Here is a 71628-nt window from a genome sequence, read left to right as displayed (position 1 = left end):
ATAAAGCAATCAGAGATGTGAGTTCTAACAACAATTGAGTAGCAATCAAGTACATATTTCAATTGTTGTCTCAGTGTAATAGATGAGGGCAGAGAAATGGCTTACTTGACCGAAGTCTTGATATAGGAATTTCTCGCATTTCACGTCTCATGCACAGATATTCACCTAATAACGCCATTACTGCAAGACCAGTAAGGTTAACAACCCACCATGTTATAGATGCTGGCCAACCTCCATATATAGTGCAAATGAAGAGGTGAACGATATAAAGGGTAGCACAAAAATCCAAGCACTTCTTCGCCCTTTCAACTAAATAGACTAGAAAACCAGCTCTGTATCAAGCAAACGGAATAAACAGTCAAGAACAGACCTTTAGATTTACTGCATGAGTCCAACCTATTCAAATCAAAGACCATTCCAGCATGCTTCTGGTGGAACTCTCCACATATAAACAGATTCATATTCAATAACGAAGTTAGGCAACTGTGCTAATGTAAGAAACACAGAACCTTCGAATTTTTTTATATTTAAAAACTAAACACCCTTCTGTTACTTATCAAAATTATTCTCTAGGATCATCATTTTTTCTTCCCCAGTGGAAGGCAGTATTCAAGTTAGCGAAGAAGATAGTGTGCGTAATCCAAAATCAGCAAACACGCCCAAATTTATAAAAAATTCTTCCTTTTTCTTCAAATGTATAGATCTAAGCAATGTCACCTAAATTAACATTTACACAACAAAATGGCAGTATCTTAACAATTCATCTGAAGAACTAACAATACCATATAGATACTAATCTCCTGCACTTAATGTAAGCATGATAACCTAATTACAGATCAAGGTGAACTTAAACAGCTGCTGCATAAGGCTATAGATGCCACCAAACATAAATAAAATCAACAAATTGCATCAGAATCAAACTTACCCAGCAATAGAGCTGAAAAAAATGGAAGACATGACACCCCAACCAATAACTGTAGAGGCATCAACCGTGGCATAATCAAAGAAATACACAAGGCTCATCTTCGAAACCCGAGTGCCAACCCTCCATTTTAATTAACATTTCATTTTTCCAGAATAACGAGAACTGGTATAATTTACTCTATCTATTTAAATTTTTGGGCACCTTACTCAAAATATTATAAAAAGATGAAATAGATAAACTCATCCACTTTAGTGTTAGTTGAGTAACATTCAATTACTCCATCATCTTCTGGAATTTTACAATTGAAGAACCCAAACACTATTAGTAATTTAAATTAATTGTATCACAGTTCACACATTTGATTTTTTAATTTGCATTTGAATTTCGTAAGATCCAACTCATTCTGCCAATTTAAGTTAAATTGTTTCTTTTGATGTGCCGTTTTAAGCTATATAAATCAAAAGCCCTCTTAAATTCTTGAATCAAAATAGTATTTATTTTGAGATATAGTCAAAATGCAAACGGTAGCTAGAAGCTAAATTAATTATAAGAGAAAAATAGTTAAACTACAAAACTTCTCAAGACTATCTAGGTACATTTTGAGGAAATTGCCTTTGCATACAATTTATATTTGATAAATATTGATTCAACTCTTCTTGCACAAAACAAGAACTCCTTCATCCTACTCATATATTTTGTGTGTGTGTGTGTATGTGTGGCTGTGGAAGCCATTGTTCATGTTCAAGGCTGCGATTTCCACGCAGAAGAAATGTCAGCAACGGCTTCCCCAACACTCAGATACAGCCCTTCCAATCCAAAGGATTCCAAGATGTGGGATTCATGCAGTTTCTCCATCACACTTCCAACAGGATTCACCAACACAAACTGTGTCATGATGCACAAAAAAAGATTCAATACAACATGGAATATAAGGCGAAAACACGTGGACAACATCAAGAAAAGCTGCTTACCTTGAGTGATCTTTTCTCTAGCATCTTCCTTAGTTCACTGATTGTGTCAATTCCACTTGTGTCTATTGCTGTCACAGCTGATCAACATAAAACAATTTATTGTTAGAATCTATTACTCCTATTATGTAAAGAAAAATATGTGAGAGAATTTTTTTATATAAATACTAACCAGTCATATCTAGTACTACACATTTCAAGTTGCTTCTGTTGTTTGATGCAAGCCACTCTTCCTCCTCTCTGATCCATCGCAGTATCCTGCATTGCACGGTTGAGATTAGACGTGTCGTTCTAGACAGCGTGTGATGTAGGAACACGGCTTTATTTCTTACCTCTCTTGTAAGTAGGTGGAATTTGCAAAGTAGATAGGGGCCTCAACTGCCATGATCAAGAATGAAGGGACTCTAACAGCTTCTCTGTATTGAGTGAGGTTCTGATATATCTGAGTTCTTGGAATGTTTCCGAGCACAGCCGTGTTTGGCCTTGTCACATGTAGCAAGATCTTGAAAACCGAAACTCCAACCTGAAATTGGTTCCTTAAAGTCAGCATCAATTGAGGAAATTCTTACAAGTTGAGGTGTGAGCAAAGACTTACTGCTATTGCGAGACCAAGAGGCACGGAGATGAACAGAACGCCGAAGAAGGAGCACAAGCAAGCCAAGAAATCAAGTTTGTCGACTTTCCACAGCTTGTACACTGCTTGGTAGTCAATTAGGCCGACCACAGCAGTGATGATGATGGCTGCTAAGATGAGATTGGGAGTGTAGTAGAACAACGGCATGAGGAATAGCAGTGTCACGAGCACTGCTGCAGCCATTACTATGTTTGAGACGACAGTCTTTGCACCAGCGTTGTAGTTCACAGCTGATCGCGAAAATGACCCTAGAAACAAGCAATAATCATCAGTGATGTTGGTTCTTCACTATGTTATGCAGAAAACATAATTGAAGGTGAAGAAATCAAGAAATATATACCGGTGGTAACGTAGCAAGACGAGCAAGAGCCAGCCATGTTCATTAGGCCAATGGCCATCATTTCTTTGTTGCCATCAACTTGGTAGTTTTTCAGACTAGCAAATGTCCTTCCAACTGCAATCCCTTCCTACAAATTCCCAAATGTAAAATGTTACTATATGATTTCTGACTTTGAACTTTTGTTCTTTTTTAGGCATTGATCTTTGAGAACATACTGTGAGTGAAAGTATTCCGGTTATGATTCCAGTTTTGATTGCTAAAGCAAGATGAGGGCCATCGAAATACAGCATGTTCGAAGAAGGTGGATTCAGACCCTTGGGCAAATTTCCTATCTGCATAAACAAGAGATTCAAATCAACATGTTTACTCATGAGTTCGATCCGAATAAAAGGAGAAAACTGCATAATGCTTACGGTCTTGATCCCGTGCAGTTTGGATTTGAAGCAGACAACTAGAATGGTTGATAGAATAACTGATGCTAACGGAGCAGCTGCTGAAACCCAAAAGAGCTTAGGCTTTCTCATGCTCTGCATTCACAACCACAACTCAGGCCGTCAAACGAGTCAGGAAAAAACAAGCAACCAACCATGTAAGATGATCACAGCCACTTACAATTTGCCTTGTTATCAGCAACAGCGCCAGAAAACCGACTCCCATCACAATGGTTTGCCAAGACCACTACAGGCACGAAATAGATCATCGAGTCAAATATTGCGTAGCTAGATTTAGCTTGTTTTAGCAACACAGATTAACATCAAAGATGTTTAGCTAGAGATTCTACCTCATCTATTTGATGGAAGGCAGAAGACAAAACCGGAACCAGTTGCATTTTGGTAGTGAAATGGACTATCCCAAGCAGCCCTTTCAACTGCTGCAGCGAGACGATCACTGCAGCCCCAGCCATGAATCCAACAAGCGTCGCCTTTGACAGAAAATCGATAACAAATCCCAATCTGCAAATTCACACCATTCTTCAAGTCAACACACATCTTTTGGCAACTGCTTATACTATATCCAAAAAAGGCAAAAGCATCTTCATAGCTACAGAATCTCTTCAATCATTCATAATTAGACTACTTTACATAGCATAAACATCTTCAATAATCCAGGCCCTTCATTGTGCTTATAGTGGATTGATTCTTGCACAACACTTAATCCGAAAGATGCACCCCATTTTGCAAAGTAAACATAACTTTTTCGATATTTTCACTCACCTCAAAAAGCCAAGAGAGGCCTGAAACACCCCTGCAAAGAATGTAGCTGTGAAAGCCAGCTTAAGGTAGAGCACCGGCTCGTCGTTGTAGGAAACTGTTTCGCTGAGCATTGTCCCCATCACAAGCGAAGCTATGGAGACAGGGCCCACCGCGAGATGCCTGGAGCTCCCAAGAACTGAGTATATCAACGGAGGCACGAAACTCGAATCTGCACCACAAATTCAACACTCTCACCACACAATTCCTCAAAAAACAAGATGAACTTACAAGTCTTGATGTCTTTTCATCACTCACATAAACCAATAATCGGCGGCAGATTCGCTAGCTTCGCATAACTTATGCCCTGTATATGATCATCCAAGAACAAATCACAATCAAGAAAAGTCATAATTTGTGAAGGAATGCTTTGATTTTATGATTACACACCTGAGGAATGGCGAGGCTGGCGATGGTGAGGCCGGAAACGACGTCGGATTTGAAGAGGGCGAGGGTGTAATTGGGGGCCCAGTGGAAAATGGGGAAGAAGAACTGCAGGCCTAAAACCAGCTTGTGGAGCCAAGGCTGATCCTTGAACTTGTGGAGGGGATCGTCGGGGAAGAAGATCTCGGAGAGGCGGTGGCGGAGCTTCTGCGCGGTGGTTTTGAGCGGCGGGAGGCAGACTCGGTGGACCTCCGTCGCCGGCATTTGGATTGCGATTGGCGGCGGCGCTTCCGGGTCCGAGAAATTATCGACCCGGTTGGAGTTTAAGCCCATTTTGTCGGATTTGAGGGAACCGCCGCGGTGGATTTTGGGATGAGTTGAGAGTGTTAGTGAAGACTGAAGACAGTGAAGACTGAAGGTGATGAGATAGTTTGTGAGAGAAGGTTGGCCTTTTATAGGAGCCACATTCTGCATGTTTCAAAATTATGGAAAATTACAATTTTGGACCTGAGCTAGTTTTTTTTTTTATTATCGTGAAACACTTTAATGCTACTCCCTATTTTTTTTTACATAATTTTTTTCTCTAGTATCAAACTTCACAAAACATTTTCTTAAATCGATCGATTTTATCTTCATGTTGTTCTGAATTGATATTTAACCATATGAGTTGCAAAACCATGACAATCTGTAATATCGGTTCTTGCTCTCATTTTCTAAATTTTACCGGTGCAACCGTGTCAGTCGTTTATCATTAGTGGTTATATTCGGTCTTCAAAATTATAAAAGAAAATTAAACAAATCAACCATCCATCAAATTCACAAATTCAAATGACAAGTAAACAATATAAACTATAAAAAATAATTAAATCAACGGATCTTAGCTGCCCCAAGCCAAAAAAAAATAATAAAAACCAAATGAAAATATAGAGCAGTAAATTTCGTATGTATAATCATGTACTAAAATGATTGCGTTTTTATGCATACTGATCATATGCAGTTTCGGTTTAACAATATGCATATTAGTATTTTATAATAAACTGAATTACAATTATATTCTTACTACGATAAAACAAGGTACATCAACTTTAAAATTGCTAAATATTATGGACTGCAGAATTATAGATGAACTTATCACTTATGAGACTGATACTACGTAGTATGAAAAGGTAATAAATTTAACATATTAGTTTGTAAAGTACATGCACTTTTGACTTCACATAAAACTTGACTATTTGACTGAGTACTCCTATTTTTTCAACACTCGTTCAACAAGGATGAATTTTAAATTTTACTCTTATTTTTAATTGGATAAAGCTATAAGTGGATTAGTCGGTAGGAAACATTTTATCCTAGAAAATGTAACTAGCCAATCATAGACATGTTTTTTTCCATTTTGGATGCAAAACGTGTTGTTGCTTGAACCACAGTGGCAAGCTAAAAGTAACAATTAAAATTCAAGAAATAAAGAAATTAATAAATAACATGAGAGTCTCACAATAACTAACATGAAATACTAATCATAAAATTGAAAAAGAAAATCAAAAGGCAATAAAACATCTATGAATTAATCATCAACATGCAAGACAAATTTGAACAAAAATTCACTCGATTAAGCATCTGTCAACATTGAATCAAAAGTTTGTAGCTAAAATGGAATATAAAAATGAAATGATGAATTCTGAAAATCTATCAACGATCAAAGCATTAAAATTATTCGTAAACAGTACGTTTCATGTGAATAACGACACACGATATGAGCTGATTATTTGTTTTTATTTTCTTATATCTCTTTATTATTTTTCTTCTATAGTGATTTTGGAAAAAAAATATTATTACTAGTTTTTATTTAAACATTGGATTATTGCTATTTTTATTCTAATATATTTTTGTACTGTTATTATGATGCTCGCCATTTTTAAATTTGGGTATTTTGTTAACATATAAAGAAAGATTAAAAAAAAATCAATTTCTCATATTGGTTTATATTATAGTAGCTTCTACTCAATCCTATGCAACTATACTATGATTGGATATGAGAATTAAGGGTTTAATTTTAATTAGCCCAGCATAATCTGGATAACTCGTGACCACATCTTCATATTATTTAAAATTTTCACATTTAGGGACACCATAATTTATCATCATGATTAAAGGTACGTATATATGGTATTATGGTGATATAATAATATTTTAATTTTAAACCAACCATATAGTATATCCGTGCAGATTCATTGACCCCATTGAAATATAATTGACCTAACCATCATTAACGTCTACTTCACAATCACATACAAGAATTGCCACCCTACAAAATCTCATTTAATCACTTAAATTACTTTTTTCTAAAAAAATTTACGTACCAATCCATTTACTTTTTTCATAAGTAAATAAATAAACAAGTTTGAGGTGATTTAAACCTCCAGCTTATTAATAAGAAGAAAAAAACATTTTATCAATTAGATGCAATTCATCGTAAATTTTATTTTATTTTTTCATTTTATTTTGTCACGAGGGCCGTGTAAAATGAATATTTGAAAGCACATTTAGTTGAAATTCAACTGCGGAATCATTTTACGCGCTGATTATATTTTATTTTTCTGAATTATTTTCAATAATATAGTTGACCAGAGTTGATTGGCAAGACCACTATCATAGTCAAGGTTGGTACATACTTAAAATGTGATGGAAGAACGACACCATATCATGGTAGGGCAGACAATACACATGGAAAGATCAAGGAAAAACTGATCGTCAGTTTGATATTATTCGGAGACGGGAATGATCGTTAGCTTGTCGGGTTTTAAAGTGAAATGTGTTCCATCCATCCTCTATAAATAGTGACTCTGCGGATAACCATACGAGTTTTAAGTCGAAATTCATAGAATATGAATCTGTTTTATCTCGATTAAGTTATAAAGCCGTCCACAACTCACGTTCTTTAACTGTGTATTCATTTTCACACCACTTTTTATTTTGTCACTTACTTAATAAAAAACAACATTAATGACTCATCATATAGTCACTTATCTATTTATTAGGCATCGCCCTTTAATACTATTTTATGTACATTTTTTACCATTGGGAAAATTGGTCAGAAAAATCTGTATTTTTCACAACCTTTAAAAATGATCTTAAAAATCACTAACTTATTGAATTTGTGCGGATTTCTCATATTAAAATTTCCAGCATAAATCACCAATTTTAGTATGGGAGATCTGCACAATTCAAAAAATTAGTGATTTTTAAGATTACTTTTAAAGTTTGTGAGAATACCATATTTTTTCAATTGTCAATCGAACCAATTTTTAATATAAAAAAGTAATAATTGAATCAAAATCAAACTAAATTTAGCTACAAGTTATTTTGATATATATTTATAATTATAATTTTTATAATTGATATATTTAATAATTTCATAATATTTTTTATTTTTATTTTTTGCTTTCATAAATTGTTTATTTTTATTTCATAATATTTGACATAAATTGTTTTAAAAAATGAAGTGAAAATATCATTTCATACATTAAAACTATAAGAAAGTATCATACACAATACTAGAGAGATAGAGAAAATATAATACCTAGAGAAAATATCATTCTCAGTACCAAGATATCCCATTTTTATGAAAGTTTAAAAATGGCTCACATGCCTTGGGGGCATTTTCGTGGAAAAATGGGAAGAATAGTGAAAAAGTACCACGGATGTAATTATACCCTAGTCCATGGATGCCATGATATTTTTAAAGTCTATAGACTATTGGCGTGAAAAACGCAAATTGAGTGACAATTTGTGTAGTTCACTTTTTTTTGGAACATAAGAACCTCTAACGTTCGAATGGACATACGTAGGGACTAATATTATAGTTCACTCTGTATAGAAATAATAAAATAAAAAATCAAAATTGTCATCAGTAATGCCCACCGGCGCCCCTAGCGCCCTAACGAGTGGGCTGATATTTATTTGCGGAAGGGGGTAACGTGACGGAACAACCCCACTCCCTTCGTTTGATATAGTGACTCGTGAGGCTCATTTCCCGCCCCACTCACATTGCGTCTCACGAGTATTGTCCCGGGGGTGTGACAAGGGAACCGCATTGTGGATGCCTAATCCACATGAAGATTCATTGAGCTAAATCATAATTTTATCACTGTATAATCATAAATATGACAAAAAATTTACCTTTTCTATTGTTACGGGTTTCTAAAGAGAAAGCGTTTGTTGATAATATATTTATAAAAAAACATGATTAATCCAATATCTTATACTATATTAAATGAGAACTTTACACTACGGAAGAAAAATACTTAGAAGTAGTAGGAGTAGTACATATTTCGTTCTTTCAATTGGAAACAATTATTATATGAACTAAAAGCGCATTTGTTAGTCATGATTTTTGGAGAGATTAAAAATGCTAAATAAGTCTGTTAGAATCATGGTTTTTGACCGACTTGATTTAAATACACTCCCTAACTTGATGTGATAAGTCTACTAGTAATTATTAATGGAGCATAATCTAGATTAATCAATTCACTTTTTCACCTATAAAACATGGGCCATAAAGTTATTACATTTAGGCCACACATTTTAATTTTAAATAATACAGTTCCTAATCTTTAGTAGCTCTGCGTGCTTTTCCATTAAAAAGGAAGAAATTTTGGCCATTGGCATATCTAAAAGACCATCCAATTTGTTGCTTTTTTATCTTTAACAGCATTGTTAATCCTCATAGATAGCCAAATAGATTATTAATATACTTCTTTAAATTTAACAGCATTGTTAACTCTTGCAAATAGAGTTTGTATTGCCGAAATAATCCTAATTTCGCACATAGTTGTCTTATATAGAAATGTAAAATTAATTAAAAAAGATTAACTTAAGTATCTAGTAAATCAGTTCTTTTATTATCGATTTGTTTTGTGAAGGAACCTCACATAGTAATAAGATCGTACCTATTCCATTTTAATTTAACATGTTATAAGTATCAGGTATCAAGTATTAATAAATTTTAATGAATGCGATCACATATAATCTCTATAAAATCTTATAATATGAATTTTAATGAATGAGATAGTACCTAATAATAATAATTGTCATTAGAGCCAGTTCACTCTTTGTATGGACTAATCCACTCTTAGTCATGCTGTTTAGATAAGTTTACAACCTTCATAAATTAGTAGTACTATATAGTACTTCTTACTTGACTAATAGTATATTGTAGTAATAATATTTACGCATAACAAAATTACTCTTTTATTCTGTAAATTTGGAGCTTTTTCAACTTGATCTCTGACTTCCTCACTCTCTCTTCCACAAATACAGAGATACATAACGAACTATGTATTAAACCTAGATATTATGTAAAGTATGCATATTCTAAGAAAATATATTTATTATACTCCATTTCATTACGTGTAAAACTTAAATCCAATATAATTTTCTACAAGTATTTTTGATAGTTTTGTCGACCTTTTAATTGGTGCAATTTCATTATTGATTGTGAAATTGGAATGTACACTACACAAAGACAATTCAAATAAAATTCATTCAGATATATAAACTGAAAAACCTATACACTTTACGCTCTTATTTAATTCATAGCATGTTTTATATACAGAGAATCCTCCAGCCCGCCAGGTTGACCCATAATTAAGCCACCGAATTACTTCATGTTCAGGCTAGCTTAAACAATTTCTTTAAATCGGGTTCGATGTGAAATCTATTTGGAGAAATATTTTCGACATTGAAACTGCACACAAAGCCATTTGGGTGTTGAATCGAAACGTCACCATCTGACGAACCCAACGTAAACGCATTCCAATATTCCATCACATTGCCTTAGCAATCCAAAGCCAAATGTGTAGAGCATCATGTGAGGCATTTGTTCAATGATCTTGTCACAGCATATCGTTGCTTCACTTGGCCATTCACTAATGTCGTGACTTAAATTATACGCGGTCTAAATCGACGAATAATTCTAACGTTTTTGTTAGGCCTCATATTTTGCGAATCAAGAATGGTCCTAAATGGTTTCAAAATTTTTACTATATAATAAAAATAATGTCCAATTATTAGGTACGCGGCGAGTAGTGGATGCTTTTGAAGGGGAAACAGTAGATTCATATTTTGGAAAAATCTGAATTATGTACCCACCATGGATGGATACAAAAATTGGTAGAGTCAAATGCCCACTTCTCATTATATTTAGTATCTACCTTTATTGAAATACTATTTAATTTTATGGTTTTTGTTAACCCGCAACTGTAATAACGTGTCGCATTGTAATAAGCAGCTGCTTTCTTTGAAACCCTGAATCATAAAATCACTTTATTAGGCAATTCGGTTGTCTCTCAAAACACAGAATTTATTCAATTAACCAATCACAATCTAATAGTTATAAATTTATTGCTGTCAGGCTATGAGCCTTGAATTCACACTACATGAGTTGCCAACTTTCTAACTCAAGAAAAAAAATTAACAGTTAAAAGTTTGTGGTGAATAAAATTAGATGCCAAATTGGTCGAAGAGTTTATGAGCATCTTTGTCTCTTTGGCTATAGTTTATTAGATTAAGCATCTTAACTATTGCATTGGACATTAAGTTCAGTCTGACAGAATTCCTTATTACTTACCTTAATTGCAACAAATATCTCCACTTCACTTTACCACAATCAATATGATCCTTCATTTTGGAACATATTATTTGGAAAAATCTTGTTCAAACAATAATTAGGTATTACTACAATTGAAACAAGTTTACTTATAGAAAATGATTGCACCAATATAATCTTGTATTTTCTAATATAAGTAGAAAGACTCAAATGGCATACTAATGTCGAGCAAAGTAGTAGTGTCAACAACAACTCACAAGACTAGAGAGTAACACAACATGAATTTTTTAAAGCAAAGGAGAATCTGACACAACTCGCCAGACTAAAAAGCCGAAACGGGAAATCATCTGATCATCGGCCGTTGGCCGTAAGATAGGCTTTGCTATTCCCTCCTGACTATCTTTTCACCTTAACTAAATTCTCATCCATTTAACCTGATATATAAGGAAATTTCATACATCAACATTTCATGCTTCCAATTCTCAACTAATATATTCTCAATATCACAGTAGCTATACCATTACTTGATGCATTCCAAAAGCACAAATGATTTTGGAATTTGTTGCAAGAAAATAGTTGGACATCTTATTTTGCACGACACTTCCACATATATTTCAAGTGAATCAATTCCAAAATCAGAGTTGCAATTTCAGTTCCTTGTTTGCTAATTACTACTAGTGGCCAATATTGCACGTTTTTATACAATTAAGTTATTTAAATTTTAAAAAATAATAATTAATGCACGTGGGTTAATATCATTGTATTAGGTGATATCATCAAGGAAGTCATACACATACACGTATAATGTATTCATAAAATGAAATATAGTAGTGTGCGTGTGTTGAGAATTATATATGGACTTTTTTTTTTCTTTACGTAGCTATTTGAACGATGAAATTGCAATTTTCTGAGATATGCTCTAACCATGATGAGGCCCCAGAAATCGTCCAACAAAATAGAAGGGTTGAAGCGGAAACAAAATTGCCATAGATATATATGTCAATCCCACAGAGGTTCATCATTATTGGTATTGTCATGAGGTGCTAAATAAGTTGAGTTACCAAAATATCCTTATCAAATGTATATCTAAAGTTTTGTGATTTGTGTTGCAATCTTAATCTTGAGACCAACCATTGAGAAGGTTGCAATCTTATATTGATACCATCCATTGAGAAGATATGCACCTGTTTTTAAAAAAGAATGATTATGAGATTAATTACGAATTCATGATCATCCACTTGATGTTTCCTCACAAGTGAAAATATATCATGATGTGGGGTTGGCTAAAAATGCAAAAAACTTGATTGTTATAGTCGCCAGGCAAAATACTAGTAAACTATAGACTATAGTACATATCTATAAAGCAATAAATAAATATTACTATAATATATGAATGGAGCCCATTTTTCCTCTCCACTTTTCTTTACAATTACATATTTGTGGAAAGTTTATTCCAAAGAATATACTAGTTTGAGAGCAAATAAGCAATGATAGTTAAAGTTGACCATCCTTTACTATCTTAGTTCACTACATTTGCCAATTTCTCTCCACTACACAGATTGCAGCTGCTACCTTTTAATCAGTTCCCACACTCTAAGGCCCTCAAACTTTGAAACATAACTTTTTTTGAGTAATCAATTGTATGAATTTAAAAAACAAAGAAATGTTGTTGGTTATCATGTGCCTATACGAAAAATGGCTGATCATGGCCTAGTTGCTAATAATTTAACAATAATGAATAGCAAAAGCGCCGCAGAAATTGATATTTAACAAACCTTATAAATTCGTACAATATTACATCAGAAAGCATAATATACCTAATACAACATACTAAAACAACTAAAGAATTAATGAAGACCAATGCACTAGGGCAAGTGCACCCTTTTATTGAACTAATTAGCAAGTTGAAACTTGTGATCATGTGTAAAATGTGGAAGCGATGAACCGACCTTTTGATTAAACATAAAACATACACACTAATTAAGGAGGGTGTATTATTGATGAATAGTTGATATGGGTGAAGGTCTATTCACGGAGATGATGGAGCAATGGAGAGTGATAAAGATGAGTTTTGGTGCACTTTGTGCCTATCTTTTTATTTTGTTTGGGTGAGTGGGGTGAGTGATGTAGGCAGCTTCTTATTTTTGTATGGAAAAGTGCTCACTTATGTTTTTCATTAATTGTTTATCTTAAATAGAGTGATAAAAGAAATGATTTATTTTGGTTTTTCACTATGATGTTTTCTACTTTAGCCAACTAAATAAGTACTCCCTTTGTCCCAAGGAAGATGACCCCTTTCTTAGACGGTACATGACTTTATACAATTTTATTTTGTGTGTTAAGTGGAGAGAGTAAAATAAGAGAGAGATAATAAAATAGAGATAAATGTGTTTCCATTTTTGGTAATGAGACATTTTGGTTGGGACAAACCAGAAAGGAAAGTGAGTCATCTTCAATGGGACGGAGGGAGTACTAATTTACGATGTTATCCAGTATTCACGTAATAGGTCTATTTATCGTGTCATGCTTTAGTTTCAGCTGCAGATTTCAAGCCAATTGTGGTAATATTGTTGTGATAGATGGAACATATCCATATGCCTACCTAATGACCCCATGGCGTGTTTCCTCTCTTGGTTGGGCACCCCTCTTCAAAAGGATGATAAGAAGACGTGGATCTCTATGTTTTATATCATATCTTGGTCGATATGGAACATACGGAATAAAATGATTTTCCAAAAGTTTAAGCCAAACTGGGAGGCCGAAAAGAGAAGACCATTTTTGCAACTTACGTTATGGAATATAAGTGGTTGTCCATACCTTCCACACAACACAGATGTCGATCGATCAAGTGCAAGACTTCAGGTTTTGAAGTGAAGATTGTTACCAGGTTTGTGTTGTTGCTCTTGTTATTTCTTTGGCTCTTTGGGTGTTTTGCGTTTTAGCCGGTCTGTTGGTGTTAGACTGAGATAGCGTTGTACTTTTCTATTTTTTGTTTTTGCGGTTTGGCTTTGGGCCGCTTGTCTTGAACCTTTGCTCGCTTTTGGATGGCTCGAGCCTTATTCCGTTTATCAAAAAAGATATAAAAAATCGTGTCATGCTTTAGATCTCTCGAAATGCTTGCAACAAACCTTGATTTGGGTGCCTCTTGCTATCGAGGAGCTGGTCATGTCCTCCTCTATCCAATTAGGGGATTCACCACTTTATCTTCAACAATCATATTATGCAAGATAATGCATGCATACACATCTTTGAACCACAACACCCTTGGACCTTTGACCATTGTGACCCGTGCTTGGAGCATGTTGAATGCATGTTTCACAACTTTTTCATCAATTGAGCATTCGAAAATTTTTAACTTGGGCTATTTAGATAGATGTCGTCAGCGAGATAGTTGCTCATTTCGTGGCAATGACTGTTGGTGGTGAAGCTTATCATATGCGACCTTCCACGCAACAAGTCATTAAAGACATATGAGTGGTTGATGCTGTTTAAGTTGTTGTTGAATATGTAGATATCAAAAAGGCTTGCTAGATCCATATTCGGTGGTCTACGATTGCTTTTAGTACGATGGATGGATGAGAGTCTTTGTGGCCGCCGATGATGCCAAGCATTCCTCCCCCGTAGTTAAGGCAATGTGAAAGTACTCGTTGAACATATCAGAAATTCAGATAGCCGAGAAGTGTCAGCGTGCGATGTAGTACATTTTTTGAGTATTGAAATGCCTTGCTACCCATGTCTTTTGGACCGTTGTCGTAAGTATTCTTTACGCATTAGACAACGTAATTGCTATAAACATGAAAAAAAAATTATGCATACAAGTTAGTTAAAATTTTTTAACAGATCTTATGACGGTTGGCAATGGAAAAACGAAAAAAAATAAAAAAATCAATTTCTGCAATTTAAAAAAATTAAAATCTACAAATTAAGCTTAGTAGCACATCCAACGGGAGGGGGAAACGTGCATTATTCATTGGGTAAAAAAGGTAGCAGGCGCATGGCGATCTACTCACTCCTTTTCCCGCATTCCGTCCCACATCTCTCCCCCTGTGCAATGTGGTTCGCCCCCTTCGGCTCTGGCTAGCTAGACATGCATGACTCAGAAATGTTGTTGTCCAAGGTTAGTTTGGAAAAGTTTCAGATATATTTGTATTGTGTATTCATTAATTTGTACAAAGTTGTGTAGATTTATTTAATTAGCCAGCTTTGGTGGAATGAGATGTTGGAATTGGGCATGATATTATGTTCACCACCATAATGTTCTCATCATATACACATTATTATAAAAAAGACTTGCATTCTTGTGTAGGCCTAGTAATGAATACGAAGCCCAAGCCCAGGCCCAGCGTTTTAGGCCTAATTGGCTATTATTATTATATAATTGCGTAGTAAATGTTCGTCATATTTAAATGAGACGATGCATAAAATTTTATTTGGATTATTGTATGGATTCGGTTGTTTTTATTGAAAATTTTAATGTACTCTATTTTTTTTTTATATTCCTTCACTTTGCTTGCACATGTAAATGTAATACTCAATCTTGGGTTATCGAAATAAAGAAAAAATATAGTACTAATATTATTCAAAGTTCAAACAATGATAAAAGTCACGAAATGCTATACACAGTTTTTTCTAGACTGACTTTTCAAGACTTATTAGCTAAGTGTCGATAGATGATGCAAACAAGCAGATCTGAACCGTTCATTCTAATTGGTCACACTTATCAACGGCCAGGATTACATTCGATTACTCAGCATTGACTAAAGGCAACGACGCCGTTTGCATCTTTATTCCATATAAATAGCCACATTCTGATATTCCTTTTAATTAAAAAAATAAAGTAAAACGTAGGCGAAATTCACCTGCTTCTCTTCGATAGAAATTTTAACACTCTTTTGCTCTGTTGTTGGAGTGCAAAACCCCCATTCTCTCTCTACATTTTGCATACCTCTGCGCGCACTATTCATACCTTGATCGCAGCATCCGAGTGTGTGTAGCTCGGTGGATCTTCATCGATACGGTTTCCCTGCTGCCGAACTCAGTGTAGAAAATGGTGAGTGATTTTGCTTCTGTTGATTGATTTTACGCATGCGGCTGGTTATCAGATCTGGAATTTATTCATTTTTGGGGTCAATTTCGTGTTTCTGAGATTCGGCATTTTGATTGCTTTGAATTTTATGATTTGTTTGGATTGGTTGCGGCTTGTTTGAGATCTGGAGCTGTTGCTATTGTTTGCTAACTCGAGTTTTTTTATTGCTTGTTGTGGTGTTAAATTGCGTGGTCGTGTGCTGCAGCCGCTCAGACTAGAAATCAAGGTATTCAAGTTTACATTGATAATTTCATTTTCGGTTTTGTGACTTCTGTTAATGAGTGATTTGTCAATGCTGATAATTTGGTGTATTCTATCAGAGGAAATTTTTACAAAGATCAGAAAGAGTAAAGTCTGTGGATCTACATCCAACAGAGCCATGGTATGCAGAGCCCTCACAACCAAGTTTCAAATAGAATATCGGCCGTTTTGTTTTACTATTTATTACTCCCTCCATTCCATAGTAATAGAGGCAAAACTTTTCGGCACGGAGATTAAGAAAAATTGTGTTAGGTGAGTTGAGTAAAGTGAGAATAAAGTGGAAAATGAAAAAGGTAGAGAGTTGAAGAGGGAAAAAAGTAAGAAAGAGTAAAGTAGGTGTGGAAAAATGTGTTGACTTTTACTAAAAAGGGAAATGACTCTATTACTATGGAACGGACGGAAATGGAAAAACGCCCCTATTACTATGGAATGGAGGGAGTAATAGTTTCTCATTGCTTCTATGATTTGTGGTGCGTCATCAGGATATTGGCGAGCCTGTATTCGGGGACTCTTTGCATCTGGGATTATCAGACCCAGGTATGCTGAATGTGCAATTTCTATCCTTTGGAAGATTTTAATCATATTGATCACAAGGACATTTATTAGATGCTTGTGCAATTCTGTGTGCTTTATCTTTTTGATGTTGAAATGGTAGAAGGATTAGCTAGATTATGGTACTGTCATTTTGTGCTGTATTGCTGTGATGAAATGCAGCTAATCTTTTATTATATCAGAAAATATAGTCCTTTGTATTGGATTTTTTCTTAGGTTTTAAAATCTTATTATGATAACAAACTAGAATTCTTGTTTTAGGAATAGGACCCTTTTCACAAAGGGACCAGTAGTTCCCTGAAACACAATGACACCCTAGCAAAACATAAAACTGGAAAATATGTAAGCATCTGAAACCAAATAACCCTTGAATTCTTATGTGTTGAGAGCCACCAAACCAAGCAAGTCCAAACGTCATTCTTTCCCATATCCCCTTGATGAATTCTTCTTGATCCTCAAAGATCTGCCTACTCATTTCCAGCCATGATGATCAATTGGTCTGGAAGAATAATCCCATAATGCCTGAGTAGAAAAAAAATCTTTGACAGTTTGATTGAATCTGGCAATAAAACAGTCTATGCCATAGTGTAAGGGAGAAAAAAGCTATGTAGAAGGACATGATTTAGGTCTTCAGATTTCAGACCGATCACTTTGGTGAAATAAGAATATTTAAGATACGTTTTGTAACCCTTAATATGTAAGTAACTTTCCCAAGGGCTAAGATTAATAAATATAAGAAGACCTGGACATTTTAGACACATGAATCTCTTTAGATTTTTGATTGGGGTGAGACTGAGTTGAAAAGGATTTGTAGAGGACTTTCCAGACAGATCCTTGAATTACCTTGTAACGTGTTCCTGGTGCTCTAATCTATGAGTGGAACTTTCTTTTAATTTCCTTGTCAAGGAGAGCAATTTTTGCACTTCAAAGTCTTTATGGTCAGAAACAAGTGCAGGTACCAAGAAATAGAAGAGTGAGGGGAACTATATGTCTTACCTTTTCTGATATAATGACCTTCCTTGAAGGATGCTTTTTTTTGTTACTTGCTCTTACTCTGCAAAATGATGGCATGTGCATAATATAATGTTTGTGTACATTTGAATAAAGATTTGACATCTTATAAGCTATCTGATGACATGTTATCTCAAGTTACCCTCTCTGTCTGACATTTTTACTCTTGAATTTCATTCTAAAGCTTGACTTCTATTGCTGCAGACAATGGTTAAATCTTTTGAGGTTACTGAACAACCAGGTGCATAATTTGAATATTTTGTGATTCTTTCGGATAAAGAAGTGTTTAAATGACTTTTATATTGGTAAGAATCCTTCTAATGCTAATTCATACAAAAAAATGCTGCAGTTAGATCTGCTAAGTTTATAGCACGAAAACAGTGGGTGGTTGCTGGCTCTGATGACATGCACATACGTGTCTACAATTACAATACGATGGATAAGGTTAAAGTATTTGAGGCCCACACAGACTATATCAGGTGTGTGGCAGTTCATCCCACTCTCCCTTATGTGTTGTCATCCTCAGATGATATGCTCATAAAACTCTGGGACTGGGAAAAGGGGTGGTTATGCACTCAAATATTTGAGGGCCACTCCCACTACGTGATGCAAGTGACTTTTAATCCTAAAGATACCAATACGTTTGCCAGTGCATCTCTTGATCGCACCATTAAGGTATGAAATGGTTGTTTTTAATTTTTTTCCAAAGTTCGCCATTAACTTCATGTGATTCAACCAGGCTGTTTTTTTTTTTTTAATTTAGATTTGGAACCTTGGCTCCCCTGATCCGAATTTTACTCTTGATGCTCACCTGAAAGGAGTCAACTGTGTTGATTATTTTACTGGTGGTGATAAACCTTATTTAATCACTGGCTCTGATGATCACACTGCTAAGGTTCTACTTTGTTTGCCTTTCTGCATGTGTCTTGAGATTGTATGTGCATAATCTAATTTATCTGGAGAACTTGTACAGGTTTGGGATTATCAGACAAAGAGTTGTGTCCAGACACTAGAAGGACACACACATAATGTTTCTGCAGTTTGTTTCCACCCTGAACTCCCCATTATAATAACAGGTTCTGAGGATGGTACAGTTCGCATATGGCATTCCACCACATATAGGTGAGTTTTATATTTCTATGCTCAGTTACACTAATTGAGTTTTTCCAAATCCTTCTTCTCAAGTGGCCAATTACATTCATTACTGCAAAAACCTTATTATCAATTATTTTCTCTTAATTTCTTGTACTAAATTTTAGTCTTTTTCATTTAACTGTTTGCTTCATCTATTGATTGTCAGTTAGTAGGCTTGATAGTTGAAGTGTAAATCTCTCGGCATGTTGTTTTAAACATTCTGTGCCTCAAATCAGATATTTTCTTGGTAATATTGTATATTCATTTGTTGCATTTCCTTTCTATGACTACTCCTCTGAATTGAGGTGTGTGTACTGTATGTGCATGTATATCTATTGATTTATCTGTAATTTTTTATGTTTATAGGGCTTTCTTGTTTCTGCATAAGATTTTGGATGCACATTGATTGATGTCTCAAAAGTCATTTCACTATTTTGCAGACTTGAAAACACATTGAATTACGGTCTTGAAAGAGTTTGGGCTGTTAGTTACATGAGAGGATCAAGACGGTAAGTTTATTTTCACATTTACTTTAGTAAGTGATGCAAGCATTTATCTTTCATTTTAAGGGGGCACCTGAATTTGATGGTTTTAAATTTGCAGGGTTGTAATTGGCTATGATGAAGGAACCATAATGGTAAAGCTTGGTCGAGAAGTACCTGTTGCAAGCATGGACAACAGTGGGAAAATTATATGGTCTAAGCATAATGAGATCCAGACAGTCAACATTAAGAGTGTTGGGGCCGATTATGATGTATGACACTTCTTGGTTAATATATAGTTTTGGAGCCAGTTTATTATCTGAAATGACCTTAAATTTTCTGTCTCAGGTTGCTGATGGAGAGAGATTGCCTTTAGCTGTGAAGGAATTGGGAACCTGTGACCTTTATCCACAGGTTATTGTCCCCTATCTACAAGCGAATTCATGTCTCTTTACTTTTATATTTATGGAGTATTCTACTGTCTTCCACTTTATTTATTTTTGAGCGATGCTGTTACTTATTTTTGGCATAGTGTGATCGATATGCATGATGTGCTTTTACATTCATCTCTTTCTGGAAATTTGTTACACCTCAGTAAGTTGTTGTAATTTACCTATTCAAATAATTGTTGGAATGATGCTTTTTTCAGGAGAAGAAAAGTATCCGCCCTACATTTTCGGCTGAGCACATCTATGGTGGCACTTTATTGGCAATTTGCTCGAATGATTTTATTTGTTTCTATGATTGGGCTGAATGCAGGTTGATCCGACGTATTGATGTCAATGTTAAGGTCAGGAAGTTATATCTACAATACATTTATTAATCATGTTACTGTTAGCACCAAATCTGTCATGTTCCATACTTTTATGTAACTTCCATTTATGTTGGCAATCAATTTCAGAATCTTTACTGGGCTGATAGTGGTGATTTGGTGGCCATTGCTAGTGATTCGTCATTCTACATACTTCAGTATAATGTAAGCATATTATTATTGTTATCCTTGATGTCCTTGTGAATTTGCTTCATGGAGTAGTTTTTAAGAATTTTTCAGTGACTAAATTAGCCTGATCTATTGCAGCGGGATGTTGTTTCTACTCATCTGGACAGTGGGAGGTCGGTAGATGAACAAGGGGTGGAAGATGCGTTTGAGCTTCTTTATGAAATTAGTGAACGAGTACGAACTGGGCTCTGGGTTGGGGACTGTTTTATCTACAATAACTCCTCTTGGAGGCTTAATTACTGCGTTGGTGGTGAGGTATACTATAATGTTCTGTAGTTATTATACTTCAAATTACGAGAAGAAACACATCTTTATGCCAAGTCTATGTTTATTTAAATGCTATCGTAGGTGACAACAATGTTTCATCTAGACCGACCTATGTACCTGCTTGGGTATCTTGCTAATCAAAGTCGTGTTTTTCTCATCGACAAAGAATTTAAGTGAGTTCTTTACTCAATGTTCTGTAAGCAAGTGTTTCATTTTGTTCTTTACATTGTGCAAGTGCATAATTTTGTTAAATTATTGTGTGCAAACCAGAATCTTCTTACCCTTTAAATGAGAAAGAGACCCTTCTATCTTTGTTCTAGATTGCTCATATGTTATATGAATCCTCTTTTCCAGTGTTATTGGATATACCCTGCTGCTCAGCTTGATCGAGTACAAGACTCTTGTGATGAGGGGCGATCTGGAGAGGGCAAATAAAGTCCTATCATCAATTCCAAAGGAGCATCATAACAGGTCTGTAACATATTTACTGACATGAAAGCTATCTGGATTTACTTACTTCTCACTACCATCATGCATAATTGTCATAAAGCATCATGTTTAAGATATTAATATGCAGTTTCCACCATTGATTCATTTGAGAGAATTAACCTGCTTGTTAAAACATTCTATTTAATTTATTATCCATCATCTCTTCTGTTTATCTATAGATGAGAATGCTGTAAGCATAACTGTATCGCTTTATGAATAACTGAATAACAGACCAGAGTAAGATTCAAGAATTCAAGCATCAGCAGATTTTCTGATTTTAACTGATTCTGCTCAATATATCTAGGACTTCTTCGATATTATGGATTTCATCTCTAGGTCAAGAATGCTGTACTACTATTCCTTATTCCATGGATCAGACTAGTGAGAATCTGAATATTGTGCGACCAAAATTATGAACAAGCTGTGTCAATGTTCTCATTTACGTAATCTTATTTGATACAAGGGCATAATTTACTAGAAGTATGAATCATCTACTTCATGTTTTAATATTAATTAATTTTGTCGACAGTGTGGCCCGATTCTTGGAATCACGAGGGATGGTAGAAGATGCCCTTGAAGTTGCTACGGATGCGGACTACAGATTTGAGTTAGCCATACAGCTTGGCAAGCTCGAGATTGCAAAGGTAAATGGAGGCGACTTGTTTGACTAGTCTATTAAGAATTAAATATATGTGTGGAGAATATCTTCGTATCAGGTGTTTCTTGTAAGGTTCTATTGCTATAGAATAAGTTTCCCACATCATTTATGTATCCCTTGTAAGGTTCTTATTATAGAATAAGTGTCCCACATCAATTATGTATCCTAGTCAGGCTTAGTATCTTGTACAGGTGTTTGTGAAGTGATAATGAGTACTACTTTTCTCTGTTTCTATACTTTCCTACACGTGTCTTTATTTTATTGTTATATATGGTATTAGAGTGGATTTGAATCCGTCTCTAATTTAGTTTGTAAAAAAACAAAATTAGTGTCTATGTTGCTCTACTATGCCCGTCCTGTTCTGCTTATCTACTCTGCCCATTCTATGACTCCGGAGTTTGCTCTCTGTCCTATTGTTTTTATCATGTCTGGCTATAGTAAATCTTCTATTGAGATGCCATCTGCGAGGCTTGGTCTGTGGATGATTGCTCCGTCATGACTTGGTCGAGGTTTTTCAATAGCCTCAAATCATCTCCGTTCTGTCCTATTCTGTTCTGCCGATGATGCACTGTTAATAGCAGACTCTGCATGGTTTATGACCCTGCTCTGAATTCATGCTCTAATGTTGAATAGAGATTCTAAATCCACTTTTTGGACTTTGCCTAAATTGCTCTGCCGACTTTGTCTAATTCTGGCTGCCTCTGGCGTCACAGTCTTTTCCTGCTGCCATCGCTGCCAACTACTTCACCGACTTTGCTCGGAAACTTCTGATTAGGTTTTTGGTTTCTTCAAATCTGTCTATAATGTCGAATTTTGATTCCAAACCTAATTTAGATGACTACCATATCGAATATTTCCAACTTGATTACTGCTATTGCTGCTGCTACTACAACAACTACTACTACTGTTGCTGATGTCTTCACTAATCTGTTGGGGGAATATATTTCTCAGAACATTGTACCAATCTGGACATGATCGCTATATATGCTCCAACTTGAGGGGGATTGATGTGGAATAAGTATCCCACGTCTTTATGTATCCTAGTCAGGCTTAGCATCTTGTAGGAGTAATATATATAGTGCTTTGTAAAGTGATAATTAGAACTACTGCTTTTCTGTAATATCTCTTTACTACATCTGCCTTTATTTTAATAAATATAGGTGCTTAGTACCTTGTAATGTATATAGGTGCTTTGTATAGTGATAATAAGAACTACTACTTTTGTCTAATATGTCTCTATACTTTTCTACATGTGTCTTTATTTTATTGTTATACAATTCTCATCTCTCTCATTTTTTTTGGTACTGAATTTGCCTCCTACCATTTTCCTATTGTTCCTTACAGGAAATAGCAACTGAAGCACAGAGTGAGTCTAAATGGAAACAATTGGGTGAATTAGCCATGTCTACTGGAAAGGTACTCTCTTGGTATCATGCTTTGAGTTTACACTGATTAAATATACTTTTCAAACACTTTAAGATCAGCTGATTTTGAAACTATAGCATGATTGTCTTACACAAAACCGAGATATGCTACATGTTCCTCTCACTAAACATGCTCTTTGACCATGTTAAATGAATTACAGTTTTGATATTTTCAAAATAATGTTTGTCGATTTCCTCTTGCATTTTGATCACATTGACGTGCTTGTAAAAATTTATGCTGCGTCTATTCCGCATTTCAGTTGGGGATGGCAGAAGAGTGTTTGAAGCAAGCTAATGACCTTAGTGGTTTATTGCTACTCTATTCATCTTTAGGCAATGCTGAGGGAATTAGTGAACTTGTCTCTCTTGCAAAAGAACATGGTAAAAACAATGTTGCATTTCTTTGTCTGTTTATGTTGGGTAAATTGGAGGACTGCCTACAGCTGTTGATAGAGAGGTATGCCACTTTGCTATTTTTTTCTGGTTAAGAGCATCTACTTAATTTTGTTCAATTGTAAATCGAAAAATTATTTGCAGCAATCGGATACCTGAAGCTGCATTGATGGCTCGGTCTTACCTTCCAAGTAAGGTGTCAGAAATTGTTGCTCTTTGGAGAAAGGATCTCAACAAGGTAATGGTGCTTACTGTATTTGAATATCTGTGTTCTAGTTTTGGGGTTCAGATTAACAATGGATGTATTTCTGATTTTGAAGGATGAACTATATCTTGAGGTTGTTGACATGGGTTTGATTTTGGTTTATATATTATCCACAGATTAACCCGAAAGCTGCAGAATCACTTGCTGATCCTGAAGAATACCCAAATATGTTTGAGGATTGGCAAGTCGCACTTGCTGTTGAAGCTAAAGCTGCCGAGACAAGGTAGTTATTCAGTTTGTAATGTCTGGATTCAGGATTGTACTTTCTTTTATGTGGTCCGTCTTTTCTTTCTTCAATTTCTAAAGTCCTGTTTTACTACTATTAGTTTTTAGTTAAACATGTTACATTTGCATTTGCAGGGGCAATTTTCCTCCAGCAGCAGAATACATGCAACATGCCGATAGATCAACAGCAAGTCTTGTAGAAATCTTCAGAAACATGCAAATAGAAGAAGAGGAGCACCTAGAAAATGGAGGCTTGGATTATGAGGTAAAGGTTAACCTCTCCTTTGTGCTGGACTCTTCCTTTGTTTTATCCGTTAAATTACTCATTTGTATATGATACGGGAATCTACCTTTGTCTATGATACTTGCATAATCTTGGAGGAACATTATGTAATATTTGAATTACTGCCCGCCGTTGAAGATAGAACTTGCCAAAGTTACCTTATCTTGTCAAATTTGGTAGTGTGCTCATCTTTCTTGCAAGATCATTGGTACTAAGTTTCATTATTTTCTGTTTTGTCAAATTTGTTTAGGATGGCGAACCAAATGGTGATTCGTTACAAGAGCCGGATGACACCCAACTAGAGGGACATGATGGGAGTCGAGAAGAGGCTGGTGTGGTGGATGCTGACAGTACAGACAGTGCTGTACTTGTGAACGGAAATGAGGTGGAGGAAGATGCGGGTGCGAGCAATGAAGAAAAACCCTCAGCCTAAACGCAGTTTTGATTCTGGCGATTATTGGCATTCTTTTAGCTCCTTGCTGCCTTCCATATATTCTAATTTTGTATTCCATGTTTTCTTATGTGCTCTGCTGCATCCATTTCATTCACCTCTAGAAATTGAGTTCAGCTAAATCAATAGGAACTATTGAGCTCTAGGAAATTTTTTGACATGTAATTAGATTGTGACAATCTCCTGATGATATATAAGTTTCATAGTATCACGCATTGTGTGAAGTTTAAAGACGATTTTTCGTGATAAGTAGAATAATCTCTTGTTACAATTTAAATGCTAATTGGATTCTCCATCTCTTGCACAATGTGCTTATTTCTCATGTTAAGAAAAGGTGGGGCAGTTTTACCACCCAATATAAGTCCACAAATGACATAATTATTGCAAACACTGGTCACCACCACGTAAACAAAATTTATGGTAATATGTTTATTAATAACATAACAAGGCTTGTAAATGCTTCACTTCTTTCAAGATCTTGCACCAAAGACCTAATTTTTCAACTAAAATTTACGATTATCACAACCTCAAAATTGAATACGAAAGCTTAAAATTGAAGACAAGAGAAGAGGTCTGCATTGGTTGTGAAGTTACGAATAAAGACGTGTGTATATGAAGAGATGTGGTATGGCTACATGTATTACAAGTATGTGGGAAATTGTCTTGTGTCTAATGTTGAGTGACGTGTTTCTAATTCGAACTTTTATTTTACTTATTTTTGTATGTTAAAAAAACCTCGCATTTTTTGAGAGGCTACTTCAAGAAAAATGTGAAGAAATGAGTTAGAAAATTCTATTTATTGTGCTGGAAGTGTGTGAGGTTGAGGGGGACACATGTTTTTACAAAATTTATTTTTCACTTCTTGATTTAGGCATAAGATGCATAAGCTAGGATTAGTAAAAATAGCCATTTTAATTATCTTTATCTTCTAAATACATCAATATTTGAACAATTTGGTTTACGAATATTAGGAAATTAAAATACAAAGATTAAAAATATAGTAGAAGTTAATTAAAGTATGTGTTGAAACTTGAGTTGAAAGTAAAAGAAATATAGTAAATAGGAAAACTCAATAAAAATCACAAAATAAATATATACTCCAATAAATAAATCTCTTTCAAAAATTGAATACTAAAAGAATAAAAATCACAAAATAAATTCTAATCCCACTATTTTTTGCACGCACGCGTATTTCTAGGGTTTTAGCATATCCGAACAAAATTGAAAAGCCAAAACTTGGAGTTTGAATCCAGCCCTTCTACCAGGTATGCATTTCAATTTATCCGCGCTTCCGCTTGCTCTTCCTTTTCATTTATCCTCTGTCAATTCCAATTCTCTATGTATAGATTGGGAACATAAATGACTTTTTATTTTGCCAAGTTAGGTTTTTCGATTCCGCAACGAAAGCTGAAAATGATGTTCTCACTCTGTGTGTTTCTTTAATTCTTTTATTATGTTGAATTTGAGGATATCAAGTTACTTCAGTATTTCATATTGGGAAATCGGAATGGAAAAGATACCTGCTTGGCATTAGTAGTATCTTCTCTAGCAGGGAAAAAACGAATTGGATTTGAGTGTGAAATGTTCGTTCACATCTCTGGTTGATGCTGAAACGAACCGATGAGATTTTCTTTTTCAATTGTCAGAAATTTATGGAGATTGTTTTTTGGTTCTTTTCTGCCTTTACTGCATCCTTGTTTTCCATTCTCTTGACTGTACTTTGGAATAATTAGCAATAGCATGTTTGTATGTTTTGGTTTTCGCCCATATTTTCCTCCTCGAGTGTCTGAATCAAATATTCTAGGTTTACAAGAACATCTGAAAATTTATAATCTGCAACATTTTTGCTTACATGTGTTTAGATATCGATTATGATTTGTATCCTTTTTGAGTTTGGCAGCATTTTATCTTAATGATTTATGCTTGCATTATGCATTTTACATTTATGGCAAGCAATGTCAAATGCCGACTTGCATCCCAAAGCCTCTTTTGTTGAGAAAAACGTTATGTGCAGCATACCTTCTTATAATATTAATATCTGGAAAGATAGCATGTAGATAAAGGGGATAACACATAGCAGATATGGTTACACATCATGTGGTTCTACTGGGAATTATTGAAAGAAATCCTTGTTATCCTTGGTTATTGAATTCATTTCCATACAACTTACAGTACTCGGCATCTGTTATTCTATTTTCCTTGGTTTCTTGGTAGGAGCAGTTTATTTGAGGTCTATAGGATATGTGGGTTTTAGGATATGATATTTCTATCAAATGTGCATATGACATAAGTTGTTGGTTAGATTCTTATTCCTGTTTTGCAAGTTTGCTGGGACAACTTAAATTATGTGCTGTTGCCTTCTGTTCTTCTCTCCACTCTCTCTCTCTCTCTCTCTCTCTCACACACACACACACATGCAGCACAGTACAAGATGGTCTGTTGTCCTCCATAAGGGGCGGTTTTGGGGGTCTCTTACCTCTTATATTCATCTGAAAACTTACTGGCTTATTTTCAAAATTTTGTTGAAAGAATGCCACCTCACCTGCCTTGGTGGAAAATTTATTATTATCATCATCTGGTACACCCAACATGGTTTCTGGCTGTCATCTTAATAGCAATGTCTGATCTACAATGCTTTTGGTTGAAAAATAATATCTAAATCATAAATAATTATAAATTGTAGTAATGCATGGTTTTCTCATTTTGCGAGTCTACTTGTTAAATTTGCAAATATCAGTTGCTAAGCTTTGGTATCTAGCATACAATTATTTTATAACTGGTTCGCAACATTTATTTAGTATCTGGATATCCTCTAAGTCTAAGATGAAAGGGAGATATGTGTATCTTGGCTACTTGTTGTTGGGAGAGCTGGATGTATTAAAAATGTGATTTTTAAAGCATATGCTTGAATGGTTAGCTTATATTTTGGTTCACTTTACGCAGGGACTGCTGTGTACCAGTGGACTGAATAAAAGCGAAACTCCACTCTAGTTTTTGTTCTTTTACCAGCAATGGGGGATGCAGAAAGCCTTCAACAATCTAAAAAGAGAGCTGCTGGAGTCCAACTATCTCGTGAAAACCCTGGCCTGGATGATGATGAACCGGAACAAGAGACAGGAACCTTTAAGAAAGCAAGTGATGAAGTTTTGGCCAAAAGAAAAATAGTGAAAGTACGTCGCCAGCAAATTTCAACTCCAGCTGCCCCACCTCCATCTTCTTCTAATCCTTTTGCTGCCATCCGGTTGGTTCCTCCTACTTCATCTGCTCCTTCGCATGTAGAGGCACACAGTGGTCAGAGTGAGGAAACTGAGAGCAAATCTGGAAATATGGTTGACGAACCATCAAATGATGAATCCACCAAGGCTGAAAAAACTGATGTCAAGGATGACAATTCTAAGCAATCTGAAAACAAGGTCGATGACTCAAAACCTCGACCAGATGATACAAAGGATAATGTGGTTGACGAACCATCAAAAGATGAATCCTCCAAGGCTGAAAAAATTGCTGTCATCGATGACAATTCTAAGCAATCTGAAAACAAGGTTGTTGACTCAAAACCTCAACCAGATGATACAAATGATAATGTGGTTGACCAAGAGAAGGATAACTCTGTGGCAGAGGAAGTTGCGGAAGGTGGGAATTGTGGGGATGGGGCGACAAAGTCTGCAGAAGCTGATACTGCTGACACACAAACAGGGAAAGATGTAAAAGATTCTGGAGATGAAAAGGAGAAAGAGAATGAGGCAGCTGCAGAAAAGAATGAAGAAACTGTCCCATTTGGCTCATTTCAACAACTATCAAGTAGCCAAAATGCTTTCACCGGTCTTAGTGGAACAGGGTTTTCTGGTACCTCATTCTCATTTGGATCGATTACTACAGATGGTACTGCCCCGAAGAGTGACTCTACTACCTTCAGTTTTGGCGGTTCTAATGGAAGCTCTATTTTTGGAAGTGTTGGGGCAAGTACTATCAGTAAGAGCGAGGGCACCAAATTTCCTCCAAAGCAGGAGGTTCCTCTGGAAACCGGAGAAGAGAATGAGAAAGCTGTTTTCACCGCAGATTCTATTCTTTTTGAATATGTCGGTGGATCTTGGAAGGAGCGAGGGAAAGGGGAACTGAAGGTTAATACATCGACAACAGGGACAGGAAAAGCCAGACTTGTTATGAGAGCTCGAGGAAATTATCGGTTAATTCTGAATGCTAGCCTTTATCCAGACATGAAGCTTACGAACATGGACAAGAAAGGCATCACTTTTGCCTGCGTGAACAGCGCTGGTGAGGGGAAAGATGCACTTTCAACATTTGCTCTGAAATTCAAGGATCCTTCTATAGTTGAAGATTTTCGAGCAGAGGTCAACAAGCACAAGTCTACTGCTCCAGTAGCACTGAGAACCCCAGAAAATTCTCCCAAAGCTGATGAATGATGAGCGCTTCCTTTCCCGTACTTGTCGAAAATATGTGAAATGCTCCTCCTCGACCTTCAGTCTTGCGTCTTTGTTGCAGTAGAAGACATGTAAAACAAGAGTTTTCGGGTCAGTTTATGCGTCGTCAGTCTCTTGAGAAATGTCTTGTTTTTGGGTTAATATACATTTTATTGAACTCCTTTATATGATGAGATAACCTTTTGATAATCCCTCTACATCTAAATATCACTAGTTAATTTGAAATTTGAGTCCCGTGACCATCATATAGTATTATTTATAGCTGTATTCACATCACATAAAACTGCATCTTGGTCACGGGCCATTTTATATTTTACTACTATAGTACAAAAAATGTAAATCAACAGTAGACCTTTGACATATCACATTCATAGATCACAGATTTGAAGACTCTTAGAAATTTGTAAGTGACAAGAATCACATACAAGGAGAGAATACAGAAACATTGAGAAAGACAACAATCCTTTGGAATGAGGGTGAAATAACAAGATGATTAGTTTTGAAGGTACAAATCATCAGATAAATCAATTCTTCTAAGGTGAAGTGTAGCTCTTGGTGCACTTGTTGGAACATGACCCCACACAACCATCCACCTTCTCACCATCTGCAAAACAACCACCAAAATCATGCATTCATTCATTCGATCGTAACGCTTCAGAGAGATAGATAGATAGAAGCTTACTGGGCTTGTGTTTGGAGCTGAAAGCCGAGCACATGGAGAAGGCGCAGCCGAGTTTGCAGAAGCCGAGGTTGTCGGAACCTTCATGAACATCGTTCTGGATTTGTGGGAAGATGCAATCCTTCAAGCAGCTGGTGGTGCAGGAACAAAGGGTTTGTGCAGGTTCAATCATGCAGAAAATGAAGCATTTTGTGTAGCATTCTTTGAAAGTAGAAGAAGTGGCTTTTCCACTTAGCATACCTACACATAAAACTAGTACAACAAGTGCTCTCAATAATTTCCTCACCTCCATTTTTCCACTTGTTATTTTCAAGAAAATGTTGAGCTATGAGCTGCTTATATAGCACAACACACACACATAACATTTTAGAAATGAATAGTTATATGCATTTAGGTTTGTCATGTGAGTGGCCACTAAGCCATTTTTGGGATGCCCACTAATTAAGCTGTATGAGTTGAGCTAGTTCAAATTTGGACACTTTTCAAATGGTGGCTAAAATACCACTTTGCATTTAAATATTTATGTTGCGTATACAAGTTCATTTGATTAAGACTGAGAAATTGTGTGACTTTGATCATTATTGGATTACTCTATTAATGATCTAATTAATAAGGCATAACTCGAACCTCACATGTTAAGAAAGCTCTCAACTCAAACACGAATCTGACATGCTATTTTCAAACTCAAACACGACCGGCGCATAGTTTAATGACATGATTTGACTCGACATGATAACAACACGCTTGATTAAAACCTAATTTTTAAACTTGATTTACCACGAATATGAATAATAAAAATTAAAGTATAATTTTTTTAAATAATAAAAAAGTATAATTATATTATTATTTTTAATGGGTTACTAGAACCCAATCCGAACCCAACCCAAAATATCGGATTTCGACTTGATCCAAATTTATTAACTCAACCCAAAATATCGGATTTCGACTTGATCCAAATTTATTAATTTCGTACGTGTTTGTATCATGTCAAAAATTGTTAATACTATATATATTTGATAAGCCTAATCACTCATGTAACATATACTGTGATTAAGAATATGTACTAAAAAGTACTTAAATAAAAACAAATATAAACGTGGTCCATTTTTTATAATCAAATTCCACAACCATTTCTTAAGAGGTGTGATTCAAAACTCATACTAGTATATGATACTATCAAAGAAGTGAGCAATTTTACAACGGTAGAAATTGTGACCCGAAGATAACACTAATATTTATTGGTAGACTTCCCATACGAATTAAGTTTTTGTTTTGTTTTTTTTTTTTTTTTTTTTTTTTTTTTTTTTTTATAAATTTTGTTATAAAAGACATTAGGAGACATTATAAAATAAACATCATCAATCTATACGAATTAAGCTTTTTTTTAAAAAAAAAACATTAGGAAACAAAATAAACATCATCAATCTATACGAATTAAGCTTTTTTAAAAAAAAAAAAACATTAGGAAACAAAATAAACATCATCAATCTATAGGTGTAGTACAAGTACAAGTACAAGAAACGATTAGTGCTTGTCAAAATTAAAGAACAAATTACTCTCAGAGAAACTGGAATTACAATGGACCAAGTTGGATTTATATATATTTGGGTCACAAGTTCAATGCAACATGTGAATTTTATTTGTCGTCTTTTTGTAAAGGTAACCTCATTTTCACATAAATACTTATAACGATTAGTCACATGGCTTAGAAATATTCGAAGTCCATGATATCACTCCATCCACTAAATGTAAAAACTTTTAAAACAACACAAAAATTGATAAAGTAAGAGGATTTTAACAAAGGCATTGATTTTAATTTCTTCATATATATTCAATGGAAATTTTTTGGGTATGTTAAAATTAGGGGTTATATGTAACTAAAATATGCCTTTACTAACTTTTTTTTGTTCATTAGATCAAGGGTATCCAATGGCATTCAGCAGGCTGATTTGTAGGTAATTCGAAGAATAGGGCAACTGCAAATATTTAAAATTGCTACACTATCGAGTTAATTCCCTGACTATTTGATTAAGGATGAACAAGTCGCATATCACTATACCACACATTGAATTCCCTTCACTAAATAATTTAATTTATGTTTCTAATCACAATAGCATTCAAGAGTTAAGCATGTCCAAAATGACCAAGCAACATAAATTCACCAATTTTCTGTTGTTGTATATTTTGATTATTATGATAGAAAGTTTCTAGAGTAATACGAGTGAATCCAATGGATGTCATTACTTTCAGAAAAGAAGATGAATTCATACGGAAAACAAAAAGTAAAAAGAAAGAAAGAAAGAAAGAAAGAAAATGGTAATATTAAAGAGAGTGTTGGTTATTGAGTTGCCCTTGTATGGTGCTCTCCAAAAAAAACAACTTCCTCACCATTAAATTTATATATAAATTATTTCGTAGACATCTGAAACTCTGCTACTTATCTTATAATAAATAAAGTTAACCTATCATGTAGATTATTTTTTTCCATTTTATTACCCTCTTAATTATCTCATAGAATTTGGGATTATTTTGGTCCTTTTCTATTAATTCAATCCTGTAAAATTGTATTGACGCCTTCATGTGTTGGTAAGCATTACTTTACTTTCAAAATTAAATTGTCATAATGTATTGGTTTAATAAAATTAGCAGTTATTTTTTCTTTAGTCTAATAGGTTTTAAAACATTACCACAATAACTTTATTAATAACTATTAACTACCATTTTAGTTGTCATTTTTATAGTTAAATTCGATAAATATTTAATACTAGTGTAGTATTTTAATTTATACCATTTTCTTATTTTTGAATTTTTTTTATTTGTATATGGACAGTGACGGATCCAGCTCAGGCCAAGCCACCGCTCCAGCGGGGGCTTGGCCGGAGCCAGACTGCTAAGACTACCGGAGATTACAACCTTATAGGGGCGCCACGCTCAGGTTGAAGAAGCTGTTGCAGAAATTAAATGAAGAAGAAGATGAGCAGTTTGAGTTTTAAATTTGATTGGTGAACTTAATAATAAAAAACTAAAAGGCCCAGAGCCCAATAATATTTAATAGACTAGGCGTCTACAGTTCTCTAACTCTAAGCCATTTATTTATTTCTTTTTTTTTCATTAATTGCTACAGTTTTATACTACCAATTCCTAAATTCCAATCCATGTATCTATGCGTTAATTTAATAATTCATAACATCAATTTATGTATTTATTACGTGTATTATTAGGTGGCATTTTCTTTCATTTTCTATTTGTTATATAAATTGCCTTATGTTGAATATTAATTACGATCCTTGGAGGGAAAATTTTCACTAAATAAATACAATAAAATAAATTATAAATTTTATAATTTTATATTGAATGATAATATTAAAAAATTTGTTGTTACCAAAACGTGTCCTAAAGTTTTGGGATGGTGTCATATGAGGAAATATTTTATTGTGGTTTGTTTTAATTTTGTAAAGATTTTATATGTAAAATGGAATATTTTAAAAGTATTAATATTTTGATACTCCCCACGTCCTCCATTAATTGTCCACTTTTGTCATTTTCGTCCGTCGCCCTCGTTAATTGTCCACTTTCACTTTACCATAAATGGTAAGTAGGTCTCGCATTCACTAACTTATTTCATTCACTTTTTATTATAAAACTAATAAATAAAAGTGAGACTCATATTTCACTAACTTTTTAATCCACTTTCCTTTATATTTCTTAAAATCTGTGTCGAAACCAAAGTGGACAATTAATAGGGGGTGGAGCGAGTAATATTTTAGCACCGGCTTGTTTAAATTTCTGGATCCGTCACTATATGGAGCCTATATACTTTTCACCATCAAGATCACGCAAAAAAAAAACACTTACAAGAGAATATTCTTGATAAATACGTGTGAATTTTGAATAGTCTAAAAGGATTTTATTTGTTCACTCATAAACCTTAATTTGGCCAACTGTGGATTTTTATTTGTCTAACTAGATTCACTAATTCGATATATATGAATAATGATCAAGCAACCATTAATCAGAATGTTCTCTCTTTCTTTTCTTTCAAGTTGTAACTTGAAATATTGAAGAAATATTTTGAAGTTAAATCATTGACACTGTTGAACTTTATTTCTTCAGCAGTACTTATATTACTAGTATTAATTATAGTATCAAATTACATTTCCATTCATATGGAATATGGAATTATGCTTTAGTTTTTACACTGCTACAATCGTCTGAACACATATCCAAGCATTCTTCAAAATGTGGACCATCTGTCAAACAATAGTACCTACAACACATGTAAATGCAATAAAATAAATTAAAATCTCAAATTATTTTTATTTGGATATATTATTATTTTTTACCTGAGGCAAACATTATGCACTAAGAATTGACACATCCTTTTGCGCATGGGAAATCCACCTCCATTTGATTTGATACTAAATGACATTTTTCCAAGCATTTATTTATGCATGAAGGCCTTTTAAAAAAAGACACATTTTAAGTTGCATTTCCATTTACATAGATTACTCTTATTTTCAGAATAATCTGCACCAACCCCTACGATAAGAATCACCATCACCATAATCCCTACATATTTTGAACTCATTTTTGTTTTCTATGTCTATGTTTACTAATTTGTGAATGAATGAATTTTTCACTCCCTATCATGGTGTTTATATACACTAGTGTCATCACCCGTGTTATGCATGGGACAAAAGATTTTCCAATAATGAGGATATATTCACAATTAAATATATTAAATAAAATATGTATAGTAAATAAGTAAAAAAATAATATTTACAGCTAAGAAAATAAACTAGTAATTAAAATAAGCATGATACACTGGGAGAAGGAAGTGTTGACTAGACGGTGTAGAAAAATAAGTATAATTATAATTGTTAGGTTCGTGGTCATGAGACTTGGCTTGGATCAGGCTCGGTTCAGCTGAAGCGTTGGTGCACGCGCGCCAGCCACAACTTGATATATGAGCTGCATGTGGAGTTAGTTATAACTAACTGGGGCAGTTGGTATAAAAGGGAGTGACATGCGGTTTTGTTGGGTAATTAGTTCATACAGAAACAGGAAAACAAAAGAGAGACAGGAAGAGTGAAACACTAGAGATCAAATCTTGTGATTACATTGAGAGTGTGGGTTGTTCTTCATTCCATTTTTGTAATTCATGTCGTAATCCTCTTCATCTTGTGTTTGTGAATAAAAGATCCTCATATAGTTTCCTGTGGACGTAGGTTTTAAAAACCGAACCACGTAAACATCATCGTGTGTTGTATACTTTCTTGATCTCCAACAGTAATTAAAATAAATATAATTGTAATTAAAATATACTATGAATAGGATATATACTACAAATAAAGGAAAATATACTACAAATAAGATATCAAACATCAGATATACTACAAATAAAGGAAAATATACTACTCCTATGTCCCATAATAGATGTCACACTTTCCTTTTTAGTTTGTCCCACAAAAGATATCACATTTCCTTTTTTAGAAAAAATTCTCTCTCACGTCAATATAAATATACTATCTTGTCTCTCCACCTATGACCTAACACACAAAACAACTTCACCTAAAATCTCTTGTCAATCCCCAAATATGTCATCTATTATGGGACGGAGAGAGTACAAATAAGATAGTTTGTAGTATATTTTCCTTTATTTGTAGTATGTCTTATTTGTAGTATATTTTTCTTTTTTGTAGTATATCTTATTTGTATATATTTTTTCTCTATTTGTAGTATATTATCCTTTATTTGTAGTATATCTTATTCGTAGTATATTTTATTGTAGTATATCTTATTTGTAGTATATTTTCCTTTTTTTAGTATATCTTATTCTATCATGAAACAAATTAAAATAAGCATAATTAAATGTTAATTATGCTTATTTTAATTAGTTTATATTCCTAGCTGTAAATATATTTTTTATACTTATTTACTATATATATTTTATTTAATATATTTAATTGTGAATATATCCTCATTATTAGAAATCTTTTGTCTCATGCATTACACGGGTGATAACACTAATGTATATAAACACCATGATAGGGAGTGAAAAATTCATTCGTTCACAAATTAGTAAACATAGACATAGAAAACAAAAATGATTTCAAGATTTGTAGGGATTATGGTGATGGTGATTCTTATCGTAGGGGTTGGTGCAGATTATTCTGAAAATAAGAGTAATCTATGTAAATGGAAATGCAACTTAAAATGTGCCTTTTTTAAAAGGCCTTCATGCATAAATAAATGCTTGAAAAAATGTCATTTACATTTAGTATCAAATCAAATGGAGGTGAATTTCCCATGCGCAAACGGATGTGTCAATTCTTAGTGCATAATGTTTGCCTCAGGTAAAAAAAATAATATCAAAACAATTTAAAATTTTAATTTATTTTGTTGCATTTACAGGTGTTGTGAGTAACATATATTACTATTGTTTGACAAATGGTCCACATTTTGAAGAATGCTTGGATGTGTGTTCAGACGATTGTAGCAGTGTAAAATATAAAGCATAATTTCATATTCCATATGAATGGAAATGTAATTTGATACTACAATTAATACTAGTAATATAAGTACTGCTGAAGAAACTGAAAACAAAGTTTAATAGTGCCAATGATTTATCTTCAAAAATATTTCTTCAATATTTCAAGTTATATATCACAGATAATTAGTGAATCCTGGTCAATTCTCTTAAACCTAAGAAAAGAAAGAGAGAACATTCTGATTGCTTGATCATAATTCATATATATCAAATTAATCTATATAATTATGCAGGCAAGTTTTCTTCTTTGTTATCAGCTTCTCTCGAATGACACTAACATGTCCATGGTGCTGGTATTTATAACGGTTGAAATCTTCTAGTGTTAAGCTTTCTTTTTTCTTTTCAGGCTCTATTTTTCTTATATACTTTAAACCAGTCTTTCTTTATAATTAACGTAGATCTAGATAATTGTTTGCAGTAAATGTAATAGAATAGTAGTACTCTCTTCGTCCCAATTAAGTTGGAACAAAACTTTTGGGCATGGATATTAAGAAATTGTATTAAATAGATTAAGTGAAAGTAAATAAAATAGGAAAGAGAAATAAAGAGAGAGTAAAGTAGATGATGAAATAAAGTACTACCATGTTTGGTTGCCAGGATTTTGCTTGGGAAAGTAACCTGATTCCTTAAATTTCAAATTCATATGTTTGTTTCGGTTTTTAATCAAACTGGGAAAGTAATCAGAATACGAGAACAAGGAAAGTTAGTACAACTTTCCAGGATTCTGAATCCTAACTTTTCTTAAGTATTCTTTTTCCCAGTTTTAGGATTCTTACATATTTAAGCAATATAGTACTATAATTTTGTTATTATTATTATTATTATTATTATTATTATTATTATTATTATTATTATTATTATTATTATTATTATTATTAATTATAACATTTTAAAAATATTTTAAAATTATAAATCATACTTAATTTCTCTATAATAAACAACTATATTTAAAATTATCATAATTATAATTATATTAATAATTCATAATAGTAATTAATAATTATTAATAATTAATAATTAAAATATAATTATATAATATAAATTATATAATAAAAAATGATTATTATATTTTATAAGTCAATAGTTAATCAATAAAGTAATAGTGCAATTTTAATTTATAAAATTTATTCAATTATAACATCTGTAAATATTATAATTATAGTATAACAATTATTATATTTATTATTGTAATAAATGAGTATAATACTCCATGTAACTATAATTATAATTGTATTAGCATATATTATGATGGATAATCCTATTTAAACAATCCATCATAATAATAAATATAATAATAATTATTATTTATAATTAAAAATTTATTAAAATTTTTACAATATTATTATTTTTTATAAGTAAAAAATAATAAGTATATTTTTAGTTTGGTGTTTAAATTAAATATAAATTTAAAATCTCGATATTGTCCAAACACAGGAAAATAAAGTTACTAGGAATCATATTTTCGGGATTCATTTTCCCAGGAATCATTTTCCTTGCCAACTTTAGTTTTCCGCCAACCAAACATGGCCTATGAGTGATTGAATGTTATATTTTTAGTCAAAAAGGAAAATGACTCAACGTTATTGGGACATCCCAAAAAGGAATACGACTCAACTTAGTTGGGACAAAGGGAGTATTATTGTATTAGTATAAGATTGTGAATGTAAAAAGTTGGTGGAATGTGGGTTCCACATACTAAAAGTGGAAGTAAATGGTTCTATAAATCATGGACAAACCAAAATGGCAAAATGACTCTTTAAATGGTGGACGGAGAGAGTTGTAAAATGAGAAGCGATTCAACTACTATTGAACGTACCAAAGTGCAAAATGACTCCACTATTATGGAATGGGGGAATTATTTTTTACTAAAAAATGTAATGACTCTATTACTATGGAATGCCCAGATAATTCAACTATTATGGAATGGAAGAGTATATTGTTATAATTTTTTTTTTTTCTAATTTCTCACTAAATATCCATCAACAAATTCTTAAAAATTTGCCCCCCTCTACAAATTCCTCACTCTGCCCTTGTCGCTTGCTGTAAGCCTGTAACGTCCATATATGATTTCCCAAACTGTCATATTAACTCCTATTCTAAATTTAGCCAGAATAACAGATTGCCTATTAATTGCCATATGTATTAATTTAATTAAATTTCCAATAATTAAAAGTCAGCCAGCATTAAATAACATTCTAAATCCAATCCTCAAACGCGTTACAAAATTGAATGAAATGAATAAAAATTTCTATAAATAGTGACATAACTGAAGAAAATATAGAGAGAAAAATGAAGGTGAAAGTAATGTTAGTGGTTGTAGTGATTATGGCTGTGATCCTGTGTGCCGCAGATGCAGAAACAGATGCTCACCGACAATGTGTTCGTGACTGCAGCGATAGTTGTTTTGATGCTCAAAACATAGGGCTTTGCATCCGACAATGCCTGAATAACTGTCCGAGATCCCAACACCCGGAAGCGATGGATACGAAGAACAAGTTGATATCATAATAAATGTTTGTCTTCGACATTTGATTTGTTATTGTCTTTGCTATCTGTTGTAAAGGTACTCGATTCGATAGAATGGATTGAAAAATAATGACAATTAGCATTATTATTGATACAATAATTTATTGTGTTTATATAGTTTAGTTATTTATAGTATCTCAAAAATTATTATTGATATCCTTAATTTTATATATTACTCCTTCCGTCTTAAAAAAAATATGAGCAATGGATATGACACAAGAATTAAGACAAAATTAGTAAAGTAAGAGAAATAATGAGAATGGTATGATAAAGTGTCACGCCCGCATTTTCTAAGGATAGAAAACACGGTGAATCGCGACTAGGGGTGGGTTAAAGAAGCGGGGAAGAAAGGGGAAAACAACAAAACTCGACCGAAGCTCGATATAAATGGGAATAGCACCAATCAAATCAGAGTATCTCAACAATCAACAACTCAAAAGAATATTATCTCAACAATACAAGAACTCAAAAGAAAGACAACAACTCAGCGGAAGCATTTTGAGAGTAGAATACCGCTATGTATGAAGACACAACATATTCTGAACATTTGATAAACATTCTTCACTTTTATGCTCAACATCCGCCGCACTCGTCGCCGCTCAACCTGCACATAGGGAAAACAAATGCAGGGCTGAGTACTTGATGTACTCAGTGAACAAATGCCAAAACAATTTTATAAAACAGTTATGTCATGCCGCCATTGAGTGACCTCGGGGTTTAACTTTAAAAATGCCCGAGACACTAAAATCATTTCAAGCACAAACTTTCATCTCATCCTCAAATCCTTTTCCTCATCATTTCAAAACACAACCATTTTTCCTTGAGTTATTTAAGAAACTGCCATATCTGTTCTTTAGAGTGCCGTGTAAGGAGGCCACTTTCCACGAGCACGAAAACCGGCCAACCCATTCGATGACTCACAGTCCTCATCGTGTACACTAGTCCAAGTAGGGACGCACCCTTACTAGGACCCGAATTCGATTAAACTCATAGCGCCGTTCAGCCCCGCATCGTCGCACGCAGTCAGCGCCAGTTCAGATTCCCGAACATGTTGGGCTTGTAAATTGAAATGCAACTGAGAATCCTCCTTGCCGATTTTAGACTCACAGAATTCTCTGCTTTCACTCGGATGTTTCCTCTCAATTTGTGAACTATGGAGCAGATTAGGATGTGTATAGAATGGGATATGAAACTGTTGTTTGGAACATGGTGTAAATGAAAATTCTGATAGTGCAGGAGGGGAGAGTAACGCTTGTAACTGCAGAGAATAGTAGAAGACACAGTTCCTCGGAAATTAAAAAGAGGAGAGAGATCGTGGGATTGAGGATGACGTGTATAGTATATATAATCTTAATTCTGTTCCATATATTTAGAGGGGGCTGATTTTGTGGAAACAGATTTGTGAAATATAAGGCAGATTTAGGATAAGTTAATTTGCAGAAAATAATTACGATGAATTGGGGCTAAAAAGAATAAGTGGACTTCCTTAAGAAAAATAATTGGACATGCAAAAGAATGATTGTATAAGCCTTAATTGTAAAATCATTCTCTCGACAAAAGAAACAAAGGCGGGAAAAAAATTTTCAAATGCACAAACGACGTTCTTTCAAGAACAAATAAAAAGGACGAAAAAGTCGGGGTGTTACATAAAGTAAGAGAGATGAGGAGAATGATAATTAAGTAGTGTTAGTGGATATTGTGAGATATATTATTAAATTGATACTTAAAAGTTTCCTAAAATGGAGTGCACGATATTTGTAGGACGGACGAAAATGGAAAGTGCATATATTTTTATAGAACGGATGGAGTATATAAATACAAAAGGTAGATTTATTTATTATATTGTACAAGTCCCACATTAAGAGTCACCTTTTGTGTGGGCATAGATTTTAATAAATGTAAAGATTAGCGGGTTGGATAGTCAGTGGGACATGTGATCATCTTTTTTATATTGGTGTTATAATAGAACGTGAGTGAAGTGGGTTAGTGGAATGTGAGACCTATTTACCATTTATGGTAAAGTAAAATGTGATTCTTATTGTGGGACGAACTAAAATGACAAAATGTGACTTTTGTTGTGTGACGGAGGTAGTAATAAAATATGATAAGATATACTACTTCTTTCGTTCTACAATAAGAGTCATATATGATATGGGTATAAGTTTTAAGAAATGTAAAGAATAGTGGTTGAAAAAATTAGTAAAATATGAATTCCACTTTTTTATATTGATTTTTTATAATAGAATAGAATAAGAGCGATGTGAATTAGTAGAATGTAGCCTCTCACATTTTATTTCGCGTCTTGCTATCTATTGTTGAACCGAAATCTATATTCAACAACACACCTTCACATCGCGTTGATATGAGTAAATATTTCATGGTCCTTCCACACCATGGTGGCATGATGATTTGGTGTGCCTCACCAATAACTTTTTGACAATTGGAAATGAAAGGGATCCACATGCCACATCACTTGGACATAAATTTGGCAACCTTATATCTAAATTAAAGACATCCATTTAATATTTAATATAGAAATTATACTTATATGAAAAATGAGTTGACGTTAATATACTAGTACAATTTATACATATTCATCTCATAATAAAATAATACTAATATACAAGACATCCCTTTTATAAAATAATTCTAATATTTTCAGATTATATTAATATTTCATTTTTTAATTTTTATTTTCTTGTGTTAGAAATTAATTGATTTTTTTACATGCTTATAAATCTAATGAAAAATTATAATAGTACTAATATACTACTACAAGACATCTCTTTTATAAAATAATAATATTTTCAAATTATATTTATATTTCATTTTTATTTTCTTGTATTAAAAATTCTTGATTTTTACTCCCTCCATTCCCTCATAGTTGAGGCAGAACTTTTCGATACGGAGTTTAAGAAATGAATGTTGAGTGTGTTAAATAAATAGATAAAAATGTAAGAAAGAGAAAAAGGTAGAGAGAATAAAGTAAAAAGTGAATAAAGTATAGAGAATAAAGTAAGAGAAAGTAAAGTAAGAGAGAGGAAAAAATTACTACTATAAATGAAAACGACTCAACTATGAGGGAACTTTCCGAAATGGAAAAATGACTCAACTATGAAGGAACGGAGGCAGTACATGCTAATAAATATAACAAAAATTATGGTAACAAAATATAACGTACAGTCATAATTTTTATTTATATGAATTTTTCTTATATATATAAATACTAAAACAATTAAAAAAGATCTTATTCATAATAATATAATTTTTTTTATATATATAAAAACTAAAACAATTACGTTTATTTGTATAATATTATTATATTATGATATCAACATGCATATATAAATTGTACTAGTATATTACGTCAATTTATAATTTTAATGGTATAAATTTTATATTTAATTTATTACACTTTCCATAAAATGATTAAATGAATATCTTCAATTTAGATATAAGGTTGCCAAATTTATGTCTAAGTGATGTGGTATGTGGATCCTTTTCATTTCCAATTATCATAGAGTTATTGATGAGGCACACCAAATCATCATGTCACCATTGTGTTGAAGGACCATGAAATTTTTATTCGCGTTGATATAACTAAGAAAACGGTATGGATGTGATGTTGATTGTAAAGTAAAGACAATATTTTATTTGTTGGACTTTCATTTTTTATTTATTGAATATATATGATTAACCGATTTCATATACTAATTGTAAATTTAATTATGAAATTAAAAAAGACTTGTAAATTTGTGTCTTTCTACTAAACGTGAGTAGCTACGGCATGTGTTTATATTTGTCAATGTGTGAGGGATTGGATTTGGTGGCGGTTAGACAAAAATATCAATCAAATTGTAAACGCAGAGAATCAATTTTGCATTTGCGCATTATTTCATTCGATTCGAAAACAGCATTATTCATTATTCGGCATCCATAAATGCTAAATCCCCAATTCAATTTGTTGATTACCAGATTTCTGTTAAATCATTGATTACTTCGCCCACTAGTTTGATTCCTAACCTTCTCCGCTCGCTAATTTCTCGTCAGATCCGCCCAGATTTAAAAACAAACATCAATCCAGCCCCATACTCGCGCAATTTTGCAGCTTAGGTAATCCTTGTTGTTGTTGATCGACAAATTTGCCGAATTTCTGTTAAACTGGATTGAAATTTGGTGATTTTTGTGCAGAGAATGGGTAAGAATGAGGCGAATCGTAGTGCGGTGAGATCGTGCGATGGATCGGATGAGAATTTGGTATCGCGTTCTTCGTCAGGAGAAGGGAAAGGGAAGAAATTGTGGAAGAAGGTGAAATATCAGCTGGTGGAGTACCATGCGCTGCCTGGATATTTGAAGGATAATGAGTATATCCTTGCTCATTACAGAGCTGAATGGCCTCTGAAGCAGGCCTTGCTCAGCGTGTTCTCCATTCACAATGAGACCCTCAACGTTTGGACGTAAGAGTTTTTATTATTGATGTCTTCAATGTTTATATGATGTTTGTGGAAAGGTGTTGTTTTATTCTTTATTCTGTATAAGCAGAGTCATCATAGGGATGCATTTCATTTGAGATAATCGTTTATGAAGAAAAAGGAGTTGAACAAATTAATTGGTGCAAGCTGAATATTTTAAGGTGTCTGTATCTTGCATGATAATGCGATCTCCCCAAGATAATGGATGTAGCTATGTAGTGGCATGTGATATTAGCTCATCGATCGTGGAGTTCTCTGTAGCGAGATCTTAGGCAGGGGATGGGCTTTTAGTGTTTGGTTCAGTTCTAATCTATCATATTCTCGGTGATCGGTTTGTTACCATACGTGCTCCTAGTTTTATCAACAAAACCATGCAATAAGGTGTTTACCTTATTGAAGTCAATTATTTCTATGCCATGTAACCTCATGTTCTCTTGCCTCGAAAGATATTTAGTGAAGGAGAAAGTTGCAAAGAGCTCCTGGTTTTATGGATGGTAACTTCAAGTTTTTCCTCATTATTCGGTAGGACTAAGTGTCACTAGATCTAGTTTGTCACAAGACAATTTTTATACTACTACTAGTTATTATGAAAAAGGAACCAAATTTCTCATAAGTAACAATTCAGTTTTCATCTGAACGTAATGCTTCAAACTGATTCCAGTACCATCAAATGACTGAGGTAGGCACCATACAGAAAAATGCAATTGCTCTAATTGGTAAAGGAATTGTTGTATTTAGCTAAGCCTGCTGAAAGGTAGCCTTAATGCACATCTACCATCTTTCTACATTGATTTTGGTGGTTAGTAGGACAAATTTCAAAACTCATCCCTGTTATGGCCGTGTGGTCACTACCATATATTGCAATGTTTGGATGCCCTTTATGCAGTGTATTCCTGAAAAGTCACCTGGATAGGAGATGGAAGTGTTAAAAGATAATCATAATGGCTTTTGAAAGCAAAAATATGCTGTGTTGTGTCCAACACTGTTTGATGACCTTGCATTTTCATATTAAATGCTGCTTTTAGAATAAAGAGCATGATAGAGAGATTCTACCACAAGTACGTCAGTACGTGTGTGGGGCATTGGATTTGTGTTGGAAAAACATAGTTATATTAATTTTCTGGATATCTCATTTGTTTTTTTCTGTTTCCCTTCTTTTATTGTTGTCATTGCTTTGGACTTATGTTAATGTTGTTTTGATGCCGTTTTTACTTTCTTATAATGGTTACATCTTTTGAAATCTTCCCTGTCATTCATTCAATTTCTCTCCTCTGTGCAGGCATTTGATTGGCTTCTTCCTTTTCCTCTCTCTAACCATTTACACTGCTATGAAGGTTCCGAATGTTGTTGACCTGAATTTGCCAAGTGCACTTAGGAATGCCGATTTTCAGAAATTGCATGCAGAACTTATTACTTGTCTCCCATCCTTGCCACATATGCCCGATCTTCAGAGACTTCGCGAGGAGCTGAAAACTGCATTGCCTTCAATGAACTTGTCACCATACTTGTCTAATTGGCACATTGTGGAACTCCTCTCTAACTGCTTACCAGAGAATCTGACTCACAGCAACCACACTGATACTTGTGTTCTGGTACTCTACTTCCTCTGTATAGTGGTGTTTCTGGTTTGCTTACTCGTTTACCTTATCCTTGACCATCATACTTAAGGCTTCACGGGCCTAACTAATTGAGAATCCATTTTATGGTTCATAACCTCAAATGCAAAGTTGTCGCCAGATGCTCAGCTGTATGCAACTATTGGGTGGTTTATATTTGAACTAAATTGACGAGTAAACTGTATTTTGATATCCTTGTCTGGTCAGCAACTAGCGTTAATATAGTGTGTAGTGGTGTTTAATGATCACCTTGTCTTAAGGTTTAAGCAGATTGTATACTTTGATAGTAATCTATTATCGCCGCAAGCAGGTTCCTTGTCTTAAGCCTTGCACATCATAACTTCCTTTTAATGGGTGGCACTGAAATATCAACGTTTGGATTTTTCCCTTTAATATTGTGTCGAATGACTAACCCTAAATGAGTAACCTCATCTAAATCTTTGAAGTAGATAGCAGTATGACATTTTAACATTATAATTTTGCTTTAGTACCTTAGCTTGACTCCACAATTCACATAGTACTAATTTTGGCCTCACCAACGTTAACATAATTTGCATGGTTTGATTATTTTCAGCATCATATGAAAGAGGATGTGGCGAACATAATAGCTCCATTGTTGGTGAGGCCAATCACCCGTTGGCCATTCTTTGCTTTCTTGGGCGGGGCTATGTTTTGCTTGTTAGCCAGCAGCACATGCCACTTACTCTCCTGTCACTCTGAACGCGTCGCATACATAATGCTCCGGCTCGACTATGCAGGGATTGCTGCTCTCATCTCGACATCCTTCTACCCGCCCGTATACTACTCCTTCATGTGCTATCCTTTCTTCTGCAATCTATACCTGGGGTTCATTACTCTACTGGGAATTGGCACAATCCTGGCATCTCTTCTGCCAGTGTTCCAAAGCCCCGAGTACCGCACCTTCCGAGCATCCCTCTTCTTTGGGATGGGTTTCTCCGGTGCAGCCCCCATCTTACACAAGCTAATCTTGTTCTGGCACCAGCCGGAGGCGCTCCACACTACAGGATATGAAGTTTTGATGGGACTGTTTTACGGCATAGGAGCACTGGTATATGCAATGAGAATCCCAGAGAGATGGATGCCGGGGAAATTCGACATTGCCGGCCACAGCCACCAGCTCTTCCACGTTCTTGTTGTAGCCGGAGCTTATACGCATTATCGTGCAGGACTTGTGTATCTCAGGTGGAGAGACCTGCAAGGATGCTGAGGAAATTAAGCTCCAATTGTTAGAGTAAGTTTAGGTGGTAAATATGTCAATTCAGTGGTAAAGCTGATGTTGTGAAGAAAATAATTGGAGCAAAATGCTTGAACGCCATGTCGTGTTAATGTTGTTTTAGTTAAGTCTAATATATTTAAAATCTTATACTTCTTATGCATATAAATTAGAGTAAACAATGTTTCATAAGTATACTAAAATATGCACGTGAAATGTAACAATTCTAGTATTAATATCTTCACTTCGTGAGTACGTACTTATTTTAGGTCGAAATTGATGTTATCTTCTTGTTTTCACCAGAATCGTTTTATTTTAAGGCCAAGCTCATATAGTTAATTTTTTTAGCTTTGAGAAAAAGATGGAAGAAATAATCGGCTTTCTATGTTCAAGAAAATAAAATGCATGCTAAATTTATTTAAAAAGGAAAAAAAAATGTAATTGCTTGGGTCTATTTCAAGCATTTTTCGTGAGTGTCGTGAATGGCTTTCAGTTACTACTATTACGAGTTGCCTTTTATTATGCTCTAAACCAGAAATAAATTTCAATTTTTGTTCTTTCTTTCTAAATTTGGGCATTCTTTAAAAAGTTTGAATTACGCAATTGTCGTTTCGAAAAATATCCACCAACCTCACAACTAATTTCAGTTACTTTCTTTTATTTCCATATCTTGACAACAAGAACATGGAATGATGTTATTTGAATGAAGTATGTGTAGAAGCATATAAAAATCCTACTGGAATGAAGTAAAAACCTTGTCCAATGAAGTAATAACGTTTTTTAGTAAAGTAATAAACCTACTGAAATAAATTGCATTTTTTAAAGTGAATAAAGTAAAAACCCAGATCAATGAATTCGAATGAAGCATGTGTTGAATCATTTCAAAAACTACTGGAAATAAGTAAAAACATACTGTAGTGTATTACGTACCGTAATGAAGAAATAAACCTAATACAATGAAGTAAAAATGGGCTTGTAATGAAGGCCGGAAATAATTTACGCAGCAACGCATCTCATCAGAAAAACTAAATCTAATGGCCCTAATTTAATCGCTAGTTCGGTCTTTAAAATTGGTTCGACATTGATCACAACTCTTGGAAGTGATATTTATATTTATTTCAATAGTATATTTCTTTTTATAGAACTTGAGTGTCAGCTCCGTTGATAAAAGATTGGAGATGAGTTGGGTTAAAAGAATGACGCATTGGGGAATGAAAAGAGATTCGAAAATTGGAATTGATTCTGTATTTAACTGTAGCATTAATTCTACTCTTCCCTCCACTTAAAAATGGTGTCGCCGGTCACAATAGCGTCCACGTTCTGTCTTGGCGTTCATGTTCATCTGGACAATCTGCTCTTCCTTCAACGTCACTCCCCCCACCCCCACTCTCGCCGCCTCCTCCCCAGAGCGCAACTTCTACGACGACCCGAAGCTGAGCTACAGCCTCGGGTCGTCGCCGCCGCTGAGGGGTTGGGACGAGAAGCGGCGAGAGTGGCTGAAGCAGCACCCCTCGTTTGCCTCCGGAGCCCAGACCCGGATCTTGATGGTGACCGGGTCGCAGCCGGAGCCATGCAAGAGCCCCATCGGAGACCACCTCCTCCTGAGGCTGTTCAAGAACAAGGTGGACTACTGCCGGCGCCACGGCATCGACATCTTCTACAACTCCACCCGCAAATGTTCTTCTTCTGGGCCAAGAGCGCCGCCATGCTGGCCCACCCGGAAGCCGAGTGGATCTGGTGGGTCGACGCCGACGCCGCCTTCACCGACATGGACTTCGTCCGGCCGCTACGACCGTCACAACATGGTCGTCTACGGCTGGGACAACGTCGTCGGGAGAAGCACACGTGGACGGGGATCAACGCTCCTGCGCAACTCCCAGTGGGGCCTGGACTTCCTCGAAGTGTGGGCCAGCATGGGCCCACAGAAATGGGGGAAAATCCAAACTGCCTTTTTCAAGGACAAGAGGTACTCAGTGTGTGATGATCAGTGTGGGGGGAAAAGATGTACGTGGAGGAAGAGTACTATTTCCAGGGGTACTGGGCCGTAACCGTTCCGGACGGCCAGGTACACGGAGATCGAGAGGAGAGTGGCGGAGGCACGCGGAGAAGGTGAGCGAGGGGTACGCTAGGGTGTGGGACGAGCAGCTTAAGGGAAAGGGGAGCTTGCGGAGGCCGTTCGTCACGCACTTCACCGGATGTCAGCCATGTAGCGGGGACAACAACCCCATATATTCTAGCAAGAGCTGCGTTGATGACTTGATCAAAGCGCTCAACTTTGCGGATAATCAAGTGCTCAAAAATTATGGATACATGCGCCCATACATAAATGATCCTTCCATACTCAATCCACTTCCCTTTAATTATCCTGCTTGATTATATACCTTTTTCTCTCCAATTTTTCACTATGTGTAATGTTCGAATTGTAGCCCCAAATCAAATATGCAAACTAATCCTTTCCTATAATTTGCATATCTTGGGTTCATGCCATTTTTTAGACAACTTGCTAGTACTACTCTCTTCGTCTCAATGTAGCTGAGATATTTCTTTTGTACACAAGCTTTATGACATCGATTGAGGTAGTTTATATGTTTTTCTCAATATTTTGTTTTTTTATTTTTCCAAAATCATCAAGTACTATAGAATTTTCTTTAAGAGCGAACTACAAAAACAATCCTTAAACTAAGAGTTTATTACATCAGTTGTCCCTAGTCTTTAAAAATATCTCCAGTAATTAGTTTGATTTCAACGGCGGTCATTTTGCACTTTCATGGCAAATTTCACCCGAATACCCCTAATAGTGAGATAGGCATTTTTGTCCATCCACAGTTTCACCTTTTCAGACTTGTCATTTCAAACTACTTGCAGCGTGTGCGATATTATTTTTTAGTATAAAATCAGTTATGCATTGCATGCACTAAATCTGATAGTATTATTTTAAAATTATCTTTCTTATGTCCTTTTCCTTTGCGTTATTTCTTTTTCTTTTACCGTATTAAATGTTCTGTCATTTTGATCGGAAGTCCGAGATTTTTATAAATTTTTTACTACTATTTGTAACATAGGATAAAAAATCAAGAATCGTAAACATGGTGGTAGCAAAAAATAATCAATATCTCAGAAAAAATAAGATTAGAGTTCCATAATAAGAGGATCATGTTTCCCATATAAAAAAATATAATAACCTCATCAAAAACTGTAATTAAGTAATTAATTAACAATGTTAATTAGTTCATGACAGAATTACTAATCCTTATATTCATTCACCGATCTCGTCCTCTCCAACCCTCATCTTACTTTCACTTGCTTTCTTTACCATCATTCATTCAATCTATCTCAATGTTGTTGACCTGAATTTGCCAAGTGCACTCAGGAATGCCGAACATAATAGCTCCATTGTTGAGGAAATTAAACTCAAATAATTAATTTTAGGTGGTAAATATGTCAATTAATTCAGTGGTGAAGCTGATGTTGTGAAGAAAATAATTGGAGCAAATGCTTGAACGCCATGTTGTATTAATGCTATTTTAGTTAAGTCCAATAAGTTTTAAATGTTAGAATTCTTATGCATAAAATTAGAGTAAATTACAAACAATGTTTCAGATACTAACATATGCACGTGAAATGTAACAATTATAGCATTAATATCTTCACTTTGTGAACTACTAACTTATTTAAGGTCGAAATTGATGTTTTCTTCTTGTTTTAAGGCCAAGCTTCTTTCTTTCTAAATTCGGGCAGTGTTTCAAATGTTTGAATTAAGCAATTGTCGTTTCGAAAAATATCCACCAATTTATGTTTAATTATCAAGACGATGTTGACAAACATTCTTTCCTTTCCATCATAAAATGGTTCAGTACTTTTAGAGAGTGTGCGGTAGAAGCACCAACCAATAATTATATGATTCGGCAAAAACAAAAATCACGAATATTGAGAAATATGCAATCTCATTAGTCTCATAAAATGGGTGAAATTCCAACTGATATATCAACGGAATTATTACATGTACAAAATGACTTCGTGGGCTTATGCTAAAAACGAGACCAACATGATATGTTTATTATTAAAATTAAATGACTTTTTCTTTCATCTTTCAGTATCATTCTTGATTGAGAGAAACCGATTTGGAGATTATTGGAGATTGATGAAGGAGGACTGGACCGGACCGGACCGGTTTGGTGTGCATTCTATTCGTGGCTGGCCGACCTTGTTAGTGTACACAAAAACCAACATTCGTTCACCGTTACAACACAAAACACCATTAATTCAGATAATAGAGAAAATACCTTACCTGCATTATTTTTTCTCTTATTTTACTCTCTTGCAACTTTACCTATTTATTATTATTTTTGCAAAACGATTGCAAAAAATAAACTGGGACGGAGGGAGTACAATACTATAAAAATAAATTAGAATAAAATAAAACAGGTGTTGCTCTCGTTGAGAGTCGAACTCAAGACCTCCCGCTTACTAAACGGGTGCTCTAACCAACTGAGCTACGAGAGCTTCTTGCAACATTTGCTTCGAGTCTTTTTATTTACATGCTTGTAAAATACAAAAGATTATGTCTTCCGTGTTTGCATAATGCATAGTAGGATTACTAATTATTTTACAAGAACGTAGATCACATTAACCAAAAAAATCTGAAACTTATTTAATATCTGATTTATTTTGCAACTCTAAATATATGCCAAACAGCCGAAGATACGCGGTTTTGACGTAATGGATGGAACTCCATCTTTTTTACACTTTCTTAAATCTATGAAGTTTATTTTAATTTTATGAAATAACATCTTAACAAAGCTTGATTGTACAAATATTTCATCGGCTTATTTTAAAGAAATTAAATACGACTTTATCCAAACGGACCATGTGATAATGACTATGAAGTTTACTTTAATTTAATGAAATACTAACATCTTAATAAAACTTGATTATCCAAATATATTTCAACGCCACGAGCTTATGACTCCAATATATAATTTCTTGCAATAAAATTCCTTATTATAATGAAGAAACAAGGCAAATCGATTTTTAATATTTAAATGAAATTAAGGGTTTGTTGTTGTGATGTCGTTGTTTTCAATTGCATACGAGATTTTATTTTCATCGTCAACCCAAAATTGAGAGTGTGTATACTACCGTTTCGTGCAATTCAAACATTAAACTTGTTTAACTTAACTACTCCATATTCTAGAAAATGAAATTATTAGTATTTTTTATATATTAAATTTTGCATTTCAAGAGAGACAAACTAATTATAATTATCGTTTAAACACATCACTATAAATATACTGAGAGACAAACTAATGATGATTATAGTTCATATGAGACGCATCACTATAAATAGGTACTTATATTTAATATATTTCGAAGACGCAATGTGAAATTATTTCAAGATTTATACTACTTATTAAGCAATTTCGTTATTTTAAATTATGAAACTAGAAAATTTATGTGATTTATTTATATTTTATCTTATTATTTAATTATAAATAATGTACTTATATTTAATATTTTAGCAATAAAATTTAGAGTACATGTCTTTTCTGAATATAGAACTTAGAGTGTCGCTTTAATAGAAAAAATGAATAAGAGATAAAATTAAGTGTGTTAAGTTAAGAAAGATATTAGCTAGAAAGTGATAGTACCATGTTAAGAAATGTTCATGATTTATTTGCTTTTGATTAGTATTATTTAGTATATCATATTTACTGAACCCAAAATATATTTTATTGCGTCAATGAAAGAGATAAGAATTGATTGAATGAGTATAAAATTGGAAAGCTTGTGTACTTTATGAATTCGTAATGGAATTTATATACATAAACACGCCATTCAGTGATAGTATAACTTATATTTGACGTAATTGAGTATTGTGGAATTCTTAATAAGTATCAACATATCACATCTCGAAGTCAATATGTTGCACAAAGAATTTTGGGTAAATCCGTGATTCACGCAAATTAATAGGGGTACTAAGATTGGAGAATAAAATCAAATTGATGCGACTGTATAACTGTGGAAAACTATAACATTTGATCCCACTTAGTTGGCATTATGGTGTTGTGGTCACTTATCATAGTTCAAATGTAGCCACCAATTAAAAACTTTGGGCCTTAATCCAAAAATTTGATCCAAAAGCAAGTACTGCGGTCAAAATTGAGAATCATAGGAAAGAAGGAAAAATCACACAATTGTCGGCGTCGTATACTTACGTGTCCTTTGTAGACCTTATTCTTTTATTCCATAGTTTTCAATTTTTCATTTATTACTAGTTCCGTTTACTCGGCTCCTATTTTTTTAAAAATAATTTTATATTTTTAAATACAAAATAACAATTTGTCAAAAAGGAAATTAGGATAATTAATAGCGTGGATTTATTTGGTTAGCCTTTTTATAACCTCCATTCCTTTCGGTAATGACCCTCTCCGCCACCACTCCCGGTTGCTATTCCACTAAAATTAAAAATGGTGTCGCCGGACGCAATGCCCAAGCGGAGCAACGCGGCGCTTCTCCTTTCCGCCGTGTTCCGTCTCAGTGGCAGCGCTCTTGTGGCGTTCATGTTCATCTGGACCATCTGGTCTTCCTTCAACCCCATCCTCCCCACTCCCTCCCAAACATCCCACACCAACCTCGGCCGCCACGACTCCCCGGGCCGAAACTTCTATGACGACCCGAGCCTGAGCTACAGCCTCGGGTCGTCGCCCCCGATGAAGGGGTGGGACGAGAAGAGGCGGGAGTGGCTGAGGCAGCACCCCTCCTTCGCCCCGAGCCGGATCGTGATGGTGACCGGGTCGCAGCCGGGGCCGTGCAAGAACCCCATCGGGGACCACCTCCTCCTGAAGCTGTTCAAGAACAAGGTGGACTACTGCCGGCGCCACGGCATCGACATCTTCTACAACAACGCCCTCCTCCACCCGCAAATGTTCTCCTTCTGGGCCAAGGCCGCCGCCGTCCGCGCCGCCATGCTGGCCCACCCGGAGGCCGAGTGGATCTGGTGGGTCGACTCCGACGCCGCCTTCACCGACATGGACTTCCTCCCGCCCCTCCCCCGCTACCACCGCCACAACATGGTCGTCCACGGCTGGGCCCACCTCCTCAGAGAGAAGCACACGTGGACAGGGATCAACGCAGGAGTTTTCCTCCTGCGCAACTCCCAGTGGGCCCTGGACTTCCTTGAAGTGTGGGCCAGCATGGGCCCACAGTCTCCAGACTACGCCAAATGGGGTCAAACCCTAAGATCTTTCTTCGAGGACAAGATGTTCCCTGAGTCCGATGATCAGTCCGGCCTCATCTACTTGTACCTGAAGGAGAAGTGGGGTGAAAAAATCTACGTGGAGGATGAGTACTATTTCCAAGGGTACTGGCTCGGAATCGTCCCGACTATCGAGAATATAACAGCGAGGTACACGGAGATGGAGAGGAATGTGGGGGCGCTGAGACGGAGGCACGCGGAGAAGGTGGGCGATGGGTACGCTAGGGTGTGGGAGGAGCAGCTTAAGGGGAAGGAGGGCTTGCGGAGGCCGTTGGTCACGCATTTCACCGGATGCCAGCCCTGCACTGGGAACCACAACCCCATGTATTCAAGTGAGAGCTGCTCTGATGCCATGACAAAAGCGCTCGCATTTGCAGATAATCAAGTGCTCAGGAATTATGGGTTCATGCACCCGGATCTACACGATCCCTCCACCGTCATTCCACTTCCCTTTGATTATCCTGCTTGATCACACATACACATTTTTTTCACTTGATGTTATTTGTAAATTGTAGCTCTAAATAGTATACACTCTCCCCCCATTCATAAAAAATCCCCTTATCTTTATATTCCGCTCCACCAAAATTAGTTTCTTTCTTATATGAAAAGTTTTTCTTAATTTATTATCCTACTTTATTCACTTTTCCAATTTCTATCTTTTACTTTATCTTTTTCTTTCTTACTATATTTTAATAATTTTGCATTAAAAGTGATATCGGCTACAAAATGTGACTATTATTAGTGCACAGATGGAGTACTAATTAAATCAAGCCAATTGATTTAATTTGCGTATTTTGGGTTAATATGAAAGTAATTGTCATGTTCATATGATTGAGTGGTGTAGAACAATAAATAGAGCTAGAGTGGCCTATATTATTATTGGAAATGATTTAAACTATGTCGTCCATTTTTATTAGGATATAGACATACAGTTACATGTGATATGTCATATGGTTGTGGGGCATCTCATCTGTTTGATTAAATCTAAGTTTGGTAAATATGGACCACGTCACGGGTTACACTGTACATACCATACACCCCAACTCGTGCATCTATATTGATGGTGTTTTGTTGTGTTTTACAACAAATTGTGACCTTTTCTTTGTGCTAAAATAAAGATATTTTCTGGTAGTGAGCATTTGAATAAGTCATGACTAGTAGGCACGAAAATTATAGTACTATGCAATTTGTTTTTTCGATCATGTAAAGCACGTGAATTATTGTTTGATATGGCTTCATATATGTGGTTTACTTCTAGTCGTCCATTTACTTTTCTACTGTCTGTCACCTTTTGAGTATGCATGCCAAATTAAAGATGAAATTATTGCCAACATATATTGTAATATTTCTTCTTGATCTTTTAGACTAGTTTATCATATTGACATGGATTTAAATAATGTAAAATGGTTGATATGTTATTTAAAAAATTAAAATTAATAACAATACTCGTGTGAGCATTGGCTTTCTTCTTGTTTGGTAGCCAGGTAAGGGCAAGATGTATGACGGTATGAGTTATATGGATATTTGGCTGTCTGGTATGTAAAATAAGGTCATGTTAGGCCATCAAAGCCTATCTCGGCCTGCTGAGGCCCGAAGCAAATTAGTTCAAAAAGTTGGATCATTTAACAACTAAAAGAGTGAGTTAATATCTTTATCTTAAAGTTCATCTTAATTAATTATCTTGTGTTAATTTTACATGTCTACCAAACATGCATTTTAGTTTTTTTTTTTTTTTTTTTTTAATTTTTAATCGAACAACTTCACGGTGAAGGGCTAAGTAGGACTCTCATCCCCTGTATATCATCAAAACCGAAAGGTTTACAGCAAGACTATCCCAAATCTACCAAACATGCAGTTAATCGTTAATAAAACATAATTCAATTGATAAAATAAATATAAATAATTATGCTTCAGACAATAAATTGAGGCTCGAGTCATTAGTTGGATAATTTGTGACCAGAGAGAAGTGACCCACTTTATTATTTTTTATATTAGTTCATGGAGACAATGTGGTAGGATTTTGTAAATTATTAGACAAAATAAGAGTAAATAATATAAAGTCAATTAAATAGATTACATATTTCACTAAAGATGATGGGTCCCGATTCATTATACTATCATCCCTTCGGTTTAGAGAAAAAGTGGCAATTAGAAAAAACAGAAGGTTTAGGGGATAAGATTAAAAGAGGAAAAGTTGTGAAGTTTACCGAAATTACGGGGAAAAGCCGAAGTGAAAATACTATCATCCCTTCGGTTTTTATGATAGACTATCAAATTTTTAATAGTACAAACAAATTGTTAGATATATCATATATCTAATAAATAATGATTGTAGTTAGTTAGAAAAACCGGACGTGAGAGACTATTTATATAATTATCATTAATTAAATATTATTAAATAATAATATATCTTAATCACTAAATTTTTATTCCTCTTGATTCTCTTTTATGTTCCTACACGTACTCGTTTATGGGCTTATATTTTCATGTTATTATTTTATTGTCGAAAAAAATTTCCTTTTGAACTTGTCTTACACACGAAATGAGTACTGATATTTTTGCTTGTGGGATTTTATAAGTCGTGTATTTTGAGTATAAAAAAAAAAGTGAACGGCAAAGTTAAAGCAGATGCCCAAGGGCTCTATAACTATACTAACTTATAAGTATGATTATATCAAATAGGTTCCACTATATTTTCCACTATAACTGCCACTTTACCTTATTCAATTCAATAACATGCACAAATAAATTAAATGCCTCTATCTACCTTTTATATAAATTGAGATTTTTTTTTTACAAAACTGTCCGTGTTTATTATTCTCTCGCTAAATTAAATTTGTCTATCGTAAAAGATTACTTTAGCTTTTAATTGATTCGGATTCTCCAATAAAAAAACACTCAAATTAAAAAAAAAAAAAAAAAAGAGATAACAACACAAAATAATTCAAATACGGAGTATAAACAATAATAAAACAAATAATGAAATCAATCCAACAATAAAACATGTAACAAACCTTAAATCGTACCGATATCTATTACCTAAATTGGCGGTGACACGTCCATCTAAAAATCTGATGTATACCCGAAATTTAGGATGTCAATATCAAAATCAAATCAATAAAAAGCATGATAACTTGCAATTACGCTATACTAGTATAAATTTGAAATTTGGTGAATAACTGAGTATTAATCGATTTTATTGAGTTCTTTTTTTGCAATCACAACAACAGGTTTTGCATAAGTTGGCCGGCCACTGAGATAAAGGCTTAATTAAACGAACAAATTAGAACTCATTTTAAAGCTCAAAGTGGAGAGATATTATTGTTAAAGGAGAACCAATCAGTTCTTTACACGCTTTAAAACGAAAATAAAAAAACTACTCCACTACTTTCACAAGAATGACAAAGTAGAGCTAAACTGAATACAGAAACCATAGTAGTATCATTTATGCATGCTACTATAAATAATAAGAGATCATTATACATGCTTATAGTAATATTTATCACTCTTGGGTGTGTTAAAATGACGACACCTCTTAAAGTAACATTATACCACCATTCTTAGCTAATCATTTATACATGTGGACGAATAATCAGCTGCCATGTGGCAATCATAAATAATGCTCAAGAGTAAATTTTCTCGGCTAGCAATATCCAATACACTATACAACAATTTTTCTTGGCCACCAATATCCAATACACTATTGATTGTTGTCTAGCGTTTATACTATTGCTGTGTAGGTTATAATATTGTTGGATACGTGGTGAGACAATGTCACTTTAAGAGGTGTTGTCATTTTAACACAAATATATCACTCTTATTTATAATTATTTTAAATAGTTTATAAAAATTGTCATCTTTCTATGAACACATTGATGATGATGGATAGATTAAGGTACTATACGCATTACGGATCACTATATCATCATACAATGTGAAAAATGTTTAGTCATACTACACAAATGTAGGGTGTGAATGAAAATCTACTTGCATTGATTAGCATCCGATAAAAGGGAAATTAAAGCAAAAGTATGCCATCAGTTAAGGGAAAAGAAAAGAAAATCCAAGCAAAGAGTCCATTTATTTTGTGCTCGGTCAAAATTTAACTTTTCCATTTTTCCAATCTTGAATGCAACACTCAGCCCCCATATATTCAAGACAATTTTCAATTTGAAATTGTGAACATTTTCTATATAAAGGTATCACGCGTAATTAATGCTTGATATCGACCCGACTAAATAGAAAATTGAACTAAATTAAATTTTTAATATTTCATATTTTTATGGATTGATGTAGACCCGATATATACTTATTAATGAGGGGTAGCTGTAGTGATATAAATCATATAACGTAAACTCATATATTGTATCAACTCCAAACTATGATCTGGACCATTAAAAAAAATATCATTAGATGACAAAATAGTAGCAATAGAAAATGTCAACGCAGTGTCAATACAACATCAACTGTTGACACTGTGTTGACAATTTTTGTTGCTATTATTTACTCCCTTCGTCCCGCTTTAGCAGTCCCATTGACTTTTCTGTCCTCTTTTTATAAAAATGATAAAAAATAGTTAAAGAGGAGAAATGGTAAATTAAGAGAAAGAATAATATAAAGAAGAGTCTTATCTACATTATTGTCTCTCTTACTTTATCATTTCTCCACTTTAACTATTTTTTATCATTTTTACAAAAAGAGGACAGAAAAGTCAATGAGACTGCTAAAGTGGGACGGATGGAGTATTTATTTTGTCATCTGTTGCCATTTTTTAATGGTCCATATTATAGTTTGGAATTTGTACAATATTTAGAGTTTGCATTTGATCACGTTCCTTTTTAATGAGAGTGTGAATTGTTAGAAACAATAGAAAAATGAGCATGTTCCTTTTTAATGAGAGTGTGAATTGTTAGAAACAATAGAAAAATGAGCATGAACATATTACATATGCATAATTATACAATAAGTAATTTTTTTCCCAGTTGATCTTATGGTTATTAGACCAAGGTAAAAACAAAAAGATCAACTAGAAAAAAAAACAGTTGTTAAAATAATGAAACATCCCAAGGCCAGTCCAAGCTCGAAAATTTGACCCTATTCTAACGAAAAATCTATCCTACTAATTTGGTGTTGCAATTGAAATTGGACTAGACTACTAGAGTTAATATTTGAATAGAATGAAGTACACATATTTAAAATTAAATGATCTGGATTCTTATCTTAATGGAATCGAAAAATCCCATTCACTATCTAAAACTAGTATCACCCGTCTAAAACTAGTATCACCCACGTGCGATGCACGACCCATTCTCTTTTATTTAAACTTATTTTATACTGTAAAATGATTTTATAAATTCATAAAAATATCATTGTATGAAATCTGAAATCATAAATATATAAAATAAAAAATACTTATTAAAAAATATAAAATTAAACAAAAAAGAAAAAATAACACATATATCGAATGAGAAACAATATTCTTATTTCAAGTTCTAAACTCATATAACCAAAAAGTTTATAAACTAAAAATTGCACACAAATCACATATCATTTAAATCACTTTTAGATCTATACTACAAAAGATCAATCACGAACACATGTCAATAAAAATAATGTATAAATATATATTAGAAGATAGCTAAATCGATCAAAATCATCAACAAAAATACAACAAAATAGCATGGATACACAACCGATATGCATGCATTTAGCTGAAAAAAAAACTAGTTGCATACCCTAATAGTATTCCCGCATCGCCTACTTCCCGTGTAGCTGCTACCGCCCATACCACGTCCAGGAAAGACAAATGAATAAGAGCTGCCACCAACCTAATATTCATATAAAGCGCTACATGAAAAAAATTATACATTCAACACTTCACAATAGCACACGAAGAAAAGGAAAAAATATCACATAATTAAGCTCGACACTTCAAAACATAACGAAGAAAGGGAAAAAAGATCACATAATTAAGCTCGACACTTCAAAACATAAATCACTTCCACCATAAAGACATGCAAAGAGAACAACATAAACAACACGAAGAATAATTTAAAAAGGTCGTGTTCATGCACTGCCGCAACAAAGAGGGTCACCCTGTCTGCTACAAAGTACGAAATTATTTGTTCTTTCTCTAGCATCTCTAGTATTCAAAACTATATTTGGGAGACATATTTAAGAGTTAGAAAACCAATTAGATTTTATTTTCAAGTCTTGCTTTTCTTTGGCTATATGTTATTGTGCAATATTACCACTAACTATGGAAATTAAATAACCAACTAACAAAAGCCATATTTTGGAGAGGCGGCTTAAGTTTGTGGGGGTAAGAGTGTCCATTATACTAGAGCCGCGGCCGGGCCACGAGAGGAGAGCCTGCGGGCCGCGGCTCACTATAGTGCGGGGGTGAGCAGCCGCGGCGGCGGGGGGGGGGTGGGGGGTGGACGTGGGCGCGCCACGTTCGTGGCCTGGCCGCGGCGCTTGGGCGCGAGCCGCGGCCCTCCTATAGTGCCGGCCACGAGCCGCGGCTCCCCTTTTCCGATTTTTTTTTTTTTTTTTTTTTTTTAATTTCTTCTACAAATATACCCATTTTTCCCCAATTTTTTACACCATTCCAATCTCCACTCTTTTCATTTTATCACCAATTATACTTTTGAAAAATGAGTTCCGGCGATGAGTTCCAACAATTGGTGGATAGGGAGTTCGATGAACTCGTTCAGGAGGTGCAACGGGAAGCAGAAGAGGAGGAGGAGGCGGCGGCGGCGTTCGTTCGCCCGTTCTATCATCGGCGGACCATCTGGCGTGACCATGTCGGGGCACACCATCGGTTGGTAGAAGACTACTTTGGCGATAACCCCCGTTACCCAGCAGAGATTTTCCGTCGCCGCTTCAGAATATCGCAACGGCTATTCATCCATATAGCGAATACATTGGCGCAGCGGTACAGGTGCTTCACATTGCGCAATGATGCTACCGGCCGACCCGGGTTGTCGACATATCAGAAGTGTACCGCTGCAATTAGGCAGCTTGCCTATGCCGGACCCGCTGATATGTTCGACGAATACCTACAGTTGGGTGAAACAACTGCTCTGACGGCGCTGAGGCAGTTTTGTAATTGTATCCAGACCATCTTCGGCCCGGAGTATCTACGGAAGCCAAATGCCGATGAGTGCCAGAGATTGATAGATATGCACGGGCGAGTGCATAATTTTCCGAGGATGATGGGCAGCATCGATTGCATGCACTGGGAGTGGAGGAACTGCCCGGTTGCTTGGAAGGGGCAGTTCACATCTGGATTCAAAGGAAGACACCCAACAATGATACTGGAAGCTGTTGCTGACTACCGACTGCGAATCTGGCATGCCTATTTTGGTGTCGCAGGGTCGAACAACGACATCAACGTACTAGATTCGTCCCATCTCTTCAATGATGAGTGTCGGGGTGAGGGTCCGACGGTCAGATTCATGGCCAACGGGACGCAGTACAACAGGGCATACTACTTAGCCGATGGGATATACCCTCGTTGGCCCGTGTTTGTCAAGACGATCCGGCAGCCGGTTGGGCCGAAACAATCCTATTTTGCGGCCAAACAAGAGAGTGCTCGGAAGGACGTTGAGCGTGCTTTTGGTGTCCTCCAATCACGATGGGGCATTCTTCGGTGCCCGGTTCGACAATGGCACGAAAATGATGTCGCCTCCATCATGTATGCATGTATCATATTGCACAATATGATAATAGAGGACGAAGGATATTCTGCAGAGAACTGGGCACCGGAAGAGGGTGCAAGTACGAGTCACGGTGTTGCAACCGCCCCACTGCAGATGGGTGTACCGCGTAGTGATGCATACTTGATCCAACGGTTCGCCGATATGCGGAGGGAAACATCACATACGACACTGCAGGCTGATATGGTAGAAGAGGTTTGGAATCGTAGGGGAGGAGGGCGTAGAGCGTGATATGCGTTGGGAAAGTAGTTTATTAGAAGTCGAGAATTTTCGTTGTATAATTTTACCCCTTTGTATAATACAACGAAGATTTTGTTTTAATTTTAGTTCGTATGAATTTTTTCAATTATTATTGTAGTAGAATTAAAAAATAAACAAAATGGAAAAAATTAAATTTTTGGTGGCTTGGCCATGTCCACTATAGTGGGAAACATGGGCATTGGTGGCCCGGCCACGATTTTGTGGCCTGGCCACACTTTGTGGCTTGGCCCGGCCATGTATAGTGGACACCCTAAGCATTAGTAATACAATTTCTTAATAAGATGACAGTTATAAATATTATAATTAGGAATATTAAATATTTCGAATTGATTACAAATTAAATCACGACAGTTTCATTTTATTGAAGGTATAACAAACTAATCAATATATTGACTTTTTATATCTATACGTCTATTCCTATAATTTGCAAAATATATATTTTAAATGGCCATTTTCTTAAATACTCCTAAAATTCCTCTTATTTTTCTAAATACCTCCAAAACTTTCCTTTTATATATTGTTTTATATATTGTATAGATTTTGTCATTCAAGTCTGAGAAAAAAGCAAACGAGTTCTCTTTGGGCCTGAATGAGTTCCTAAGCCCATTGAGAGTATGGAATAGAAGAGAGAGAATTCAAAGAATACATCTACAAATTGTGAATTAAAAGAGAGTTTTGCAACTGTGAGGGAAGTTTTTCATTTCTAGTCAATTGTAGGGAGCGCGAAATGCCCTCCTATAGTGCCGGTCACGAGCCGCGGCTCCCCTTTTCCGAATTTATTTTTTTTTTTTAATTTCTTCTACAAATATACCCATTTTTCCCCAATTTTTTACACCATTCCAATCTCTACTCTTTTCATTTTATCACCAATTATACTTTTGAAAAATGAGTTCCGGCGATGAGTTCCAACAATTGGTGGATAGGGAGTTCGATGAACTCGTTCAGGAGGTGCAACGGGAAGCAGAAGAGGAGGAGGAGGCGGCGGCGGCGTTCGTTCGCCCGTTCTATCATCGGCGGACCATCTGGCGTGACCATGTCGGGGCACACCATCGGTTGGTAGAAGACTACTTTGGCGATAACCCCCGTTACCCAGCAGAGATTTTCCGTCGCCGCTTCAGAATGTCGCAACGGCTATTCATCCATATAGCGAATACATTGGCGCAGCGGTACAGGTGCTTCACATTGCGCAATGATGCTACCGGCCGACCCGGGTTGTCGACATATCAGAAGTGTACCGCTGCAATTAGGCAGCTTGCCTATGCCGGACCCGCTGATATGTTCGACGAATACCTACAGTTGGGTGAAACAACTGCTCTGACGGCGCTGAGGCAGTTTTGTAATTGTATCCAGACCATCTTCGGCCCGGAGTATCTACGGAAGCCAAATGCCGATGAGTGCCAGAGATTGATAGATATGCACGGGCGAGTGCATAATTTTCCGAGGATGATGGGCAGCATCGATTGCATGCACTGGGAGTGGAGGAACTGCCCGGTTGCTTGGAAGGGGCAGTTCACATCTGGATTCAAAGGAAGACACCCAACAATGATACTGGAAGCTGTTGCTGACTACCGACTGCGAATCTAGCATGCCTATTTTGGTGTCGCGGGGTCGAACAACGACATCAACGTAATAGATTCGTCCCATCTCTTCAATGATGAGTGTCGGGGTGAGGGTCCGACGGTCAGATTCATGGCCAACGGGACGCAGTACAACAGGGCATACTACTTAGCCGATGGGATATACCCTCGTTGGCCCGTGTTTGTCAAGACGATCCGGCATCCGGTTGGGCCGAAACAATCCTATTTTGCGGCCAAACAAGAGAGTGCTCGGAAGGACGTTGAGCGTGCTTTTGGTGTCCTCTAATCACGATGGGGCATTCTTCGGTGCCCGGTTCGACAATGGCACGAAAATGATGTCGCCTCCATCATGTATGCATGTATCATATTGCACAATATGATAATAGAGGACGAAGGATATTCTGCAGAGAACTGGGCACCGGAAGAGGGTGCAAGTACGAGTCACGGTGTTGCAACCGCCCCACTGCAGATGGGTGTACCGCGTAGTGATGCATACTTGATCCAACGGTTCGCCGATATGCGGAGGGAAACATCACATACGACACTGCAGGCTGATATGGTAGAAGAGGTTTGGAATCGTAGGGGAGGAGGGCGTAGAGCGTGATATGCGTTGGGAAAGTAGTTTATTAGAAGTCGAGAATTTTCGTTGTATAATTTTACCCCTTTGTATAATACAACGAAGATTTTGTTTTAATTTTAGTTCGTATGAATTTTTTCAATTATTATTGTAGTAGAATTAAAAAATAAACAAAATGGAAAAAATTAAATTTTTGGTGGCTTGGCCATGTCCACTATAGTGGGAAACATGGGCATTGGTGGCCCGGCCACGATTTTGTGGCCTGGCCACACTTTGTGGCTTGGCCCGGCCATGTATAGTGGACACCCTAAGCATTAGTAATACAATTTCTTAATAAGATGACAGTTATAAATATTATAATTAGGAATATTAAATATTTCGAATTGATTACAAATTAAATCACGACAGTTTCATTTTATTGAAGGTATAACAAACTAATCAATATATTGAGTTTTTATATCTATACGTCTATTCCTATAATTTGCAAAATATATATTTTAAATGGCCATTTTCTTAAATACTCCTAAAATTCCTCTTATTTTTCTAAATACCTCCAAAACTTTCCTTTTATATATTGTTTTATATATTGTATAGATTTTGTCATTCAAGTCTGAGAAAAAAGCAAACGAGTTCTTTTTGGGCCTGAATGAGTTCCTAAGCCCATTGAGAGTATGGAATAGAAGAGAGAGAATTCAAAGAATACATCTACAAATTGTGAATTAAAAGAGAGTTTTGCAACTGTGAGGGAAGTTTTTCATTTCTAGTCAATTGTAGGGAGAATGAAATGATAATTGTGGTGAGAGTTAATATCACATCACTATGTTACTTTCTTAGTTCACCACTTTACTACATACTCCCACCATCCTTCTTTAGCTGAGTCATTTCCTTTTATGGCAAAAAGCAAAACTTTTCTTTTCTCTTACTTTAATCTCTGTTCATCTGTCTACTTAACTCATATAACACAACTTTTCTTAAATCTTGTGCCAAAAAGAAACGCCTCTACTATAGAGGGACGGAGGGAGTAAACAACAAAACATCACCAATACTACACAAAATCCAACATTAGTTTAGTTCCAAACCAAATTGATATGTGTTCAACCAGATTTCAAATGAGTAATTGATTCATCCCAATGCATACACCATATTACCCAAGCAGAATATTTGAACATCAAATTGTCTCAAGACTTCTATACTTGGCTGAATATCAAAGAGGAATCATAATATTGTGATTTAGATTGCTAAAATACTAGTACATCATCACAAAAGGTTAGATCTTAGAAGGGAGAAAGATGCCTCACTTAAAGCAGAAATCAGAAAACCTAAACCAATAAATGAAATTTTTTTTGAAAAAAATGAAAACCACAGTTGCTCTCGTTGAGAGTCAAACTCAAGACCTCCCGCTTACTAAACGGGTGCTCTAACCAACTGAGCTACGAGAGCTTCTTAATGTTTCTATTTCGCGTTTTTGTATTCGTATCATTAAACTCATCGCTATTCATATTCATCCAATTCCCATTTCGTGTAATACCACCAACCTTACACCAAGTTTCAGCCTTTTATCCATCTAGTCTTTTATTGAATTTATTATAGTAATATCATGGATTATAAGTTACTGATGAAGTGTTGCATGATTAGTGTGTAGTTTAGAGCTCTTGTCCACCTACTTTTAATTTGGCGCTCTCTTTTTTTTTTTTTTGAATCATGTACAAATTTTGAATGAAAAAAAAAATCAATACTTTATAAAATCGTATAATTGTACATAATATAAGGCAACTAATTCGTAACTCCACATTAGTACAATTTTAATCTAACACCATAAATTTCATGCCGTGATTTCTATAATCTTGACTGTTATTTTTGCAAATCAAAATCCTTGATATTAATAATCATTATTAAACGATATTTAATATGCTTTCAAACGTATTCATTTTTAACTTCAAATCATATTAATTTAATGATACCACCTACGTATTTACCAATTAATTCATATGATCATAATAACTTCTTTAATTTCATACAATCGTTATATAATTGCAAACATTTTCATATAATTCTTATAGCATATATATGGTCACATGAAATAATATGAAATCTAACATAAATGGTTGACTATTTGACCACAGGATTTCCCGTACTGTATTTTTTGTTTGTTTAGAGCGTCCACAGGGGGAGGAGGGCCGCGGCTCTCGGCCCGGGCTTGGGCAGCCCGCGGCCCCCCACTACTGAGGCGAGCGGTGGACGCGGCTCGAGGGGGTGGACGAGGGAGAGCCGAGCGCTCGGCCAGGCCGAGGCTCTTGGGCACGCGGCTCGGCCCGCCACTGCAAGGGCCTAGAGCCGCGGCCTTGCCCACCGATTTTTTATTTTTATTTTTATTTTTTTTAAATTCGAAAATTATATTTATAAATACTATATTCATTCCATTTTTTTTTATCTTCCTCAATTCTAAACCCTAAAATTTCAATCTCTACCATTGTCAAAGTCTACAAAATGCAAGGTGGAGATGATTCTCCCGGCTATGGAGAATCGGGATTTGGCGCATTTTCGTCTTCCCAACCGTGGAGATCGAGTCCGACCCCCCTCCAACGCACCTGTGGAGTCCACAATCGCCGCCGTCGTGGCAACATACACCCCAACTCCGGGGTCAGTCCTCCTCTCAGCCGCAGAGGAACGTGGGTCGTCCCCAATCGAGGTTCGGCGACTACCGGCCCAATATGGACGCGATCAACAACCCTTCTCAGCAATTTCAATCCTCCCAATTCCAAAACACCCAATCTCCTCTATCTGAATCTGATAGATTCACGTTGGAACAGTTGATGGGAACACCACCAGAGACCCGTGTCAGGTACTCAAGGCGGCCGCGGGCGAAATCAAGGCGTTGGGGGGCGAAACGGCGGCGGAGGTGGGCGAAATGGCGGAAATGGTGGGAGGTGAAGCGGCGGCGGTGGTCGAAGCGCCGGCCGCCGAGGAGAGCAGGGCACCGGAGGAGATGGCGGTCGAAGTGGTGAGCGAGGTGGCGAACGCGGCGGTGGCGGCGGCGGCGATGGCGATGGCGGTGGCGGTGGAAGCCGGCGGTCGACCTACTATAGCAATGAAGAATCCATTGCTGTAGCCAGAGCCTGGTATGCGTGTTGGGACTACCGCAGCGGAAGACACGGAAACCAAACAGGTCCTTGACCGGATCTATTTAGGTGATTATGCATTCGACTCCAATTTCATGCAATTAACATAGATCTATAGATATAACATCAAATAAACACATAATCATGCATATTCGATGTAGATTCGATTGTTACCTCATAATCCATCATTGGATTGACGTTGCTAGCTGCACCACCCGGAGATCCTTGGTTTATCGACCACGAATCTTCCGTACTATTCCCTAGTCCTTGATTACTCATCCGTGTGGGCGGATCTCGAACAATCAAAATAGTCTTGATGAGATCTAGGAAGAACACTACACCAATCTATCTATCTCGATTCAATTCTATGGATTAGAATGAACAAGACTAGAACAAACCAAAAACCCTAGATCTCCTTGTTCTATGGCTCGAAAATCGAGGCAAGAAGGAGAGAGAGAGGCCGAGTGATCGGCGGCTAGGGTTAGGGTTTAGGGTGTAACTTATGGTGTGCTAGGGTTTCCACATCTCATCACTATTTATAATGGACTTGTTGGGCTAGGTTGGGGATCCATGGAATGACTTAAGTGTTGGGCTCACCCATTAGATAAATTACTAATTAAATCAAATGACCCATGATTTAATATATTATCAATGGAATATTATTTTGTTCCACTAAAGAATAATATTGCACTCCCACTTAAATCACCAAATTACAAATAACTTGGGTCCATTTTATTTTATAATATTTCCCGCGTTTAAGATTATCTTGATCCATCAATTTAATTCTTTTGTCTGCTATGTGACTAGAATTAAATTAATTCTCCAAAGAGTTTTTCTAGTTTGAAACTTTATTTATTATTCGTGGAATAAATTCCAACTGCGCAGATTTCTGAATAATAAATTCCTCTTTCAAACACCTCATTGGGGATCACCCTTTTAGGGATTTAATCATACCACACTGGGCACGCGAATTCTATGAAATAATATTCCAATACCTTCATGTTATTCAATTACTACCACCCAAGATATCATGAACTTGAGTTACGTACAAACTCTCACATATTGATAAGTCAAAGTGGCGTTTGATTGAATAAACAATATTGATATTAATATCATAGACTAGAAAATACTAAACTTTCTGAAATATATTCTTTCAGTAGATAGCAATAAAGAATACATTTCGGATTAGATCCTTTCAGTGCTTTACCACACCGGTGTTACTAATCTCTTCTTAGGTAAGAGAGAATTATCACAAACACCGCAACCGTACCAATAGGTAGCCAAAGCCTATCTAGGTTGTGAATACGTTTTTCTTCTTACTAGATCTGGCCAAGTCCCCTACTGGAAAACTCATGAGGAGATTCATCGAATTTCCCTACTTGACCTTCTTAGTAAAAAGCCTTAGACTTGTTTATCATATTTCAATAATAAACCATTTATATTATATTATTTATTCTCATAAATAGGTAAACAAGTGGACGTGGCGTTTCTCGTATACATGCACAAGCTGACTGTACAAAGGCATGTACGCTCGAAGCATCTTTTAGTATACAAACCCCAACAATCTCCCACTTATACTCAAAGAATGCTTTCGAGTATACCAACCGCTTTATTGGCCTTGTGCTACACATTCACACACATTTTCTCCCACTTATACTCAAAGCAGGCTTTGGCCACTATGTACTCAAAACTATAATTCTTTAAAAGAATCTACCAACATAGTTTGCTAGAGTACATAAAACGAAAATATACTTGTAATTTATAACCTTAATTCTTGCTAAGGAGCACGATTATTTGATCAAAATATTTCTAGGCCCTTTGATCCAGTGGAATAATTTTATGTGCCTTTCTCAAGTGCACTTATACATATTCCTCTATCAAAATCCACTATTTTGATCCTTCTGAATTTCTACTAATTAAAGTAGAATACTTATAGCAAATATAAAGTTTTTAATCATGTCGAATATGATTCCCAAAACTTTAATTATATAATACCAACCTAACTTGGTATTATCCTTGCTATATAACTTGTGATGTAAATTTATGCATGAACATAATTACCTCATCACAATGACTAATTGGAAATTAGTCCTTATGACAAAATAAAACCGAATGATTGCATTCTTTGTTTTATAGTCATAAATTCCAAGAGTTCATTTATTTAACCATTTGTTGTGATCTTTAGAAATACTTTCTTTGGAAATCCAAAAGCAATTCTAATTTTAATAGCTAACTTGGAAATGTCTTTTAATGTTATTAGAGTCTTAGAAAGTGTGCAATTCATCACTTCTTTCATTCTAGGGTGTGAACCCTTTTAACTCTATCAAACATTACCTTAATTCCATTTATGAATATTCTATGAGACAAAATTTAGCTCCCACTTTTAAAAGTAGAAAAATACTAGTCTCAATATTCTTTAAGGCTATTAAAACAATTTAAATAGTGCTTGGAGTTAAATTCATCCTAGTTTAATAAAATGAGCTATGAAGCTCTTATTAAACACTTAGAATTTAATCATTCATTTAAGAAAAGCTCCCACTATTTTAATTATCACTTTCACAACAAAATAAATAAAACAATAACTAATCAAATAGTCAACTCTTGGCTTGGAACATTAAAATAAATTTAATGTGCACACTATATTTACTATACAAGAATTTCTAGTATTTATAATAAATACTTATCTTGTTTCTAGTTGAATTTAATTTACTTGTCTTGTAATCAATTATTGTGATTATTTTTCTTACACCTTTATTTGAACAAACGCGATCATAAGATCATTTTATTTTGTATTGAATCCATGTCGAACATTAATGTTCTATTGACTCATCAACAAAATAATGGTTCAAAAGACTTAAGGATTAAAGAAACTTAATAATCAATATTTCTAGAAGAAAACTTCATAATAATTGAATCAACAAATTTAATCACAAGTAAACATTTTGATATTAACCATGTTACATTTGATGTCATAAATAATTGGATAATCAAAACTTCATTTATCTAATAATGCAAGCATTATAAAATGACATCGATAATCCAAAAACACAATTGATAAACTAGGAATAAAATTCCATATCAATAATCCATATGATATCAAAACCAAACAATATCAAAAACTCTTAAAATTCAACAATGTAAATAAAGCAAAAATAAACTCTTCTGACTTGAACATGATCATCTCGAAAGTCCACCCCTTCTTTTCATCTTTGTTTGAGCAATCACAAGCTTGTTATAAAGCTCCAAAAACGAAAACTTTTTGTCGCTAAACAAAATTTCATTTCTGACTTCATTAAAGCTATCTGGAAGCCCATCAAGGATCATTATCTGTTGGGTTTCTGGGTCAACTTTCCCCCCCGACAAGTGAAGTTTATTGAAGTAGCCAAGCATGACTAGGGCATATACCCCCACGTCTTGGCCCTCTTCAAACACATCATGCCTTAAATGCTTCACAGCGATACCAGCTCTTATCTTAGAGGACTTTTCTTCAAACCACGTGGGCTTGTTGACCAACGGCCTATTGGGTTTGTCAAACCTCTCAAGGGCATTGCCAACACTGGCCAAAATGAAGCCCTTGAGATGACATTCCGCGGTATGCCACTGATCACGAAACTCCTTGTCCTCTCCTTGTAGATGGTATGTGGGCGGACGATCCTTGCTGAGGATCAATCTCAAGTCATTGATCAAACGATCAACATCAAGTTTACTTTTCCATTCCTTAAACAATTCAGAGTCATGCTTCCTCGAACTAAGTATGGCATAGTAAATATCCCAAGTATCAATCATCTTTCGTTCAAGCTGAGAATAAATACCAATAATATAAACATGTAAAATTTCAAAGAATTGCAAATAACCACAAAACAATTCATCAATTTTACATCCACAAAAATCAAGCACAAACGTTCTTCTACTAGGAAGCCGAGTCTTATTCATGCAAGAAATTCATTATTTTTACTGGCCACAATGTCGACAGATAGTCCAGAGACCATAAGAATGGCATGGCTGACTAACAATGCTAAAGCGTATAACCATAAAATTAAGCACTAAGGATTCTTTACTTGTGCGTGAACTCCTCTAAAGAAAGGTCGAACCGGACAAGCACCTCCTCCTATAGCTCCCTCTAAGCATTATTAAAATACAATCCTTATAATTTCGCAGCAATATTGCTCCGGTAAAGACCAGTCGCGATATTACTGAAAAACTAATTTTACGATTTTAATAACCTTTATCTAGAGAAGTCAAAACTTACGAACTGGTAATGTTCCTCCCGTAAAGACAGGCCGGTCACTACTTCGCACTAAGACCAATTTTATGGAGGCCATATACAAACGTGTTGTAATTATCGCTTCATATTTTCTTGTTGGTGGTTTTAATAGTTTAATTATCACTTAAGCAGATAAGGCAGATATCCACATTCAAAGAATAATTAAACATGTACTAGCTATGCATGCAAGGCAATAAGTACATAGGCGATGCACGAGTTAAACTAGATTTTAACAAATAAAATCAT

General features: G+C 35.2%; 9 protein-coding genes, 2 non-coding genes and 2 pseudogenes across 11 annotated transcripts in view; 7 read left to right on the top strand and 6 right to left on the bottom strand.

Moving 5' to 3' along the window:
* Positions 1-1039, bottom strand: part of LOC125212121 (protein SYS1 homolog) — a 2387-nt gene extending 1348 nt beyond the window's left edge. The window contains exons 1-2 of the mRNA XM_048112185.1: positions 926-1039; positions 106-332 (exon numbers count right to left, since the gene is read on the bottom strand). Coding sequence (XP_047968142.1) covers positions 106-332; positions 926-1023 — 325 coding nt within the window. The 5' untranslated portion in view covers positions 1024-1039. The remainder of the gene's footprint in view (positions 1-105; positions 333-925) is intronic.
* Positions 1040-1438: 399 nt separating this feature from the next.
* Positions 1439-4913, bottom strand: LOC125212056 (probable sulfate transporter 3.4). Its single transcript, XM_048112090.1, has 13 exons — positions 4508-4913; positions 4376-4424; positions 4082-4289; positions 3649-3820; positions 3480-3545; positions 3281-3394; positions 3083-3199; positions 2868-2994; positions 2489-2775; positions 2226-2416; positions 2066-2151; positions 1897-1973; positions 1439-1810 (listed from the first exon to the last, which is right to left on the bottom strand). Exons 1-13 carry the CDS (start codon positions 4832-4834, stop codon positions 1667-1669), a joined length of 1965 nt encoding a protein of 654 aa, XP_047968047.1. The 5' UTR covers positions 4835-4913; the 3' UTR covers positions 1439-1666.
* Positions 4914-15940: 11027 nt separating this feature from the next.
* On the top strand, positions 15941-25320 carry LOC125214386 (annotated as a pseudogene).
* A 938-nt stretch (positions 25321-26258) lies between these two features.
* Positions 26259-29720, top strand: LOC125213760 (nuclear pore complex protein NUP50A-like). The gene is made up of 2 exons (XM_048114488.1): positions 26259-26354; positions 28033-29720. Exon 2 carries the CDS (start codon positions 28101-28103, stop codon positions 29511-29513), a length of 1413 nt encoding a protein of 470 aa, XP_047970445.1. The 5' UTR covers positions 26259-26354; positions 28033-28100; the 3' UTR covers positions 29514-29720.
* Positions 29721-29867: 147 nt separating this feature from the next.
* Positions 29868-30539, bottom strand: LOC125213761 (thionin-like protein 2). Its single transcript, XM_048114489.1, has 2 exons — positions 30214-30539; positions 29868-30135 (listed from the first exon to the last, which is right to left on the bottom strand). The coding sequence occupies exons 1-2, from the start codon at positions 30500-30502 to the stop codon at positions 30065-30067; spliced, it is 360 nt and encodes a 119-aa protein (XP_047970446.1). The 5' UTR covers positions 30503-30539; the 3' UTR covers positions 29868-30064.
* Positions 30540-43096: 12557 nt separating this feature from the next.
* Positions 43097-46760, top strand: LOC125211299 (heptahelical transmembrane protein 4-like). The gene is made up of 4 exons (XM_048111031.1): positions 43097-43399; positions 43478-43743; positions 45038-45350; positions 45949-46760. Exons 2-4 carry the CDS (start codon positions 43481-43483, stop codon positions 46600-46602), a joined length of 1230 nt encoding a protein of 409 aa, XP_047966988.1. The 5' UTR covers positions 43097-43399; positions 43478-43480; the 3' UTR covers positions 46603-46760.
* Positions 46761-47804: 1044 nt separating this feature from the next.
* Positions 47805-49164, top strand: LOC125209908 (annotated as a pseudogene).
* A 1873-nt stretch (positions 49165-51037) lies between these two features.
* Positions 51038-51111, bottom strand: TRNAT-AGU. Its single transcript has one exon. It is a non-coding gene; the product is annotated as a tRNA-Thr (tRNA).
* Positions 51112-53030: 1919 nt separating this feature from the next.
* LOC125212114 (putative glycosyltransferase 7) lies at positions 53031-54491 on the top strand. Its single transcript, XM_048112178.1, has one exon. It carries the CDS (start codon positions 53076-53078, stop codon positions 54330-54332), a length of 1257 nt encoding a protein of 418 aa, XP_047968135.1. The 5' UTR covers positions 53031-53075; the 3' UTR covers positions 54333-54491.
* A 6028-nt stretch (positions 54492-60519) lies between these two features.
* Positions 60520-61815, top strand: LOC125209907. The gene has a single exon (XM_048109482.1). It carries the CDS (start codon positions 60520-60522, stop codon positions 61813-61815), a length of 1296 nt encoding a protein of 431 aa, XP_047965439.1.
* Positions 61816-62730: 915 nt separating this feature from the next.
* Positions 62731-63429, top strand: LOC125209906. The gene has a single exon (XM_048109481.1). It carries the CDS (start codon positions 62731-62733, stop codon positions 63427-63429), a length of 699 nt encoding a protein of 232 aa, XP_047965438.1.
* A 1936-nt stretch (positions 63430-65365) lies between these two features.
* On the bottom strand, positions 65366-65439 carry TRNAT-AGU. Its single transcript has one exon. It is a non-coding gene; the product is annotated as a tRNA-Thr (tRNA).
* A 4856-nt stretch (positions 65440-70295) lies between these two features.
* On the bottom strand, positions 70296-70904 carry LOC125209905. The gene has a single exon (XM_048109480.1). The coding sequence runs from the start codon at positions 70902-70904 to the stop codon at positions 70296-70298; it is 609 nt and encodes a 202-aa protein (XP_047965437.1).
* Positions 70905-71628: the final 724 nt, after the last annotated feature.

This window comes from Salvia hispanica, chromosome 3 (genome assembly GCF_023119035.1).
Source record: "Salvia hispanica cultivar TCC Black 2014 chromosome 3, UniMelb_Shisp_WGS_1.0, whole genome shotgun sequence".
Taxonomy (NCBI): Eukaryota; Viridiplantae; Streptophyta; class Magnoliopsida; order Lamiales; family Lamiaceae; genus Salvia; species Salvia hispanica.
Note: the sequence above shows the minus strand (reverse complement) of the source record. Positions and strands in the feature narration are given on the sequence as shown.

What these genes read in the sequence shown, in the direction of transcription:
- LOC125212056 (XM_048112090.1), bottom strand. Translation starts at nt 4,834, where the DNA reads ATGGGCTTAAACTCCAACCGGGTCGATAATTTCTCGGACCCGGAAGCG. An exon ending in TGCTGATAACAAGGCAAATT is followed by an intron (nt 3,395 to 3,479) that starts GTAAGTGGCTGT and finishes TTGTGAATGCAG; the next exon opens with AGCATGAGAAAGCCTAAGCT. An exon ending in TAGAGAAAAGATCACTCAAG is followed by an intron (nt 1,811 to 1,896) that starts GTAAGCAGCTTT and finishes ATCATGACACAG; the next exon opens with TTTGTGTTGGTGAATCCTGT.
- LOC125213760 (XM_048114488.1), top strand. Translation starts at nt 28,101, where the DNA reads ATGGGGGATGCAGAAAGCCTTCAACAATCTAAAAAGAGAGCTGCTGGA.
- LOC125213761 (XM_048114489.1), bottom strand. Translation starts at nt 30,502, where the DNA reads ATGGAGGTGAGGAAATTATTGAGAGCACTTGTTGTACTAGTTTTATGT. An exon ending in CAGCTCCAAACACAAGCCCA is followed by an intron (nt 30,136 to 30,213) that starts GTAAGCTTCTAT and finishes GTTGTTTTGCAG; the next exon opens with ATGGTGAGAAGGTGGATGGT.
- LOC125211299 (XM_048111031.1), top strand. Translation starts at nt 43,481, where the DNA reads ATGGGTAAGAATGAGGCGAATCGTAGTGCGGTGAGATCGTGCGATGGA. An exon ending in GAGACCCTCAACGTTTGGAC is followed by an intron (nt 43,744 to 45,037) that starts GTAAGAGTTTTT and finishes TCCTCTGTGCAG; the next exon opens with GCATTTGATTGGCTTCTTCC. An exon ending in ACACTGATACTTGTGTTCTG is followed by an intron (nt 45,351 to 45,948) that starts GTACTCTACTTC and finishes GATTATTTTCAG; the next exon opens with CATCATATGAAAGAGGATGT.
- LOC125212114 (XM_048112178.1), top strand. Translation starts at nt 53,076, where the DNA reads ATGGTGTCGCCGGACGCAATGCCCAAGCGGAGCAACGCGGCGCTTCTC.
- LOC125209907 (XM_048109482.1), top strand. Translation starts at nt 60,520, where the DNA reads ATGAGTTCCGGCGATGAGTTCCAACAATTGGTGGATAGGGAGTTCGAT.
- LOC125209906 (XM_048109481.1), top strand. Translation starts at nt 62,731, where the DNA reads ATGAGTTCCGGCGATGAGTTCCAACAATTGGTGGATAGGGAGTTCGAT.
- LOC125209905 (XM_048109480.1), bottom strand. Translation starts at nt 70,904, where the DNA reads ATGATTGATACTTGGGATATTTACTATGCCATACTTAGTTCGAGGAAG.